Source organism: Lolium rigidum, unplaced genomic scaffold (assembly GCF_022539505.1).
Source record: "Lolium rigidum isolate FL_2022 unplaced genomic scaffold, APGP_CSIRO_Lrig_0.1 contig_47742_1, whole genome shotgun sequence".
Classification (NCBI taxonomy): domain Eukaryota; kingdom Viridiplantae; phylum Streptophyta; class Magnoliopsida; order Poales; family Poaceae; genus Lolium; species Lolium rigidum.
This window is the reverse complement of record NW_025900701.1, coordinates 1-56,602: the sequence shown is the minus strand read 5'-3', so window position 1 is coordinate 56,602 and position 56,602 is coordinate 1. Positions and strand designations below refer to the sequence as shown.

The 56,602-nt window shown below is 46.5% G+C and overlaps 1 protein-coding gene and 1 non-coding gene across 2 annotated transcripts; one reads left to right on the top strand and one right to left on the bottom strand.

Moving 5' to 3' along the window:
• Nucleotides 1-12,219: 12,219 nt before the first annotated feature.
• Nucleotides 12,220-12,322, bottom strand: LOC124681589. The gene has a single exon (XR_006995939.1). It is a non-coding gene; the product is annotated as a small nucleolar RNA snoR103 (small nucleolar RNA).
• Nucleotides 12,323-34,970: 22,648 nt separating this feature from the next.
• Nucleotides 34,971-43,955, top strand: LOC124681588 (F-box/WD-40 repeat-containing protein At3g52030-like). The gene is made up of 9 exons (XM_047216476.1): nt 34,971-35,234; nt 35,657-35,842; nt 36,039-36,093; nt 36,431-36,529; nt 38,430-38,533; nt 38,982-39,071; nt 39,612-39,754; nt 42,384-42,468; nt 43,265-43,955. The coding sequence occupies exons 1-9, from the start codon at nt 35,044-35,046 to the stop codon at nt 43,668-43,670; spliced, it is 1,359 nt and encodes a 452-aa protein (XP_047072432.1). The 5' UTR covers nt 34,971-35,043; the 3' UTR covers nt 43,671-43,955.
• Nucleotides 43,956-56,602: the final 12,647 nt, after the last annotated feature.

Below are 56,602 nucleotides of genomic sequence, written 5' to 3'. Positions count from 1 at the left end.
TCGAGCGACAAGTGTCTACGGACTATGCCGTGGGGACTTAAGGCTTCCCCAGCCAACCGCTTGCCCTGACAGATAAAAGTGTCTACGGTAAAGCGCATCCGTTGATGAACGAGAGGTGGAAACACTTTTGACTACTCCGTCCCACTCCGGATCTTATGGTTAACACGGGTATTACGGCACAAGAATCACTGGCGCATTTGTTGTTTAATCCTAGATGGATATAAGCCCGTGCAATGGAACCTCCACCATATCAACACAATCCATGGTTCCATTGCCCACCACATAGTCATATTCATAATTATGAAAGTAGTGGTTTTGATTTTTTATGCGATAGTGATAACCATAATACTTTGCAAGTAATTTGATAGAAATACTCAAATGACATGAGCAAGTGATGAACTTGCACGAACAAGTGCAAAGTTTTGCAGGTTGGATGGTGTGGACTGACCCTTATCCTCTGGTTCTGAAAAATAGCATCATTGTCCGATAAGGGCAATGGTTAAAGAAGCAATTATGCATGATTCCAGTTTTAGGGTTTGTTCCCCCTTCCGATGTCGTTGTAATTTCATGTGAGAGGTTAAATACTAAGAATATCTTGGAGATACTTGATTTAGGGTAAATATAACCTTGAAATATTGTCGAGGTGTTTTTAAAGTCCAAATGCATTTATGGACTTATTTTCACTTTAGAAAATAATATGTGTGATTTAAATTCTTATTTAAATCATCAAAGTAGGATTTATTCTTAATTGTCTTCAAAAATTCTGTTTGGTATTTTATTCAAATAGAGAATTTTATGCTGATCTATTTTCATATTTTTAATTATTTTTTTAGAGTTATATTCTATTTTCTAAAATTCTTGGAAACACTAATTTTAAATGGGTATTTTGGAAATGTCCAAAATACCCCTCGGGCCCACCTGTCAGGTGACCTAACTGGTTAGGTTGGACCAGCCCACTGGGCTTGGTCCAACCGACCCAGTCGCGTCGTCTTCCTCCCTCACTCTCTAACCCTAATCCCCTTCGGCTCCCGTGACCAAAATCGCCTCCGCCGTCGCCGCTTTATTTCCGCCGCCTCCGGCCGTTGCCGGCGATGAGGTGCGGCGGATCTGGACCGCCACACGACGGCGCACCAGATCCTCCGGCTCGATCTGTTCATCGTCTCCTTCGTCGTTCGCCCCCGTCGCGTTCTCCCGCACGGCCAGGAGGTTGCGCGGTGATGTGCTGCTCTCCGGCGACACTGGTGCCGTGACGCCGCTGTGGTGGTGATGGGGTGCTCGTGCTCGGCGACGCCAGGCCAGGCGCGGCTTGGCGCTGCCGTGGTTGTCCTGTGCCGCCGTGCCGCCATGGAACGCCGGTGCCCTGCTCCAGGTACTCGCCTCCAGTAACCCCTCCTTCTTCCTTCTCTGCCATGCTCCGCCACTAGGGCTTGCTGTGCAGGCGTGTGGCTACTGCTGTGTCTTTGGCTAGCTGCTGCTGTTGCTCTGCTGGCCATGGCTGCTATGCTTGCTTGCTATGTGCATTTTGCTGGCTCTCTGCTCTCTGGCCTTGGCCATGGTCGCCATGGCCATGCCAGAGCTTGCGTTACTGCTGTGTGCAGCTCTTGCTATGCTATCGATTACTTGCTTAATTTCCCCTCTGTAGCTCTGTTCTTGTTACTTAGTTCACCAGATGCTCAAGTGTGTTCATATCTGCTTGCTCATGAGCATCTTGTAATGCTCATGGCTTGCCAAATTACTACTGGTCATGTTACAGTTAAATCAGTTTGCTTGCTTAGTGGCTCTGGTTGTTGTGATGGCTTAATTATATGTGTGTGCCATCCATGTATAGTTTGATCCAGTGATACATCATGTATTTGATGTGCTTCTGGATACAATTTCAATTCATCCATTTGTTTATCTGTGAAGCAATTGTTGGTTAACTGTGGCCATTTTATTATCTGTCCATGCTCTGTTGCTCGGTGATGCCCTAACATACACCGGCATGCTATAGCAAGCTTTGATGATCATGTGATCATCAACGACTGGTCATTGGATTGATTACCTGTTGCTCGTGCCTTGCTCGTTATTTATCTCTGTGTATGTGTGTGGCACGGATCAGTCTGTCGGTGCTTGCTCAAGCATCAGCTGATGCTTGCAGTGATCCTCTGGATCATGTGCATGGTTCTGGTGACTTGGTTACTTGTATAATTCATTTATCTGTATTACCTTGCTTTGTTTGATGGATAAATGATGTGAACTGTGATACAGTGATGATCATATCAATTGATTGGCTTGGGCTAGAGGGATGCCAACAGTGGTTGGGAACCCTAGCTCCACTTTGAACCCAATCTGGGTGATGATATTTGTGCTTGGCTTGGTGGTTTGGCTGTTTTAGGGGTTGAGGTGACCCTGGCAGTAGTCATAAGCTGCCCTAGGGTAGCTCCCCTCTTGTTGGCTTGCTGTGGCTCACCAAATGCTTTCTGGGTGATCCATTTATGGAATTGCCAGTGGCTCTTGATGTTGAAATCAAATAGACAATATTCTGTCTAGGTCTGATGGTCAATTAGCTGTAGGTGCTAAGTGTGTGTAACTAGGCTGACTTGTGCTCTCATCTCTTGCTGGATTGCTTCAGTTATGCAACTATTGTCATATTTTTTGTTCCCTTTTGATGATTGACCAGTGGCCTTTCTGCTCTTACTTGCACCATATGGTTTAATAACCAGATGATGACACAATCTTGGGTATCACACCCTGTTGATCATGTGTGCTTGATGCATATGCTTATATATGAACAAAACCATCTAGTTTGTTCATGATGATTTGTATACCTCACTCCAACTCCTAGAATTTGATGTTGGTGTAGAGGTTTTGCTTCTGGTGGTTTGTTGGGCTTGCCCTGCTCCTCCCTGTGGCTTGATGCTTCCTGGTTATTTGCTGTGGTGGTGAAGATATGTTGAACAGCAGTAGCTGTTCAAGCTATTCTTGTGTTCTTGGCTGTTCTTGGTGGCTTACCACTGCTGCCTGTCGATGGATGGATCAAGTGACTAGGGTTTTGGCTGTGAAAAGCTTTTATATGGCCAGCCATGGCTTCCCTGGTCGACAGCACCACATTTCACCCTGGTGACTCACTGGTTGTGTGTATTGCATGCACACATGCAGCAGGCCTTGTGTGCTGCCTGTGTGTGTGTGACTTGGGACTTGGGCTGGTGAGTTGGATCAGCTCGGCAGCTTGATCATATCCACCCAATTCCAGTTTTCTTCTAACTCGCCAAGTGGCTTTGCCACTTGGCTTAATGTTCTATTTGTTGTGTGTGTGTGCAGGGATCAAGAAGATGCTCAAGATGAACTCAAGATCATCTTGATCATAGAATTCATGATGATCACAATGTAGTTTAGGTTATTTAAATAACTTGTAATTTTCCTTTTACATTTTCTATTTCTTCAATTCTTGTAATGTGTTGTAATTCAATAATTCAATTCTGAATATTGTAAAGACAATGTATTATGTGTGTGATTATCAATAAAGCTCAAGGTTTTCTCTAATGAGCTTTAATTATTATATGTATTATTTATACTTTGTCTCTTTATTATTATCTTAATGAATTTCCTTATAATTAATTTATGAGATATTTGTTTTTATATTTGAATTTGAATTTCAACTTCAACTTTGAGTTGAATTCAATCATACAACTTAACTTCGAATTCAACCAAGCAACTTAAGTTTGTGATGCAAACTTCCCCTCTCTTCTCCAAAACCCTAAACTAGTTAGGTGAGATACAAGTTTGTCGCACTCTCGAAACCCTAACCCTGTAAGGTGTCGAGAGAGAAACTTGTCCCCCTTCAATGCAGTTTTATTTAAAAGCGCGAAATTTCCCCAGAATTTGCAATGCAATGCACATCCCTTTCTAAAATCTACCCCTCGATCGTCTCTAAACCTGGGACATTACAGCCTTTCCCCCTTAAAGAAAACTTCGTCCCGAAGTTGTGGTTGTAATACCTGAACAGTTCGGGGTATGTTTTCCTCAGGTCTTCTTCCTTTTCCCAGGTGGCTTCCCTCTCGGGATGATTCTTCCATTGTATCTTGCAGTACTTGATAGCTTTATTTCTGAGTTGTTTCCAGCTCTCCTCGAGAATCTTGGCTGGCTTCTCGATGTAAGTCAAATCTGGTTGTAACTCGAGCTCAGCATGTGATATTGGCTCATCTGGAGTCTTTAAGCATTTTCTGAGTTGTGACACATGGAATACATTGTGAACTTGAGCTAGCCTTCCCGGTAGATCTAATTCAAAAGCTAACCCTCGGTTCCGACTCGGCATCTTGAAAGGTCCGATGTATCTAGGGCTCAACTTTCCCTTTACTCCGAATCTCTGAAGACCTTTCATTGGGCTTACCTTAAGATATACCATATCTCCAACTTGTGGCTCCCAAGTCCTTCTCTTTTGGTCTGCATAGCTCTTCTGTCGACTTTGGGCGATCTTGAGCCTATCTCTTATAATGTCAATGATTTGTTGCTTTTCCTTGACATAATCAGGATTAAACTCCTTGCTTGCTCTAGCTTCATACCAACATATCGGTGATCTACACTTTCTTACGTAAAGAGCTTCGAATGGTGCCATCTTGATACTACTTTGATAGCTATTGTTGTATGAGAACTCTGCTAATGGTAAGTGTTCTTCCCATGATCCTCCGAAATCTAGGGCACAAGCCCTAAGCATATCCTCTAGGATCTGGTTAGTCCTCTCCGTTTGTCCACCTGTCTGGGGATGATAAGCGGTGCTATAGTCCAACTTGGATCCTAAAGCTTCGTGTAGTTGCTTCCAAAATGCTGACGTGAACACGGATCCTCGATCCGACACGATCTTCTTAGGCACTCCATGTTTACTCACGATCTCTTTGATGTAAAGATCGATGAGTTTCTCTCCTTTATCTTGTTGGTTCACTGCTAGGAAGTGTGCACTTTTCGTCAACCGGTCCACGATTACCCATATCATGTCCTTCTTTTTATTTGTCATGGGTAGTCCGGTGATGAAATCCATCCCTATTTCCTCCCATTTCCACTCTGGAATAGGTAAAGGTTGTAACTTTCCTCGCCGGACTCGGTGTTCAGCCTTCACTCTCCGGCGGGTATGGCATTCCGCCACATATTGTGCTATCTCTCTCTTCATATTGTTCCACCAGAATAGCTCCTTTAGATCCATGTACATCTTCGTACTTCCCGGATGGATGGAGTATGGTGTTTGATGTGCTTCCCGGAGTATTACTTCCTTGATTTCAGCAATATCCGGAACACAAATTCTTTTCTGGAACCATAATGATCCCGATTCTCCTCGATGAAATTCTGATGGTCTTCCTTCATCTATCCTTCTCATATCCTCCACGATGAATGGATCGTCCAACTGACCCATCATTATCTCATTCTTCAGGTTGACATTTAGCTCATCGGCTACTTGTAAAGCCGATAGTCCTTCATGAGCTTCTTTCTCCCAAAGTTGTATTTGGGCTTGACTTACTTCCTTCCTCAACTCCGGTGATAACTCTTGTTCCACTCCTCCAGTGCTCTTCCTACTCAAAGCATCTGCTACAACATTAGCCTTTCCTGGGGTATAATTGATGGTCAAATCATAATCCTTGATTAATTCTAGCCATCTTTTCTGTCTCATGTTGAGTTCCTTCTGAGTAAAGAAGTACTTGAGACTCTTATGATCTGTATAGAGCTCACACTTGGCTCCATAGAGAAAATGTCTCCATGTTTTAAGTGCAAATACGACTGCTGCTAACTCTAAATCATGTGTTGGATAGTTCACTTCATGAGGTCTGAGTTGCCTCGATCCATATGATATTACCTTCCGATCTTGCATGAGTACACAACCCAATCCATGCTTGGATGCGTCACAATACACGGTGTAATCCTTGCCAACTTCGAGAACTGCTAACACCGGTGCTCGTGGTGAGTTTCTCTTTTAGAGTTTGAAAACTCTTCTCACACTCCTCTGTCCACACAAATGGTGTGTTCTTTCTTAACAGCTTCGTCATTGGTCCTGCTATCTTGGAGAATCCTTCAATGAATCTCCGGTAATAACCTGCCATTCCTAGGAATCCTCGGATTTCCTTGACAGTCTTGGGTGCTTCCCATTCTAGAACTGCTGCTACCTTGCTCGGGTTAACAGCTATTCCATCTTTACTAATGACATGACCAAGGAATTCTACTTGATCTAGCCAGAATTCACACTTGCTGAATTTGGCATAGAGTTGATGTTCTCTTAGTGTTTGCAACACTATCTTCAGATGTTCAGCATGTTCAGCTTTATCTTTGGAATAGATCAAGATATCATCGATGAATACGATGACGAACTTATCTAGACATGGCATGAAAATCTTATTCATGAGATTCATGAAAATTGCTGGGGCATTGGTTAATCCAAAAGGCACTACTAGTTATTCATGATGTCCATACCTTGAGACAAAGGCAGTTTTCGGAACGTCTTCCTTCTTGATCTTTATCTGGTGATAACCGGATCTTAGATCAATCTTGGAAAAGACTCCCGCGCCTCTTACTTGATCGAATAGATCTTGTATTCTTGGAAGTGGATACTTGTTCTTGATTGTGACGTTGTTCAGATTCCTGTAGTCTCCGCACATCCTTCTTCCTCCATCTCTTTTATCCACGAAGATCACAGGTGATCCCCATGGTGAAACACTCTCTTGTATGAATCCTTTTTGTTCCAAATCATCCAGTTGCTCCTTAAGTTCTTTCAACTCCTTGGGCCCCATCTTGTATGGTGCCTTAGCAATCGGAGCTGTTCCTGGAATTAGGTCGATAGTGAATTCTATCTCCCTATCTGGTGGCATACCAGGTAATTCTGCAAGAAATACATCCTGGAATTCATTCACTACAGGTATATCCTCCAATTTCACTTCCTTCATGCTGTTCAGCTGTAGCTCCACTTCAATCTGTGTATGTTTATCGCCTTGGTAGATCATTCTACTTCCATCGGGGCTTTTCAAAGACACCGTCTTGCTCACACAGTCGATCAATGCTCCATTAGCTTCTAACCGAGTTCATACCCAGAATGACATCAATGTCCTTCATCGGTAAAATGAACAGGTCCGCGTCAAACGCGCACTTATTGATCATGATGACTTGTTTTTGTTTGGTATGGGTTACTACTATCGTTCCCCCCGCAGAAAGTATGGTTATGGGTGTTTCTAACTTAGTGCAACTAATCCCATGTTTGATGATGAATTGTTGAGAAATGAATGATGTAGTTGCACCAGTATCAAAAAGTACTTTGCCGGGATGAGTGAGTATCCGGAGCGTACCTATCACCGCCTGATCGGAATTGACCACCTCCTCCAGACTGGTGCAGTTCAGCTTGCCGAAGGGCTTCTTATTCTTCCAGTTCCCTCCGGTGTTTCCTCCTCGGCTTCCACCTCCTCCAGACTGACCTCCTCCAGTATTTCTATTAGGGCAGTCCTTCAGCATGTGCCCCTCCTGACGACAACCAAAGCATATTATCCTTGGCTTTCTACAGTCCTTGGCAAAATGCCCTGGAAGTCCACAGCTTCGACAGACCATTGGATTGGCAGTCTCGAAAGCTTGGTTCCTCCTACTACCGTAGTAGTTGCTGTTATTGTTGTTGTTGTTGTTGTATCTGGGCTTGAAACTCAAGCTGGTATTGGGCTTGTTACTGGAAAATCTTTTAGGCTCAAATTTGGCCTTCTTTCTCTTTTCCTCCTGCAGTTGTTTGAAATCATCTTCCAGAGTGATGGCAGCATCCACCAACTCTTGAAACTCCGTCGCTCTCATCATCCTGAGTTGTACCTTGAACTGGGGGACTTAACCCCCTCGAAACCTCTTCTTCTTCTTGTCCTCGGTGTTGACCTCCTCAACGCAGCGTACGGGACAGCTTCGAAAATTCCCTGACATAGGTCAGGATGGCCTTGTCCTTCTGCTCGAGACTTTCAAATTCTCGACGCTTCAGTTCCATAATACTTTCAGGGACATTAGATTCCCTGAACTTCCTTGCAAACTCCTCCCAGGTAAATACCTTTCCCGCCGGGTAAACGGCTACAGTGTTATCCCACCATGATGCGGCGGGTCCACACAACAGATGTGTAGCATAACGGATCTTCTCCTGGTCATTACAACCAACAGTGTTGAGCTTTCGCTCAGTGTCCATAAGCCAATCTTCCGCGTCCATTGGCTCGGGCGCGTATGCGAAAGATATTGGCTTGGTGTTCTGGAAGTCTGCTAAGGTGACTCCCTGATTCTCGGGTCTCTCTACCCGGTTCTGTTGCAGCAATTCTTGGAAGAATTTGTTCTGCTGCTCCAACGTCACACGTTGTCTTTCCTCCACCAGCTGCATGTACTGGACGAAATTCTGCTGCGTCATGGGTGGTGGTGGTGGAAACTGATCTCTGGCTGCTCCCTCAGCCTCTTCCTTTTGTTTTGCTTCGCGCTCCATGCGCTGCGCTTCGGTCTCCTGTCCTAACGCTCCCGACATATCCCCCTAGTTCTGCAACACAAGATGATACTCATAATTACTCCATGCGCAAGTTTTCTGAGCTCAACATTGTGCACAGAACTAGTCACGCAATGGAAATCAAGAAGCAAATCCAAATCATACAAAACATATACCATATAATTACATACTTAAGTGGTCTTATTACAATACTCAAGTCGATGTGAGTATGCAAACTCACTTATTAAAGTATACTAGTTAAAATGCCCGTGCGTTGCCACGGGTTCTCAAATTTTATTTCACAACACATATATAATTCATAATGCATTTATGAAAAAAATAGAGATATTATAAATTATAATTATTAAAAAATCAATACTATTTATAGGTATATCTCTCGTGTTAATTTAAAATCATTGGTTATCACAAGCCATGACACCAACAGAAAAATATTCATTTCTAACAAAATCTCCTTAGGCCGCTGCATGAAACTATCTCTAGATCCTCCAAGAATTCTTTCAATTGCTCGACACCTCTTCTTCACCTTCAGTTTCAAAAACATTGTCAAAGTGGTACGATACAACTTCTATATGTCTCCTTCGGAAATTTCTATAGCCATGCTCATCAACTACTTCACCTGTGGTACTAACAGTATGGATAATCCCTCATATTGAATCATAAAATAAGATCTGTATCCAGGTAACAAAGGCAACTATTTCTGCAGTAACACAATACAAACAATTAAGCCGTTCAATGAAAAGTTACTAAACATAGTTTTAGCTTCCTACCATTTTCTTCTTCTTCTAAAGCTGCTAAAAGCTGAAGAGGTAAAAAAAGAACTAAGTGGACAGAGCAAGTGGTCACCACCGGCGACCAAAGTAACTGGAGACTGAAATGAATGAAGCACCAAGGAGACATGAGGCGCCACCGCCAGTAATCGATGCACGGCCACCGCCTCGCTTCATCCTTTGCCGTGCTAGCCGGCGCGCGGGTCAAGCCGTTGTTGTGCTCCGCGCGCCTTGTGTTACCGGCCGGCCAGCCTCGCACCTTCCTTCTGCCGGCCACCCAACGCGGCCGTGGCAATTCTCTTGGCATTTACGGCGATGGGGCTCTGCCGCAAGCCAAGATCTAGCCGGCCAGCGTCGACGACCTAGCCGGCGTGTTCCTGAGCGACGAGGAGTGTCTCGTTGGTACCAGGCATCGGCGTATGGAGAGCCGCATGAGACAAATAGTCAATAGGACTGCTCGAGCGGATGCGAACTGGTTTGGCACTTCCTGGTACGTTTTCTTTCTTCCGTATGTACTATGAAGCGATATATGTTGAGACATGAAGTGAAAGCTAGATAGTATCGAGTTATTCCGACGAGTACACAAATAATTCCATGTTGCATGTAGAAAAACAATTCCATGCTGCTATTCGTGTTTGTTATAACTAAAGCGTTACGTGCACATGTTAACTGAAATTTTTGTACTCGAAGAAAATTAAGTGTATAAGTTACGGAAAGAAATTATGAATTCTATCCTAGTTTGCCTAACCTGCTAAAGCTTATCTTCGGTAGTCCGACAAATAAATAAAATTTAGAAAAGCAAAGGAAAAAAAACTAATTTCACGAGACCATAGTCATGTCATTGTCGAGTAAACTGATTGAAACGATATATGAGTGCAGCTAGCTATATACAACATGAAGTATAGAAAGCGAGAGGGCTGACTATAGCATAGCATGGAAATGGCTACTCGGAGTAGAAAATATAGATAAAACAGCCGTAGCATGTTCAAAAATTCAATAGTTGACACACCTACTCGGGCCAAATCGACATGCTCAAGCTGAAGCGTTACACATGAAACAGCTCCATGTAATTATACATAAACTAATGGAAAAACTTGCACTTCAGACTCAGCTATCTTAAGCATTTTGGCATCAAAAATCCCAACGCAAGAAGAGCAGGAAGCTTGGTGCTTTCAGTAGAATGAACCCTGGTTAAAAGAAACAATCAAGAACAATATTAATCAACTGAATATACAAAATTCATATATCAAGAAGGCAAGAGCATGAGAGGGGCAACATAGTACTGACCGTGCAAATACATAGTCTTTGACAAATAGATGCCAACCTTATCAAGCTTTGGACCCTGAATTTTGTAAATTATCATTGGATAGCAAAATCAGATTGGGTACTTCCCGACACAGAGCAGCGTGAAAGGCCATTTTGTAGATGGTGCATTCAGCACAATTCTAGGTATGTACAGACGTTCACCCATATGACTTTCTGTCATAGTTTTAGCTTCCAATACCCACTCACCCAGGCCTGTGAATATATGTATTGGCTAAACTATATACATGACCATGGTGCAATAATATCTATTAGTTGCTAATTTTACCTTAATATACCTTATAAGTTTTGGAAATATTTTGTAAAAATCTTGCCATAGCATTCAAAGAAGATTAGAGAAAAAATGGACCTTTTAAATCCACATGCTTGCTCAATCTCAGAGTACTTTATATGGCCCTCATCTGTATCCCTGGCATATATTAGTACTCTACTATTTTTAGAGGGTCAACATTCTAAACCTAAATGGTGAAACACATTACAGAACCATTTAAGCAGACCAACTACTAATATCTCCAGGAAAAGGAAACCGATGGAAGCCTGGAAGATACCAAATTGGTTGATTTAATTTGCTTAGGGTACATTTTGTCGTCCTAATAATTCATTCATTTAGCTTAATTATACATGAATACATATGCCACTAATAATTTTTTGGTGTATCAGACCTATTTAAAAAATAAAGAACTGTTAACGAAGCCACTAATATTTAGCATATCAGTGGTTGGTCCCTTATCCATTTCAAACAGACCGACTACAAAAACGCAATTGGTTTCTAACCAGGCCTCGATCCCTCTTATATGATAAATGAAAATGTCTTTGAATGCCACATAAAAGGATGTCTAGAAGTAAATAATCAATCATTATTGCAGTCTAGTATTTTATTTATTTTCTCAAGGCCATATGAGTGACATTGATAACAATATAACACATATAATTTTATTTGAAAACAATTAAATAGATGAAACAAAAGAAGAGGTTTTGAACTTAGATGGGAAGCTATAAAGATGTATGAACAAAACAGTACGAACTTCATGTCATGCACATGGAGATTTTGAGTTGTTTCGGTATAGTCATACAGGCAGTATCGTTGAGGTCTAGTTCCAAACTTGTGTGCTCAGGATAGCAGCATTCTACAAACTTGTGTGCTCGGGATAGCAGGAGTCTACAGGCTGGTGAGACAGCATACATCAGCTGGTGTCTTTGAAGTCAAACCCCATGGAACTGCCAACATTTTCAGGACAGGATCAGCTGTTGTAAAAAAGAATTGTATTCAGAATTTAGTTCGGTCCAAAGCATGTGATGTAAACTTGGTCATATCATCACGGAGGTCAAGAGGACAATCATGACTGTCAGTTGGGTTTCTCACCATTTTCTTTTCAAAAACCAAGAGGCATTTCTGATGGTCCAAAGAGACCACCAACCAACATCAACTCCACAACAGAGAAAAAACAATTCAGATTTGCCGTGACGCACCTAGGCACGAAGTTACTGAATTGAAGATGGGACGGCCAATCTAGCAACTCCCCTATCACAGACCAAATGCAGACAGTTGTAGGACATCTGAAAATAAGATGATATGCAGTTTTGAGTTTCCCAATGAAAGTGCTCATTAGAAAGTGATAAAACCGGTAGTTCAGAAATATATTTTGACTGTTTCTCATTTCCAAGAATGCATGTGTAATAGTAATTTCTGAACATGTATGACTCACATAACTCACCTAAATTCCATCAACATTACTCTTTGTCCATATTTACAGGAAAACACAACTCGAGTGCCTGGCAAAGAATGTTGATACACTGTTATCTATAAGAGAAGTAAGTTGATTATTATAGAATTATCTGTAACATAATTAGCAATCTAGTTTACCCATGTTGTTCATTAAACGGATGCTAAATCAGCCAATAGATAATTCTTCAGTCCATCTAACACTCCTCACTCATATTCATTTCTGACATAGCTCACCTGTGGATAAATGAAAGAATAATAGTTTTAAAATTGATGGTAACCATTCCCCAAAATTATGTTAACACTAAATTGTCAGGTATTGCGGTTACAGATTTCAAGTTATTTTCAACTGGGCAAATAGATATATCGTTGCAGACATCTGCCACCTGATCCCTTTGACAGTTCAAACAAACTTACAATCACATGCACCTTTACCTCCGCAAGGATATGTGAGTGTGCAACTTACTGAATTGGTTGGAGGTCACGAATTGGAGGTCTTGTCCAGGTACATATATAGGGCATAATTGCAAGCTTTGAAGTCCCCAATATCAGTTCAGACTGCCAATAAAAACACAAAGAAACTTTAGCATATGTACTCCCGAACTTCCATGTAATGTTTTCTATGTCAAATAATGTTGTTGCATCCTTGTGATCATTTTCATGGTTCCATCGATTTTAATCTAGAGGAGAATTCAACAAATACACAAACTCTCATATACACAAGCACGGGTATCTAACCATACTACAACAGCAGTTAGGAAAAGAAGCAGGCTTGTGTAATATTTTTGATTTGCATCTACTGGCACTCCAAGTAAATGACCTAAACCAAAGCAATTGCCCCTTTTTAGAACACGTAGAACCCATTAGCACCTGATATGTAATGTGGTGAATGCAACAAACAAAATATAGTGGATTCGTTTATTCTTCTGGAGCAATAGAAAGAAGAAGAAGAATAAATGAAAGGAGGTGAATTGAAGCTAATACTGCACGAGGTTACTGACTGCAGATATATGTGATCGAAACAGTAGTTATATAGCGTGACCCAGCAGTTGTAATCTCGCCAATTCTCTCTCTTGTTGGATCTAGACACAAACGTAATACCAAATACAAGTCACCTTTCATGCATATTTACTATCAAATCAGAATTAAGAAAAGTGTATGGCTATGCAACAGTCTTTACTACAGTATTTACTATAAGCCTATAAGTGGATGATCTTTTGTCCTACCATCAAAACGTGCAACTATGTAGAAAATCTATTTTATTTAGGTGGATAGATGATAGCATGATCTTATTACATGCAGCAGTATCCCCATTGTACCCAAAACATCTGATACCATAAGAGGTCTTATACAATAAAAGATGAAGATATATGGGTCTACAAATCGAAGGGGCTATCAATCACTATTCTCGATTCAGAGATCACTATTATCTGGTGTCTTTTTCACCTGCTTGCAAAAATATGGTTTTGAACGATTTGTTTGAAACATCACTAATAAAGTTGGCAAAAAGGGTATTTTTCCTAGCATTCAAAATTGGACAGAGTTGGCACCTTGAAGGAGAACGCCGTAAGAAAGAGCAAGGAAATACTATTTGGTACCTTGGAGTAGACAAAATCACAGATCTTGAGACATGGAGCTGGATTACCATCCAGTAACGTATTCCCCAATTCCATGTCCCGGTGTCAAATTTGCTGAAAGCTCAAACGAATTTAGGATTCCACACCTCATCAGTAGAACAACTTTCAGATTTATTCATGAAAAGAGTTTACTTCGTTGCTATCCTCACCATGAAGTGGCAGTAGCTAACACCACAAGTAATCTGATAGAAGAAATACCTCACCTAGAACAGAAAGGACGATGTTAGCACATCAATCTCAGAACCGTCTAATTCGAGCAGACAAATAATCACCTCATCCTCGTTGAATCTACCAACACAGCAGATCTGGTCGAAGAGCTCATGATATGAGCCCCACCCGCTAGATCCGTCACTCTTTGGTCGCCAGCGACGACGTGTGGTACGCTGATGACGGCCAACAATCCGGTGCCGTCTTGGCCAAGCGCGGCCCAAACCGTGGCGCAAGGAGGAAGCGGCGGCCATCGTCGCACCCAGTGGTTCTTCTGCTTCAAGCGAGAGAAGGTCTATGAAGGGGATCTCGTCGATTCCATCGGCTGGATCTCAGAAGAGCCCAGATGGGAGGAAAGGTGCAACATCGTGGATAAAGAAGGGAGGCCCCTGCTGGCCAGGGCATCGTGGGAAGGACGGCGGCGCAGGGTGGCGGCAGGCGCGGGCGGGCGACGCGATATCTCAGGCAAGAGGGGAGAAGTTGGGCCTGGGCACTTGGCCCATCTGAACGCGTGCGGGAGTGAAAAAAGCTGGACGAAGGAACGACGAAAGGATTGTTGTAGTGGCAGAATAGGGAACATGTTCCTCCTTTTTAAGTAGTGTAGATGTACAAATTTCTACAAAATATTACACACTACAATACACGTGGTACTTGTGTATTGTAGTCCTGCTTCCCTTGGTAGTCTCTAGTCGATCTTCACTCCCGATACATTCCAGGCTTCCATCCGGTCGAACGTGTCGTTCTCCTGACAAAACCTGGAACATAAGGTCTCCCCATTGGCTGGTAGTCGGAATCCGATGATGATCCTAGGGAGAAATCAGTGTTCACGAACTGATCATTCAGTGCATCATAATCCACCCATCGGGTGTACTCCCCTGTGCCTACTCCATACGTATTTCCTACATTCGTATCCGACTCAACCTGTGTCGGATACCCTCCAACTTCTTCCTCATTCCACGGATAACTCTGGTGCTGGGTCGTGGCATCTTCATTCATCTCCCCGTCATAATATGCTGTGGTACTATGAGTTCCAGTATCAGACCCCCAACGCCAACCCGTGGAGTTTTCTATCGGAGTCACGGAACGCTGATTGTTTCCGGATTCCTCTCCACCCTCATATCCCCCATAGGAACTTCCCAGATAGTTCCCAGGTGTAACAGGTGTAGCTTCACGCTCAAGAGGATCTATATCGATGTAGTCACCAGCTGAGTAGACTGGTGTGTGCACCTCCTTCTCCATAGGTTCTTTCCCCTTAGTCTCCTCCTTGGGTTCAGTAAACTCCTCTAGCATCGTATCGATTGCTCCCGTCAGATGATGGTTCAACTGAAAGAGTAATGATATGAAGTTGCGGCTATTGTCCATGTATTTTGCAGCTGCTATTGGTTTGCGTTTTGCATATTTGTAGTGGTTAAGCATGGGATCTTCTTCCTCCTGATTATGAGGAATGTGGGTGAATTCGGAACCCATAAGCTCTTTCGTCTTATGCTCCCGAATATCGGTTATGGCTCTCATAACGGCGATATGGTAGGCTGTGTTCATAGTTCTGGCTTCCCCTGCTGGCATTACTACGCTCATTCCCAAAGATTCGGGAAGTCGTAACCCTACCCTACACTTGGCCAATACAGTACCATCATAGTACATGTATTTCTTTACTTGAATCTGGGGATCACACCCAAATTCAAGTAACATGGCTCGTAGAATATCTGCAAGTCCTCCTTCGTATTCACTCAGTATGGAATCCATCACCTTCACGTTTCGTCCGGGACGTGAACTTGCCATGTTGGCTGTAGAAATAGAAAGATTATGAGATTAGTAGTAATGCATCATAATAGAGATAATAAAGAATTATCGCACTAAAAGATATGATTGTTTTATTCTCAATTGAATATACACCATATTTTTAGAGAATTCTTTACTAGTCCTATTTGAATCCTAACGTTCGGTCCCATTTACTAGGTTCCAACCTAAGGTCAAAGCTTTTGCTCGATACCAAGCTGTGGTGACCCCGCATACCACTGCATGTTGTAGTATGCCGGTCGTTGATATAACATTCACGAAGTACCATTCCGCAAATATTACATCCCTCGAGTAGTACAACAGAACATAGCAGGTCCATAACTCATTCATTTATTATTACAAATATCACACACATGTTGTCTCGGAGCTCCTCTTGGGTCCTAAGAGGAATACTCCTGGGTTCGAGGCGACCCAACTTAGCTTACAATATAAGAGTCTCATTAAGTTTACATTTATTTCTTCGAGCAGCTAAATACTAAGAGTTCGGGCTGCTCGGCTACTACTACTACTACTCGAGATGTTCAGGCTTGATCTCCTCCGGAAGCCTCCCCGGTTCCGTAGACGATGAGGTAGTCTACGCCCTCGATACCTCCAGAGAGGTCTGGTTCTTCATAGCCGATTGTTGTGGGTATACTTCATGGGTGTACCATCGACAGTGCCTAGATCCGGCAAGCCCGGGTGGCCCACCGATGGTGATGAGGCATGTGGCCCATCGGGCGGCCCAGTTGCTGTTGATCATGAAGGAAGAAGTCCAGCCCGGGATCAGTAGGCCGGATCCGTACCGACATTAGGAGTAACCCGGATCCATGGAGGCCCATGAGGGACCCGGATCCAGTACGACGTATATGGAAGGCGGATCCGTGACGTGCACGGAAAGATATTGTACCGTAGTTAGGTCATGTACGTAATCCGGCTAGGACTCTCCATGTAAACCCTAGATCCGTGCGCCTTTATAAGCCGGATCCCGGGAGCCCTAGAGGCACAACCACAACTCATTGTAACAACGCGAAAGCGCCCGGATAATTCCGGACAAGCGGCGGTAGGCCCCTGTCATCGTGCGGGTGTTCCGAAGCTGGGTAACTCGCGTACCACCGTCCCGTGTGCACTCCGCCCTATGGCCCCTACTTCTTCTCCCCCTCGTGAGGATCCCTCCTCCGAGGTACCGTCGATTAGGCAACGACGGTTGGCGCCCACCGTGGGGCCTGCGGCGTCTGGAGGCCGGAACCGGGAGGGTTCCGCCATGGGAAGCTACGACGACACCATCGCTGTGGGGCGTGTCCTTTACGCCGGAAATCTGCCGATCGTCCCTCCGGATGAGTGTTGGATTCCGGCTAAAACCGACCCCGTCAAGCTCTCCATTGTCCCGGTTGGCGGCATACACATCTTCATCGGGGAAACCGTCGATTCCGACGGAAACCCGTCGGTAAGTAGCGCCGACGCGACCGCCGGCGAGCATGGACGCGGTCGCGAAGATCCGATCCGAGACGCGGGAACTTCCTAGCGAAGATTCCGCCTTAGATCTGAAAAAATCAAAACCCACCCAATCCGCCCCCGAGCGGGAAGTAACGGTGGAAGACCAATGCAGATCCGCCTGGGTCTCCCAGGTGTTAGAGAAGCAAAGGTGTCACTTCGTACACTTCTTGGCCCATACCGCCGGAACCGCCCCTCAAGTAGCCGGAGCTGGTCCCGAGCAGGTCGAGCCCTCGGAAAACAACGCCGCTCCGGATCAGCAAGAGGCTGTCGGAGAAAGCGAAACTCCGGTTGAAGAGTCGATCTTGAGAAATCTAAGCCCAATCTCCGGAGACACCCAGTCCATGGACACTGCAGAGTTTGATCGCAAGGTGACGGAACTCGGATACGGTGAACAACACCGAAGTCGATTCCGTCCAGCCAAAACAGGTACTTGCAAGCGTAGCGGCGCTCGGAGAAGACGGATCGAAGCGGCGAGACACTCAATCCGACCCCCAGCCATCCCACCACGGATCTCCGATGTCACGGGAGCGGCCCCGTAGGGATCCTTCCTCGGAAAGCCTCCTGTCGCCTGAAGAGATAGTTGCACAAGCACGCATGGATTTGGTCGCAAAGTCAGACGTCCTCAACAAGCCAATAACTCCCGGCGATGCCGCAGATCCGGAGGCTTTAGAGGCCACCGAGAAAGGAGATGCTGGCCACGGCCAAAAAGTTTGCCAATACCGCAGCTGCTATATTGGATGAGAGGGAAGAAGCTGCACGCGATCATGGATCGCTTTGAAAGACAGGATCGCGAAGTCACCGCAACACTCGAGCAAGTCAAGAGTATGAGAAAGGAGTGGGAGGTGAAAATGACCTACGCACAGGCGGAGGCTGATAGAATCATCAGAGAAGCAATCCCTCCCCGCAGGATCAACTTCGCAACTCCTGCCGAACAGCAGCCGCTCGCCACCCCAAAGGACAATTTGGCAAAAGCTGCAGAAATTCGAAGAAAAGTGACGAGGAGGTTGACATCAACTACTTGCGCACGCTCGTCGCTTCGGCGGTTAAACGAGCAGAGCAAGGCAGATACTTCGCGCAAGTTGGAATCTAACCCGGAGCATTGCGTCTCCACTGCGCAGAAGGACGCCCACAACAATCGCCAGCGAGATGACGAGTCGCGAACCGGATCCTCGGAACGCAGAAGGAAAGCCAGGGAACACCCAAATCCGATCCCCGTACCATCAAAGACGCCACCGTCAGATCCGAGAAAGGGAAAGGATGCAATGTACTCTGGACGAGACAAGTACCGCAACGCCTCTCCTCCGCCTAATGGTTACCCGCGTCCCCCTCGTCGCCGTAGTCCGGCCGGAAACACCAGGCCTCAAGGGCATGGTGGAATTGTTATCCGCGACATCGTGATGCCTTCCGGAAGCCGGAACGAGGGAGCGCACGCGGAACCTCGCCGGAATCGGAACAATGATCGTGAGCCCGAGCCTAGGAGGAGCCGGAATGAGGAGCGCGACCCGGAGCCCCGCCGGAGCCGGAACGACCGGGGCAGCCGGCGCCACGGCGAAGGCAGCCACGGGAGCCGGAGCCGGCACCGAGAGGGCCGGGGAGAATCCGTAGGCGGAAGCGGGAGGTCGGATCGGCCCCCTCGCAGGTCTCCCTCACCACCACCTAGCGGTGGCGGCGGAGGTGGAGGCGGAGGCGGTGGCCGGAGATCTCGCTCTCGCTCACGGTCCCCGTCACGGCTCGCGCGACGCGCGGGAACGCCTCAACGAATACAGAACCGACTACATCGGACCGAAGTGCTTTGGCCGGATGATTCGAGAGGAACCAAAGCCAAGGAGCTCCCTCAAGTTACCCGGAAACCTGAAGCATTATGATGGCACCGAAAGGCCGGATACCTGGATCGAGGATTACTACAATGCAGTAACCTTCGCCGGAGGAACCCCTAATATCGCCTGCCGCATGCTCCGAGTTGTACCTTGTAGGACCAGCCCGGATCCGGCTCGGCGACCTCGAGAAAAACTCCATCTTTTGCTGGTTTGACACTGAAGACCGCTTTCGAGAAACACTTCGGAGGCACCTACAAAAGACCTGCCACAGCAAGCGACTTACAAGCTTGTATCCAGAAGAAGGGAGAATCCTCAAGAAACTTCCTCACAAGATGGTTGGCATGCAGGAACGAGTGCGAAAACGTCGATCACACCACTGCCATGTACGCCTTCATTGGTGGACTGCAGAGAGGAGGATTGCTGAGACATAAGCTTACATGTTTGGCTAACGCCAACAAACTGACTTTGGACGAGATGATCTCCATTGCCAGTGATCACACTGCCGCCGATGACGACGCAGGCGGTGATATCGCAGCCACATCAATCCCCTGCACCAACAAAAGAAGAACCGTGATAACGGTAACAACAACGGCCACAAACGCAAAAATCCTGATGACCAGAAGAGTGGCGGATCCGACATGGTCGCCATGGCGTTCCAACGCGGAGGTTCAGGAGGCGGAAGAGGACGCGGCCGCGGAGGCGGAGCCGGCAGGGGTCGGCGGCATGGCACCGAGGTCACTGCCGGCGGATCTCGCGCCCCGCAAACCTACGAGGAGTACGGGAGACATGCCACTGCCTGGCCCACTTGGATCCGGCTACGGGGAAGTCCACTCATACCAACCGCAGCTGCAAATGGGTCAACGACCTAAAGAACGACCCGGAGGCGGGATACAAGCGAGCCCGGAAGCACCGCCCACGCGGCAAAGGAGGCAAGGGCAAGAACAAGGACAAGGAGGAGGACGGTTCCGAGGCGATGGACGAGGATGATAACTCGCCGGATCCCAAAGCCGGATCCGCGAGTAAATCCAACCCCTTCGAGAAAAAGAGCGTGGGGGCTTACCACACCTTCCTCGGAACCCCCACGAGTCCGCGCTACAAAATCAGCTACCCGGATCCTGAACGCCACGGTTCCGGCCGTGCCGCGATATGTCGGGTGGTCGGAAGTTCCGTGCACATTTGACGAGGAGGACCATCCCGCCATTGTGCCAAAAGAATACTACGCCTTGGTTGTGAGTCCCCGCATAGACGGGTATGACTTCTCCAAGTGCCTCATGGATGGCGGAGCCAGCTTGAACATCATGTACCTGGAGACTGCGGAGCGGATGAACCTCACCAAGGAACAGCTCAAACACAGCACCACCGAGTTTCACGGCGTGGTTCCGGGTAGAAGGCGAACTCCCTCGGCAGCATCACACTTCCCGTGGCTTTCGGCGATGTTCATAATTTCCGCGAAGAAAAGATCACGTTTGAAGTTGTGCCCTTCAAGAGCTCCTACCACGTCATCTTCGGCAGGCCCACCTACCACAAGTTCCACGCAAGAGCGTGCTATATCTACAACAAGCTCAAGATGCCGGGTCCCAATGGTATGATCACCATAACCGGAGACTACAAAAAGGCTCATGAGTGCGAGTTGAGCGAAGCCGCCTTCGCGAGTACTGTCATATCCGGAGAAGAGCTGAAAGGCTACGGGGCCGCGGTGGATCCGGCCGAAATGCAAACCACCAAGAAGCGAGATCTCCGAACAGAAAAACTCCTTCAGGGCCGCGATAGAGACCAAGAAAGTCAGCTTCAAGGAAGATGACCCTAGCAAGCAAGTCTCGATCGGAGCCAACATGGACCCCAAATAGGAAGACGCGCTCGTCGAGTTCCTCCGCGCTAACATGGACATCTTCGCATGGCAACCTTCTGACATGTCCGGAGTACCTAGGGAACTCGCCGAGCACTACCTCAACATAAAACCGGGGGCTAAACCGGTGAAGCAAGCTATGCGACGCTTTGGAGATAAGAAGCGCCGCGCCATAGGAATGGAACTAGCAAAGTTACTAGAAGCAGGTTTTGTAATAGAAGTTATCCACACCGATTGGGTCGCGAATCCCGTCCTTGTACCCAAAAAGAACACTCGAAATACTAAGAATGTGCATCGATTACTACGGCTTGAACAAACATTGCCCGAAGGATCCGTTCCCCCTGCCGCGCATTGACCAAGTCATTGATTCGACGGCGGGGCGGAACTTCTGTGTTTTCTTGATGCGTATTCCGGGTACCATCGGATCCGGATGAAGGAATCCGACCAAAAGGCGACTTCATTCATTACCCCGTTTGGCACTTATTGCTATGTTACTATGCCTTTTGGTTTGAAAAACGCAGGTGCCACCTACCAACGTACGATGCAGCGATGCCTGAAGGACCAAATTGGCCGGAACGTGCACGCCTACGTCGACGACATCGCGGTCATGACCCGGAAAGGATCCGACTTGATCAGCGACCTCACAGAAACCTTTGAGAATCTCCGTCGGTACAAGATGATGTTGAATCCGCTGAAGTGCGTCTTTGGCGTGCCAGCCGGAAAACTCCTTGGCTTCATAGTCTCTCACAGAGGCATTGAGGTTAACCCGGAAAAGATCAAGGCAATCCTGTGTATCAAACGGCCAACTTGTCTCAAAGATGTGCAACGACTAACTGGTTGTGTTGCAGCAATCAGTAGGTTTGTTAGCCGTCTTGGCGAGAAGGCGCTACCTCTGTACAAGTTGCTGAAGAAAACAGACAAATTTGTACGGGACGACGCAGGCGACGCAACTCTTCGAGGGTTGAAGGAAATACTTACCTCCCCACCTATCTTGGCAGCCCCAGCGAGTCGAGCCAATGCTCCTTTATCCGGCAGCTACCAACAAAGTCATCGGCCTCGTCATCGTGGTGGAGCGAAAGGAAGAAGGTCATGAATACGACGTCCAAAGACCTGTCTACTACATAAGCGAGGTGCGGCGGAGTCAAAGCAAAGATACCCTCACTTTCAGAAGCTAGCTTATGGAGTTTTCCTAGGCAGCCGGAAGCTGAGACACTACTTCCAAGAGCACCCAGTAACAGTTGTGAGCAAGGCTCCGCTGTCAACAATTCTCAACAACGCTGACGCAACAGGACGGACAGCTAAATGGGGCATTGAATTATCCGCTTTCGACATCGCTTACAAGCCAAGGACTGCGGTCAAATCCCAAGTCTTGGCAGATTTCGTTGCGGATTGGACGAAGCTCCGGATGCAAGTCCGGAGCCGGAACCGGAGACATGGGTTATGCACTTCGATGGATCCAAGCAGCATCAAGGCTCGGGAGCCGGAGTCACCACGAAGTCCCCTACCGGAGAAGAAGCTGCGGTATGTTCGCAGATTCACTTCGAAGCTACAAATAACATGGCGGAATATGAGGCTCTATTACACGGTCTTCGCATCGCTAAGGAAATTGGGATCAAGCACATCATATGCTGTGGAGATTCCGACTTGGTGGCACAACAAGTAGCCGGAACCTGGAACGCCAGAAATTCCGTCATGGCAGCCTACAGAGACGAAGTTGACGAGCTCGCCAAGTGCTTCCTCGGATACGAAGTCAAGTACGTCAGGAGAGACGATAACGCAGCGGCAGACATGCTATCCAAGCTCGGATCCGGCAGAAAGCCAATTCCGCCTGGAATTTTCCTAGAGCATCTCCGGATACCCTCGGTGAAGGGCGCTAACCCGGAAAACCCGAAGTGGCGAGTGTCTCCGGCTAGAGAGGTATTGGCTACCATTCCGGCTTGGACACAGCCTTTCCTGGACTACCTCATCGATCGGAAGTTGCCGGAGGACGAGGTCCTCGCGCGCCAGATCATCAGACGAGCACGATCCTACACAATTGTCGATGGACAGCTCTACAAACGAAGCGCAACAGGGGTATTTCTCAAATGCGTCTCCAATCAAGATGGCATTGAAATCCTCAGAGAGATCCACGCGAGGGACTGCGGGCACCACGCCGCTCCCGGGTCACTCGTTGCAAAAGCTTTTCGGCTAGGCTTTTATTGGCTCACGGCTAAAGAAGATGCTGATAAGATAGTCAAGACCTGCCGAGGTTGTCAATACTACGCTACTCAACCAAACGCTCCAGCCCAAGAGCTGAAGACCATACCTATCACCTGGCCATTTGCGGTCTGGGGGCTCGATATGGTTGGTAAGTTAAAAAGATCATCTCCCGGTGGTTGTGAATACCTTCCGGTCGCTGTTGACAAGTTCAGCAAGTGGATCGAGGCCAAGCCGGTGAGAAAAGCCGACGGTGCTACGGCACTAAAATTTGTCTGCGAGCCTCGTGATGAGATTCGGCATCCCACACGGCATCATAACGGATAATGGCACAAACTTCGCTCGGGGAGAATTAAAGGATTATTGTGAGACAATGGGGATTCGATTGGACCTTGCATCCGTGGCCCACCCACAATCCAATGGTCAAGTTGAAAGAGCTAACGGTCTAATATTATCGGGAATCAAGCCACGCCTTGAAGAACCGCTGCGACGAGCAGCGTGGAGCTTGGGCCGACGAACTAGACGCTGTCTTGTGGAGTTTGCGAACCACCCCTAACGGGTCAACGGGGTTTACCCCTTTCTTCCTGGTATACGGATCCGAAGCCGTGATTCCCTCCGACATCATCCACGATTCACCGCGAGTTTCCGCCTATAATGAAGAAACGAGTCGACGAGGCCGGACAGCTATCCGTGGACCTGATCGAAGAAGCTCGGAACCTAGCTGACCGGCGCTCCGCCATCTACCAGCAAAAGCTCCGACGTTATCACGGTCGTCGAGTACGGAATCGCTCCTTCATGGCGAGGAGACTTGGTCCTCCGCCTTCGACGAGTGAAAGACCATAAGTTGCAATCTCCATGGGAAGGACCCTTCGTCGTTAGCAAAGTGCTTCATAACGGGTCGTACTACCTTGTTGATTTCCGCGAGCTGAGGGATAGACACGCTAACTGGCGCCGGAAACGCAAGCGTGAGGATCCGGATGACATCTACGATGAAACAGATCGCCCTTGGAATATTGCACAGCTACGTCCTTTCTACACTTAGCATATTCTTTCCGAGTTACAAACTCTGTAATAGTTATACATGATCAATGAAATAAAGATTATGGTTCACTCTTTGAGTCTTTTACCTCCTTTACTTGTTCATTTTAGATCGTGTATGTTTTTTCCGACTAAAACCGCGGAGCTGGATGTTTTCCGCCTAGGCGTGTATAAAAGTTGTGATTTCTAAAACCGTCCTTTAGGACGTAAGTTTAAGTTTTCTGATTAAGTTGTTATCTGTTGCGAACTCGTGGATTCCTAGTAGCGATTTCCGGCACCTATGCCTGGGGGCTTGTTTCCGCGGTTATGGACGGATTGCCATTGGGCTTCGTCGCCGCTGGCGAGCATTTCCGGCTAAGGTTTTCCGGCTCGTGGAAGGTCAAGCGGGCAAGCCGGAAAATAACGAAATCAGCACTTGCTTTCCAACATAAAACGAAACATGCACATAATATTAAACGGATAGCAGGATAAGTGTTTCCGCCCCATGCATAATCGTTTCGTTCCTAGCTACTTACGAATTTAAAGTCTTATTACAAACCCTCGCTGGGGCCAAAATGATGCATTGTTTTTCCCGCAGGAATAAAAGTTTTCACTCCCCCTTAGCCGGAGAAGTCTTGCCCTCTGGATCTTTTTCCTTGGCGCCTTCGGCCGGAGAAGACACGTCTTCATCACTTTCTTTTTCAGAAGCGGCAGTGCTGGTCTTGGGTTCCTCTTGGGGAGCATCCTTCGAGCTGGTCCGGGTAAGCCGGGTTCCGGATTCCGCGAGTCGCGCCTTGGCGCAAGCTCCTTCGAAGCAAGCTCCTTCGAAGTTCCGCTTCTAAGGGCTCGTCGCGGGGAAGGACGACCTTGTCGTAGAATTCCTCGTGCTCGGATCCTGCGCGCAATACGGGTGTCGTAGCCGCTCACTTGCATCCGAGTAGCGCGCTAACATCCGCATCCCGGAGGAACGCCCGTGGTTACCGATCAAGATCAAGATCCGCATTATGTGCTAGGCACATGGTCAAGGACATTGCAGCTGCGCCTCGGGCTGATGATGCTTGCGGATCCGTCACTAGCTCCGGCGGAACATCCATCTTTCTAATAAGTTTCCGGACGTCGCAAGTGCGGCTCCTCTTGATGGATAAGTTATAACATATCTTGCGGGAGGCGGAGATGAGATCTTTGCGGTCATCGCCTGCAAGTTGAAGAAGGTCATCACGTGGGTACAAATTCCGGCGCTCTTCCGAATACCCAAGTGGCTCGCATAAAACGGTCGGGATATAAGCATACAATTTTGAGCATAAAGTAAAACGTCGGAACAAATATCCGGGCAAGGTTCCCAGTATCGGTACCCAAGATGTTCTCATTGAGCAAATCCCAGTGCTGTTCCACGGTCTCCATATACTTCCGGAGTCCATTGAGCTCTTTTTGCTGAGATTTGATGGTCTCACTGTCAACATTTATCTTCAATTTCAGCTCCCCCTTTTCCCTGATGAACTCGGAATTTTTCTCCGCCAGCTGCTTTTCGGCCTGCTCCCTCTTTAGTTCCGCCTCCGTTAGTTTCTTTTCCAGATCTTGGTACGAGGAGCGCAGGTTCTCAAGTTCGGTTGAGGCTGTAGCAAGGGAAGAGGATGCGCCTATAATAATATAAGTTAACAGCAAGTTCAAAGTCGGAAATTGGTTAATGACGAAGAAGGCGGAAACCAACCTTGGGCGTCTGCCAGTTGTTTAGCCAGCTCCGCATTCTTCTCCTTCAGAGTCCGGATATTCTCCGCCTGGCTCAGAGTAACGCGGCGCTGCAGGGCAATGTTCTTGTGCAGCTCGTAGTGCAGCGCCTGCTGTTCCTGTAAAATTTACACAGTGCAGGAGTAAACATTCCGCCTGTAGCAGTGGTTTCTTTCAAAGCATCATTGCCGGAACCTTTTCCGCCATAATGCTTGGGGGCTACTGGTTCATTCTAAAAAACTTTCCCGGAAGTAATCTTTCTCTAAGCATCTAAGCGCTAACTATTATCCAAGTTTCCGCCTACATGCTTGGGGGCTACTGGGGAGTACCTTTTGCTTACAGATGAGCTTGTCGAAGAACTGGCCGACATCCTTTTTAAAATCTTGGATCTCCGATGTCGCGGCATCAGGTTTCCCCCAGGCGTTGTTCAGCATGGCGTTGAGCAGGTCTTGTTCAAGCTCCCATTTCTCCGCCTCGGACAGCTTGTTGAAAAACTTGGTAGCATACGCCTTGGGGGTGGAAGTGATGTCAGCCGGATCTCCAAAGTTCTTCGGAAAAACGACGATGTCGCCAGCGCCATCTCCGGCCTTCTCAGAAGAAGTGACTTCAGCCTCTCCTTGGTCTTGTTCTCCTGCATCTTCTTGGGCAGGGCCTTTGGCCTTAGAATCTTCTCCACCTACCTTGTCGCTGCTGGACCGGAATTATTTCCGGTGGAGTGTTTGTGGCGAGGAGGGGAGACGGGTCAGCCTGAGGGGGAGATGGCTGAGGAGTAGGGTGAGAGGCACTTGGCGGAGCCGGAGTAGCTGGACCGACTGCCGGAGATTTCTTCATGTATTTGGTAATGGGCCCTGGCTGGCGGTCCGCGCGGCAGCGGTTTTCGGATTCCTGCAAACAAGTGAAAGGGTTTAGACAAGAGATAATTTCGCCAAGATAAAGTTGCATCATGTTCGGAAACTTACGGGGCGCCGGGGATGATGGGGCGCGTGCCTTGGCCAGCCGTTGAGAGCATGCTTATACGCGCACGCTCCGCTTTCCTTGAGTCTAGCGGAGGTGGTTTTGCCGTCTTCGGTTTCTTGGCGGAGGCCTCGCCGCTAGCTCCGGCCTCAGAGCCGGAAGCCTTGGCGCGGGGACGCTTTGTAGGTCGAGGGGCCGCCTTGCGAGGTGCCTGTTCCTCTTCCTCCTCGTCGTCATCCGGAGCCTCCTCCGCCGTGTCGTCGGTGACGGGGACGCGAAGAATGGTGCGAAAGTTTTCCTCCGCCAAAGTGTTGAGCTGGGAGGAAGATGAATAAAAATTAAGTTAAACATCCAAAAGCTTGTGAAGTTTGAAGCAGCGAAAAGAACAAAGCTTACCGGAGGACACTGGTCGTTTGTGTAAATGTCTTTGGTCAGTTCCGGGACCTGTTGGCCCCTCGGAATCTTCACCAACGTCTTGATCCTTCTCTTCAGAGAGTCGGCCGGAAGATCGTGGCGGGTAACCCGGAGAAGATCATCCGCCCCGGTATAAGCGCACATTAGGCGCGCATTGTAGCGTAGAGGCTGGATTCTCCGGGAGAACCAGCTAAGTGTGAGCTGGGCTCCGGTTAGTCCATCGTGGACTAGCCAGGAGATTCTCCGCGCAGCCTTCTCCGGGATTGGGGTCCGGGCGAGCGAAGGGACGAAGCTCCGGCTTGCAAGTTCTTCCGGAGGTTCGTTGACGGACCGAGGCAGACCTTCATGGACTTTCGGAGCTGAGGCATTCTTCTCATAGAACCATCCGGCATTCCGATGCCGGACGGATTCGTGCGAGTCATGGGGAGGGTACATGCGGCTAGGGCGGAGCATAAACGTCATGCTTCCGCGAGTTCACCATTGCTTTCTCCTTGGTTTCTTTCTTCACCCGGAAAAAGAATTGCCACAACTTGACATCTGGCCGGATCCCAAGATGTCATTCGCAGAGAGTCACGAAGTTGGACAAGAGAAGGTATGAATTTGGGCAGATGTTGTGGGGCTGGAGCCCGTAAGTGTTGAGTATGGAGAGAAAAAACTCCGAACAGGGAAGTGAAAGTCCGCGTTCCACCCAAGCCTTGGTCATAACTATTTCTCCGGCTTCTGGCTTGGGGACGTCGGAATCACGGGTGAAACTCCAATGTTTGGAGATCATTCCTTCGTTCTGGAGCTCCCTAAGCTCCACGTCGGTAGTTTCGCAAGGCCACCATTGACTCCGTTCTCCTTCGCGGATCCGGGCCTTGGACGCCTTCTTGTTTTCCGCCTCCTGCACCTTTGCTGCCATCCGAGCTTGCCCTTCGAGTTCTTCTTGGAGCTCTTGGTGGGAAGGGATCCGGCCTGGAGCGGTGCTGGAAGATGCGGAAAAAGGTTGAGCTAGTCTAATGTCGGAAATATATGGTGGCAGGAATGATATGGGATCCGGGCATATGGGTTCTATTTGGTTGGGATCCGGGCTACTCGGAGAGCTACCGGTACAATGCGACGATTCGAGTGGCATGCTTCCGGCTGCACCCATACAAAGTATTTGAGTACCCGGATCACTAAGGCTATCTTCTACACTAAGTTATCTTCTACAAGGCCGGCGTACTTACCGCTAATGGCGCGGTGGCTCGACGGAGCTCCGGCGAAGGTGAGGTCGCCGAACTTGAAGGAAATCATCCCGCGTGACCACGAATCGGCGGCGGAGCGAATTTCTCGTTCAAACGTGGGAATCTTGGCACGAGGGGAGCCTTGGTTTGACGGCGCGCAGAGTTCACCTCCAGACGATTCAGACAATCTAAGCATGGGATTTAAGAGTGGCATGAGTACGAGCGTACTCAACAAGTTCATTATAGATAAGAGGTGTTTAATGCACTAGCTACGATATTAGACCAGAAAGTCTAATACCAATGCAAGTTTTGGTAAACATTTCTTCAAGAGATTGCTTTTATTCCAAAGAGCTATGTCCGTCGACCTTCACCGGTTTACTAGAACTTCATGGAGCTCCTTTCCGGCCGTGTTCGCAGTTCCTTATCCCGGAACAGGGAGTGACATGTCACGGTTCTTTACACTCGCGAGAGGTGTGTTGCTTTACCCATAAGAGATCTTAACCTTGGTGCCAACCGGGCAGCTTTCCCGTCCACACTTCCTTCGGTGTGAGGCCCGGTATAAGGTCTAGCCAATTATGTTCCTCCGCTACCTCGAACACCCACCCGTTGTTGCATGCCCCGACCCACGGGTCCTCGCCGGTCCCATTATTCCCACTCACGGGTGGACCCCGACCACGACGACGGTTTGGGATCGAACCAAACTCCTTCGCCGGTAGCTGCAACCCATCATAGACCGCAATACCGTGGGGACTTAAGGCTTCCTCAGCCAACCGCTTGCACTTCGAGCGACAAGTGTCTACGGACTATGCCGTGGGGACTTAAGGCTTCCCCAGCCAACCGCTTGCCCCGACGGATACAAGTGTCTACGGTAAAGCGCATCCGTTGATGAACGAGAGGTGGAAACACTTTTGACTACTCCGTCCCACTCCGGATCTTATGGTTAACACGGGTATTACGGCACAAGAATCACTGGCGACATTTGTTGTTTAATCCTAGATGGATATAAGCCCGTGCAATGGAACCTCCACCATATCAACACAATCCATGGTTCCATTGCCCACCACATAGTCATATTCATAATTATGAAAGTAGTGGTTTTGATTTTTTATGCGATAGTGATAACCATAATACTTTGCAAGTAATTTGATAGAAATACTCAAATGACATGAGCAAGTGATGAACTTGCCTGAACACCGCAAAGTTTTGCAGTTGGATGGTGTGGACTGACCCTTGTCCTCTGGTTCTGAAAAATAGCATCATTGTCCGATAAGGGCAATGGTTAAAGAAGCAATTATGCATGATTCCAGTTTTAGGGTTTGTTCCCCCCTTACGATGTCGTTGTAATTTCATGTGAGAGGTTAAATACTAAGAATATCTTGGAGATACTTGATTTAGGGTAAATATAACCTTGAAATATTGTCGAGGTGTTTTTAAAGTCCAAATGCATTTATGGACTTATTTTCACTTTAGAAATAATATGTGTGATTTAAATTCTTATTTAAATCATCAAAGTAGGATTTATTCTTAATTGTCTTCAAAAATTCTGTTTGGTATTTTATTCAAATAGAGAATTTTATGCTGATCTATTTTCATATTTTTAATTATTTTTTTAGAGTTATATTCTATTTTCTAAAATTCTTGGAAACACTCATTTTAAATGGGTATTTTGGAAATGTCCAAAATACCCCTCGGGCCCACTGTCAGGTGACCGAACTGGTTAGGTTGGACCAGCCCACTGGGCTTGGTCCAACCGACCCAGTCGCGTCGTCTTCCTCCCTCACTCTCTAACCCTAATCCCCTTCGGCTCCCGCGACCAAAATCGCCTCCGCCGTCGCCGCTTTATTTCCGCCGCCTCCGGCCGTTGCCGGCGATGAGGTGCGGCGGATCTGGACCGCCACACGACGGCGCACCAGATCCTCCGGCTCGATCTGTTCATCGTCTCCTTCGTCGTTCGCCCCCGTCGCGTTCTCCCGCACGGCCGGGAGGTTGCGCGGTGATGTCGTTGCTCTCCGGCGACACTGGTGCCGTGACGCCGCTGTGGTGGTGATGGGGTGCTCGTGCTCGGCGACGCCAGGCCAGGCGCGGCTTGGCGCTGCCGTGGTTGTCCTGTGCCGCCGTGCCGCCATGGCACGCCGGTGCCCTGCTCCAGGTACTCGCCTCCAGTAACCCCTCCTTCTTCCTTCTCTCGCCATGCTCCGCCACTAGGGCTTGCCGTGCGGGCGTGTGGCTGCTGCTTGTGTCTTTGGCTAGGCTGCTGCTCGTTGCTCTCGCTGGCCATGGCTGCTATGCTTGCTTGCTATGTGCATTTTGCTGGCTCTCTGCTCTCTGGCCTTGGCCATGGTCGCCATGGCCATGCCAGAGCTTGCGTTACTGCTGTGTGCAGCTCTTGCTATGCTATCGATTACTTGCTTAATTTCCCCTCTGTAGCTCTGTTCTTGTTACTTAGTTCGCCAGATGCTCAAGTGTGTTCATATCTGCTTGCTCATGAGCATCTTGTAATGCTCATGGCTTGCCAAATTACTACTGGTCATGTTACAGTTAAATCAATTTGCTTGCTTAGTGGCTCTGGTTGTTGTGATGGCTTAATTATATGTGTGTGCCATCCATGTCTAGTTTGATCCAGTGATACATCATGTATTTGATGTGCTTCTGGATACAATTTCAATTCATCCATTTGTTTATCTGTGAAGCAATTGTTGGTTAATCGTGGCCATTTTATTATCTGTCCATGCTCCGTTGCTCGGTGATGCCCTAACATACACTGGCATGCTATAGCAAGCTTTGATGATCATGTGATCATCAACAGCTGGTCATTGGATTGATTAACTGTTGCCTGTGCCTTGCTGTTACTTATCTCTGTGTATGTGTGTGGCACAGATCAGTGCTGGTGCTTGCTCAAGCATCAGCTGATGCTTGCAGTGATCCTCTGGATCATGTGCATGGTTCTGGTGACTTGGTTACTTGTATAATTCATTTATCTGTATTACCTTGCTTTGTTTGATGGATAAATGATGTGAACTGTGATACAGTGATGATCATATCAATTGATTGGCTTGGGCTAGAGGGATGCCAACAGTGGTTGGGAACCCTAGCTCCACTTTGAACCCAATCTGGGTGGTGATATTTGTGCTTGGCTTGGTGGTTTGGCTGTTTTAAGGGTTGAGGTGACCCTGGCAGTAGTCATAAGCTGCCCTAGGGTAGCTCCCCTCTTGTTGGCTTGCTGTGGCTCACCAAATGCTTTCTGGGTGATCCATTTATGGAATTGCCGGTGGCTCTTGATGTTGAAATCAAATAGACAATATTCTGTCTAGGTCTGATGGTCAATTAGCTGTAGGTGCTAAGTGTGTGTAACTAGGCTGACTTGTGCTCTCATCTCTTGCTGGATTGCTTCAGTTATGCAACTATTGTCATATCTGTTGTTCCCTTTTGATGATTGACCAGTGGCCTTTCTGCTCTTACTTGCACCATATGGTTTAATAACCAGATGATGACACAATCTTGGGTATCACACCCTGTTGATCATGTGTGCTTGATGCATATGCTTATATATGAACAAAACCATCTGGTTTGTTCATGATGATTTGTATACCTCACTCTAGCTCCTAGAATTTGATGTTGGTGTAGAGGTTTTGCTTCTGGTGGTTTGTTGGGCTTGCCCTGCTCCTCCCTGTGGCTTGATGCTTCCTGGTTATTTGCTCGTGGTGGTGAAGATGTGTTGAACAGCAGTAGAGCTGTTCAAGCTGTTCTTGTGTTCTTGGCTGTTCTTGGTGGCTTACCAGTGCAACTCTGTCGATGGATGGATCAAGTGACTAGGGTTTTGGCTGTGAAAAGCTTTTATATGGCCAGCCATGGCTTCCCTGGTCGACATCACCACATTTCACCCTGGTGACTCACTGGTTGTGTGTATTGCATGCACACATGCAGCAGGCCTTGTGTGCTGCCTGTGTGTGTGTGACTTGGGACTTGGGCTGGTGAGTTGGATCAGCTCGGCAGCTTGATCATATCCACCCAATTCCAGTTTTCTTCTAACCTGCCAAGTGGCTTTGCCACTTGGCTTAATGTTCTATTTGTTGTGTGTGTGTGCAGGGATCAAGAAGATGCTCAAGATGAACTCAAGATCATCTTGATCATAGAATTCATGATGATCACAATGTAGTTTAGGTTATTTAAATAACTTGTAATTTTCCTTTTACATTTTCTATTTCTTCAATTCTTGTAATGTGTTGTAATTCAATAATTCAATTCTGAATATTGTAAAGACAATGTATTATGTGTGTGATTATCAATAAAGCTCAAGGTTTTCTCTAATGAGCTTTAATTATTATATGTATTATTTATACTTTGTCTCTTTATTATTATCTTAATGAATTTCCTTATAATTAATTTATGAGATATTTGTTTTTATATTTGAATTTGAATTTCAACTTCAACTTTGAGTTGAATTCAATCATACAACTTAACTTCGAATTCAACCAAGCAACTTAAGTTTGTGATGCAAACTTCCCTCTCTTCTCCAAAACCCTAAACTAGTTAGGTGAGATACAAGTTTGTCGCACTCTCGAAACCCTAACTCGGTAAGGTGTCGAGAGAGAAACTTGTCCCCCTTCAATGCAGTTTTATTTAAAAGCGCGAAATTTCCCCAGAATTTGCAATGCAATGCACATCCCTTTCTAAAATCTACCCCTCGATCGTCTCTAAACCTGGGACATTACATTCATATTCAAATATTTCTCCTTTCGTTGCCATGTTTCTCCACCATTTTCTCGCCATCGTATGCCACCATGTTTCTTCCTTTGTTCCATTCATCTCGTGCTCGATGGTTTCGTTGCATCAAAGAAGAAAGAAAAAAGGAAGTAGAAAGAAGAAAAGAAAAATAGAAGAAGAAAAAAGGGGGAAACCAGTGAGTCTGGCCGGTTCAACAGGGTGCCAGGCCGGTCTAACCGGCCGGCCCATCTCTTGGGCCCATGCGCGTCCTTTACAGCAAGGGCGGCCGGTATGACCGTCCTGAGGCCCATTCATATTGGGTCGGCCCTACTGCCGATGGCCTTGCTCCTTCTGCGCTCTTGGTCGATCGAGCCCTTCGCTTGGTCAACGCCCGCCTAAGCCGCGCCCCGCGCGCTGTTGCATCGCCCGTTGGCCCCTCACGCCCGCCCGCACCGCACGTCTGCTTCCCCTTTTTCCTCAATTCCTTTACCTGCCGTCGCTTCTTCCCTGCTTCGAGCCGCCCGCTCTCTCCCAGTCTCCCGCACACCACCTCCTTACCCGCGCACACGCGCGCAGCTGTAGCACCGCTCTGCCATGTCCTTGCCCGCCCACGCTTGCCTAGCTCCTGTTCGAGCGTTTCCCTGGCACGCGCTCCCTACCGCGCCTGCCCGCGTGTGGCCCATCCCCGCTCGAGCTGCTATGATCGGCCCACAGGCCGATTATACTGGCCAAATTTGTTTCCTGCGCGAAAATGACAACAACGGCTAGTTTTTCTTCATATAAGGCAACCTGGTTTTGGGGATCATTTACCTTTTGCCAGTTCACTTGATCCATATATGTTTTGAAAAAGGTCTCAAGAACTCCATGCTATTCTCCAGCTCAAATCCTTGATCTCTTGAGTTTTAACCGGCAAATTTAAGAGTTGATTCGTGCATCTCGAAGATCTCTTCATGCTCTCTCTCTCAACCATACACTTTTCGATTTGAGTCATTGTATCAAATTTTCCTCTCCGATCTTGTTACTCTTGAAGGTTGAGAACTCCTAGGCGGCTTATGATTGAGCCGGAAAGTTTGTACGGGATTGAAGGCTTCTCTAAGGTCTTCACATAATGGAAAGGGCTCCTACTTCGTGGAAGAAGCTCACGGAGAAGAATGTGAGCCTTCATGATGTTCGGTGTCCTTCGTGGTAACCGCACATCTCCAACAGTGACTAGCTTCCCCTCAAGAAAGTGAACATTGAGATACATTATCGTCTCCATTATCGTCTCCGCGTGTTTCGGTTATTTCTTTCCACTTATTTAATTTGTGATAGCCTTCGATCTTGAAGTTCTTGATATATGTATTTTGTCATATAGGGTGCTCCACTTAGTTTGCATTAGGACACATTATTTATCGGCATAGCCTAAAATCCCTCTAAGTTACCGATATTAAACTTTTAACGTGTACACCTAAAGTATCTACATGTATACCCCAAATTTTTGTTTGTTTTTAAGAGTTTTAAAATATTTTTCTGAGTAGCAGGGGCATATGGACGTGAGATCAAAAGTGTACTTCCTAGAAAATAAGAAAAAGAAAAAGAAAACGAAAAAAGATGAAGAAAAAACGCGAACTGGGCCAGGCCCATACCCGCGCGGGGGTGTACGGCGCCAGGTAAACACGGATAGGAATTACCATCCACCCTTCGGCAATGGAGCCTACAGCCCTACAGTTTGGACCGGCCGACCACCGGCAGGCAGCCGGCGGGAGGCAGGGGTCGCCCTTGACCAGTCTCTTCTGAGATGGAGGCAAGCAGCAGCCGGAGCCGGAGCGGAGGCCTCCCCTCGAAGCGGCGCAGTAGCGGCGGCGGCGGCGGCGGAGGCGGGTACGGCCCGACGGCGCAGTCGCTGAGCGACGACACCCTCCGCTCCATCTTCTCCCGCTTGGATGACCACTTCGACCTCGTCCACTGCTCCGCCGTCTGCAAGTCATGGTACGACCCGCTACGCGGATCATCTCACCTCCCCTTCCCCTTTTCGAGTCCCCTCGCCTTGTTGTTCGTTTTGCGCTATGTCCTTTCCGCTGTGTACCTGGGCTTCTGATTTGCTAGGGGTTACTATCGGACTCGTTTTACTAGGAAATAGTTTGAAAAATCACAGATGCACACTTGAAATCAGTTGATAAATCATAGATGCACACCTCAATACATCGTTCCGCGAGATGGTATTGGCGAGATCTGAGAAGAACCTAAACCAGTGAGCTAACAACCAATTGCCGCATCAGCAACTATTGCACTAGTCTTCGGAGTTCAGTTTGGTATTTCTATTTGTGCAATTTTTCTTCCCCATTGCTGAATGAAGAAATTTGCAATGTTGAGTAAAGTGTGCACCGTCTGATTTCCCCTTTCTTTGATAGGAACACGATTATCAGCACAGGCCATCTGATGAGAGATCTATATTACAAGAGGAATCCACAGGCAAGAAGCTCAAGTATTACGTTTTCAACGAAGAGTTATTTTGAGGCGCTTGCGATAAATGGGCACGCATCAACTCTCACTAGTGGGTCAGTTGATGTTCATCAGTGGATTGGTCACCCTATGCGGTAAGTATATGTTGTTATTGTGCTGCTCCACTTAAGTTATGCCTCCTTTGTGTATCATGTTATCAGCACAAGGAGTTCCATTTGCCAATCCATCATATTTTCATTTTTTTTTTGATCATGACCAATTGTCTTCTGTTTTGACCTGCTAAACAGTGGTTCAATTTTCATATGTGCTCTGTCTTATTTCTTGTTTCAGGGCCACCTTGTGCCGTATGAAGAGTGGTTCAGTCTTAACTGGAAAGGGAGACAAGGTGAGTGTTACGTCCTGTACTGGTGTTCTTAGTATCTTCTTCAATGTAAAACATCTATCTTGACTTTAGTGATTTTTGGTGTTTGATCTCACATGAATAAGTTATAAAATGTATTTTATGAGGTGTGTAAGTGGTCTTGTAGTTGAGAAATGACATAACGATGCAGATTATCACACGGTATGGTTGTGGAAATCATGGTTGCCAAAATCCGAAGCTGTAGATAATTGAGAACGAGAGTTAATAATAGCTTTGTAATTTTCTATAATGTTTAATCTGTTCACCAACTTAATTACTATCATCTCGAGCGCCTCATCATTTTGACATTGGTTTTTCCCAGGTTCTACGACTTTGGTCTGCTGAAAATTGCAAATACATGAATGAGTACAATGTTCCAGATTCTAAAATGTTAGTTGACTTTGATTTTGATGAAAATAAGGTAATCACTCTTGGTACAATTGTAGTAGTTCTGTTGTTTAGCTATCCCGAGCTTTAATTTTCTGGTCTTAAGAGCAAGTATGCAAGATTCGTTCTTGAGTAAAAAAAATAGATAGTTATTACTCCATAAATGATTTATTTGTTAAAACACATGCTTGCATACTGATAGCAGTCTGTAGCATTGAGACAATATCTGACCCATTTTATAGGACAAAACATAGTTACGAGATTACCAGTTTGCTATTTTGGTTAGCGGTTCGCCACTTTCTATGTATTGAGTTTGATGATGGTATACATCTCTGATTCAGAAATCCGGCACTTGGTTTAATTTGGTATCAGCGTTCTCGATTTGTGAACACAGTGTTTGTTTCTTTAATTACTATTATTTAGCCAGAAGGTGAATAGTTGAAAACATAAATGCAGATCGTAGAAAAAAACCGGTATATGGAAATGTAGGCTCTCCGTGTGTATAAAAGCTCTTAATAATCACATGTCTCTATAAGACATTAGGTAGCTGGACTAGTTATAGGTAACAAATTCCAAAATCTGATTAGAAATAGATGGAGGGGACTTCCAGCTTAAAAATCCACTTGGATGTCCACATGTCAGGAAAGCATTTAATCCATTCAAAATCACACATTGGCTTCTCTAGAATTCCAAAAGTGCATGTCCCCTCTAAAATTTAAATCGCTGAACGCTAGTCCAGCTTAAAAATCCACTTGGAAGTCCACATGCCAGGAAAGCATTTAATCCATTCAAAATCACACATTGGCTTCTCTAGAATCCCAAAAGTGCATGTCTCCTCTAAAATTTAAATCGCTGAACGCTAGCATGACTCAACCTGCTCCCTGCGTGAGCCCATGCTGCACTGGCCAGTGGTCACCATATCTTTGCCATGGTCCCTGTCTCTTCCACACCACACGGCTGGTGCAGCTAAAGGGGCAAGGGCCTCCAGCTGCACAGAAGCGACTCACATAGGAGGAGCTGAAGCTGACGAAGACAATGCGAAGAGGTGGAGTTGCTGCAGCTCGGAGGTGACTTGACGGACACCACGCCTTGGTTGTGGTCGCACTTAACAGCATGGCTTCGCACCAACTAATCTGTTTTTCTGGTTTGTTTAGTGATTGATGACTCAAATGGCTAATTCTACCTGATTCACATCGATGTTGAATCTGAATCTTCATTTATCGATTGGAATCATGATTAAAAAGCTGGTTGCGCTGAATCCGATAGGCTGTATCTATGGGCCAAGACATGAACTGTACATTTGAAACATCTTATTACCATGATCTTAGCAATATGCTTACGTGTACTTCATGTGCCATGGGAAGTTGCAAAATAGACCATTTGTACTATGTGTGAAGGAAAGCTGCAAAATAGTCCATACTGTAATTTGCATGCAGCATATCTTGTACTTGAAGTTGTTCTATTATGTAAATTTGAATCTCGACCAAGAGTTATGGGGTGGCTTTTCGAGTTGTTGAGTATAGTAGTTGTAGGGACATTATGTTTTTATGTGTACAACAGTAGGCTATGCAGTCAACCTAATCTATTCAATAAAACAGCGACATTGACTAAATATAGAGATGGTTATATCCTAAATTAGAAAGACCAACTTCTGATTGTATTTTAAACAATTATTCTTCCCATTATGTGCACTGAGTTGCACAAATTGTGGATACGCTCTGCATTCTGATATAGCATTGTTGACATTATTCTAAAATGGTCTGATTTGATGCTTCTTATGGTTGAGTCATCTAAAATATTAATTTTATTCATGGATACGCATTGAACTAAAGGGTTATGGTAACAACTTTGTATAATTTGTTCTGCCACATGGTTTCTTTACCAAATGTGAACTTATGTTTTACTATCATTAAACGGTTCAGTTCTCTGTGTAGATTGTAGGTTTAACGAGCTCCCAGGTTTGCATATGGAAACGCAGTGGACCAAGAAGTATATTTCAATCTTGTGGAGGCACCTTCAGTCATGGGTTATGCATGAGGTGAGAGGGCTCATTTAACGGTATTGAGAGGATTTGCTTGTTGCAGAAATTAGAAGATTGATCTTACCTGGTTCAAAAGTAGAATTCATGTTTGAAAGCAATATATCTGGTGCAACCTGCCTTTATAATGTAATTGTCTCCAGCTTCACTTGAGAATTGAGACACCAGACAAACATAAAATCTTTGCCACCATTTGAGTTTCTGGTTCACATTTTGAAGGGTGCCAGAACACTTCACAAACTCTATCGTTATTTCTTTTCAGACGATTTCATGTTCAAACTAAAGCAAGTTTGATTGATTACAATGCAAGGACATATTGCTTGTGATAATCATCTAATTATAGTGATATATCTGGCAATTACTTGATAAAATTCAGTTAGCCTAGACATTATTTCTTTTATTTTAATTAGGATTGATTTATATTGGCAATGTTTATTTGCTTCTGCAGTTATGCCGATCCAGAGGTTGTAATTGGTTGTGAGGATGGCAGAGCCTTTGTATATGATATGTACAGCAGGAGCTGCTCAAGCATTCACCGGTAAGCACAAGGGAGTCCAGTAGCATATCATGTGAATGAAGTGTTTCTGCGATTATTTTTTCGAGAAAACGCAAAAAGCATTTGTGTTTCATTTCATTGGATAGGTAGAAGAGTCTTTACAAGCCTCCTAAGGCCTTGTTTGGTACTAGTGTTTTAGTGGGGATTAGTGGGGATAATACTCTAGAGTATTGGGTGAATCTCGGTTGTCACCCAATCCCCATAAAACCCCATCCCCAATCCACTAGGTAGGGGTAGAGTATTGGGGATTCAAAAAATTGCACTAAAATTTGGAGAAAAGTGGGGATAAGTGCGGATTAAACTCGCTCATACATTCATACTCTAGCACCAAACATGCATTGGGGATAAGTGGGATTTGAAGTTTGGAGCGGATTATCCCCACTAATCCCCACTAAAACTCTAGTACCAAACAAGCCCTAAGAGGGAGGTTTTAGAATCTTTACTGGAGATAGATCGAATGTTGAAATGCTGCAGTTAATGTATAATCTTTCTTTATGATGCATATTCAACAATGGTTTACAGGCTTCACCCTTCCCCTGTGACATGTTTGGCACTAACAGATGATCAGCTGATCATTGGTGGTTCTACATTTGGAAGTATAGCTATTGCAGATCATACCTCAGGAGAGAGGTTAGGTCTTTTAAAGTCAGCTTTTACACCTACAGGTATGGCTTCAACTGATTCTGGATTATTAGCATAATGCATTTCAATTTCCTCACGAGTGGGAATGGTGTTGGTTCCTCATGACTAGGATTCTTTTACGCTAAAAAAGCCAAGCATTTATAGAGGTGATCCAGGATTTCATGATATATCTTCTAGGGCGCTATTAGAAAGGGTTTGGGTTTACCAAACCTATGCCAATATGATTTTTTTTTCAAGAAAACTCAAAATGCTTGTTTCTCGATGTATTGAAGAGGTAGAAAGAACAGTCAAGCCCAAGGGGCTGTTTACAACTCAACGCAAGAAAGTAGTTAGTGTACATCTCAGCCTCGATGTATGGAAGAGGTAGAAAGAACAGTCAAGCCCAAGGGGGCTGTTGTGATCTCATTTCCCCATCCCCACCAAAATTGGATATTGCTGATGATTGCATGCTACCCAGTCGATAATACATCTTAATGAAGCAAATCTCTTGGTGGTTTATGAGGGTGGCCCTGAGCAGACTTGCAGGGCCAAAACTTCGATTTGAGTGCTTGGGGAGGTGGCGTGGCACATGTCCTGATAAATGATAATGCAGCATGATTTATGGCAGCAGTGTCTTGATAACTTGCAATAGCTACGAGCAAAGGACTAGCTAGAAGAAACTAGGTGTGCCTATGGTCTGGAGAAGAGCAGCATTGGGCCTCTGTTCAGCTCTCTCCATGGAAGAACAGAGAGTGCTGCGTAGCAGAAGCTACCATGGTGAGCAGGTGCGATGCCATCGAAATCTTCGGTAAGAAGATAGAATAGAAAATTTCAGCTCCCGTGTCGGTCTGTGAGATAAGATACGAGAGAGGAACACTAGTTTGGGTCTGAGAAAAAGCAAGAGTAGGTGAAGTAAATAATTCAGAATGGATATGACAAAACCAACAGATGTTAGCATATTAAACCTTCCCATTCCCTGATCTTTGTGGGCATTATATTTTCCCCATACCCTATCTAAAGTATGCTGTACAGATTTGGATTTTCGCAATGAATACCCAGTGGCACCCCTAGTTTCTTCTAGCTAGTCCTTTGCTCGTAGCTATTGCAAGTTATTCTTGGAAGTATCTACATGCTTTCAGTCTGCTCCTCTTTTAGTTATGTCTAGATGCCGGCCCCTCCCCTCTCCTCTCCGGCGGCGGCCAGCGACGAGAAGGTGAGGGTCCCACCCTCTGCACAACAGTAGTTAGGATTAGATTTAGGTTTGGCCTTATGCCATTTCTCTTCCTTGTGGAGGTTTGGAGTTGTGCGCTGGTTCTTGGCCAAATCCCGTGCTGGATAGGGCTCTTCCTCACCTCCGTTCTCTGGAGGTCGGAGTTGGAGGGAGGTGGACGTGCGTAAGTACCTCCATGAATAAGGCCGTGGTTCATGAGGATCCTGCTCCTCCTGGCCGTGTTCTTGCAGCCCGTCGTGGCGGCGGGCGGTGGAGCGGGCTGATGACTGCAAATTCCTCAAGGGAAGTTTGGGAGGTTGCTATGTGGAGTTCATGCGCAGCAGTTCTTGATTGCTGCTGTGATTTCGGGCCGATGAGGCGGCCACTCCACATCTCTGTTGGGAGTGAATCCTCGGCGGCATGGATGCCATCGACCTTGATGGCCGGAAGGCGGCTGCTTCCACCCTGGTTGCCGGCAGCGGGTGCTTCTGCTCTCCAAGTTTCCTGCTGGCGAAAGGCGTTCATCTTCCTCCAGGCCTTTGTGCCACTTTGGAGGCCCTCTGGCTCCGATGCGGCGTGCTCCTGTTGCAGTACCCCAAGTGGCCTAGTCCCCGGTGGTGCTGCGGATGGCCGTGGTCGGATGCGTCGTCGACAGATTGGTGGAGAAGGAGCCAGGAGAAGACCTGGAATTGATTGCTTTTTCCTTTTCTGTTCTAGGCTCTTTGGTACGGAAGTTAAGGGCCATGTTGTAATTTTTATTTTCTTCAAGGTCCTCCATGTAAAACAGACTCCACCGGTGATGAGTTAATGGCAACTTTCGGGGTCCTTCGAGGACCCTCTTCCCGCTAAAAAAATAAGTTATGTCTAGATGATAGCTGAACTTTTCTGATCCTTGACCATGAATATGATATCTCTATTTCTCTATCACAACATGAAGATACGTTACTTTATGTGTAACTTTATGAGTAGGTATTAAGTTCTGTAATTGAAAGCTCAACATAATATATAGTGTTTTGCTCTGACCTGCTATACAACGATGTTAGCATTCCAAAAGGCAAACCGGAAGAGAGCATACTGGGGCTAATTATTACACATCTACACACCGAACTAATGTATCACCCATATAAATGTTTATTTGTATTAATCTTCATTTTTCCTCAGTTGACCTATAACTTTGTGGAACTTTTTCTGCAATTCCGCTAGCCAAAAGTAACTGACGTTGATTTTTAAATACAATATTAATCCAACAATATATTGCTCAAATTTTTCTTTCATTTGATTACATAAAAATGGATTATAGAATCTCGGCTCAATATTCAAACTGTATTTGAATTTTTACTGTCATTTTTAGTACTTGTTGGATCTTTTGAGAAAAAAATTCAACCAAAATTCATGCCATTATGGTAGTGTTGTGAGTGTTATCATCATCGAACTGACTTGTTACATTTTTACTATCATTTCAGTGATAAGATGCCTGTCTTCCAGTGCAAATTCCCACTTGATATTCGCGGGTTCATCTTCTGGTTATGCACATTGCTGGGACTTGAGGTTGGTATCAGTAGTAGTTGTTCGAATTTACTACTGCATGGATATCTAGTTTGTGTAATATTCGTTGCTGCTGCTTCTAGAGTCTAGAGACGCAAAATATACCATAAACAGTTAAGTCTGCCTTTTACGTACTGTTACATTACTATGTCTCAAGAAAGAAATGACTTGTATGCTCTTGTAATCAACTATCTTGATTTTGCTCACAGTTTGAAGTTTGAGTAGAGTAAATATGGATGAAGTATGAAAAGTTGCATGGCCTGGCCAAAATGAAGAGTCTGGAAATGTGTTCATTTGTTCGGCCTGTTGATGATAATATTCTTATTTCATGAATGACTCATTAGCATACAGTTCACGTTATTATTCATTTTACTTAGAGACCTGTACGATTTATATTTCATAATCTGCTAGTTTTGATAGTCAGATTACTTCAGCATGAAAGATTACTTCCCCACAGAGAAAAAAGAAACTTTGAAGTTACACCACTTGATGCGCTATGCGCTATCATGTTGGTGCATAGTTTCTTTTTAGGGGCCAACTACGATCCATGTAGAAAGCTCGCTCATTTCCATGTTCTTTAAATCAAATGCGCTATGTTCGTGTTAATGTTGATCTGTAGTGGTTTAACTTCTTACATCAGTATATATATGATAAATATATCGATATAAAGTTGTTTATAGTGTTAACAATCTAACATGTTGGGAATTGAATATATAATTGAATCCATTGGTGAAATGCTAATGTCATAGTGCAACATATGATAAATGGGTCTCATTACATTGGTTATGTTCTTGCTCAGGACCCTGCGGCCTCTCTGGGAAACAAGAGTTAGCCCAAATGTCATCTACAGCGCACATCATTTTCCAGGTGATACTTCAGTGTTGGCAGTTGGTGGTATTGATGGTGTCCTTCGCCTGATATGCCAGAGAACGGGTGATACTATTCGAAGCTTCATCATGGATGCAGGCCAGCCAGCACAATCCAGCTCCAGGCTGCAAGCTGAAAAGAAGCATGGCCGTCCAGCAGAATCCGGCCCCAGGAAGCAAGTTGAAAAGAAGAACGCCCGCGAGATCGCTCCAGATGCCCGGTTGGATAACATCCCTACAAACCTGCGCCCACAGATCACCGGCCTTTCGGTGGGCATGAGGAAAATCGTGACCACGCATGGGGAAAACTACATCCGCGTCTGGAAATTTCGTTCGTAGAGTTCTTAGATATCAAGAATTCAGAAGCAAGCGACCCTTAACTCGAGTTGTTTGTGAAGTAGACGCAGTGTATGTTGTATTTCTCCTGCATGTAACTATGTAAGACGGTAAGCTTGTAGCAGTATCCACTATCCAGGAGATGTTGTTTTGGTGTTGCCATGCTATTCCGCAAGGAACCTGAATCGACCACAGACCAAGATGTTGTATTGTCACGGAAAAGAAAATGTTGTGCCAGGAATTACAGTGTTTTCTCCGTAAATAAAAGATAACTATATTGACTTTGGATGTCTCCAGTTTTGAAGCTCAGATGCCACTTCTCTTTCACCAGGCTCAAGGCTCAAACAAATGAAGATATTGACAGGGGAACTGCAAAAGTATGAATCACCTCGCCCTAACGAATTTACTTGAACTGAAGCAAAAGCTTTGCCATTTCTATTAATTAATAGAAGATGTTTTATCTGTTAATCGTAATTTTTTTTGCGAATGCTAAATCATAAAAAAATCGGCAAAAATGGATATGTCCCGACCTGGTCTCACTCATGAGTCATGAATCACTCATGATACATCAAGCACACTAAAACATGTCAATCTCATACGTGCAGATCAGCGGGGAACCGTTATTGCCAAAACTAGCCTGTCTTCCAGAACTGTGGAGAGAAATAAACCGTGGCTGCTATTTACTTAAAATATTTTTGTACTGTACAATAAGTGCTGCTTTTATACTAAATCCACGGGTAAGTCCATTACAAGAGAGTTCAAAATGAGGAGTTTTACATTACCTCTAAATTATTATTTTTACGAAAAGCACCCTGATCTATTAATACTCATCAACATGGTACAAAGAATACTAAAGTAAAAAAATTACAAATAAGTCTTTGGACCACCTAGTGATGACTACGAGCACTGGAGCGAGCCGAAGGTGTGCCGCCGTCCTCGCCCCTCCATCATCGAAGCCAGTCAAAAGCTTGTTGAAGTATAGCTTTTTGTATTAGACGTAAGTAAAGTCGCCGTGCTAAGGCTCAAAGGACCGAAGCAACCATCACCAATAATGAGAATCCGAAAAGCCAAACCTGTAACCAAACCGCCAAACACAAACACGAACTGGGTCACACAATTTCATGCGCCCTCCGCCGATGCTAGGCGCACTACTGGAGCAAGGACAGGCAGGGAGGGCCTTATTCTACCTTCAAGCTGTAGCCATCGCCTCACCATCTAGAAAAAGACACTAAAAATAATCTAAACAAAGAATGGAAATCTCTAGCCTGCGAGGAGCCGTGGCCTGCCATGACTACACGACCCCAAGGTCACCGGAGGCGGAGTAGACCGGTGACATCACCGGCGAGGGGACATAACCCTAGATGGGAGATATTTTGTTTCATTAACCAGCGAACTGTGTAAAGATGGATCCTGAACATTCTTGTTCAGCTTTGCAGCTACCCTGACACCATTTATTTCCAACACAATTCTCTAGACCTAAACTTAGTGCGCCAGTAGCAACACCTTTACGACAAGACATGAGCTGCGCTGCCCCAAGCTGGACCGACCATCCCGTCTTTAATTTTTTACTACTACCTCCCTTAGGGATTATAAGGCCCCTTGAAATTTGAACCCTATTTTATCCATTAATTAACTAACAAACTGTAATTTATTTGTCATAAAAATTATATAGTTGATTTTTTCAAGTATAAATTCAGTGTATAATTATTTAACATATAAACTATATTTATCTATGTTAAATTCATGGTCAATGTTGGGCTCAAGTTCAAGGGGCCTTATAATTGCTAACTGTTAGGCCATTCTTGTTAAGCCTCGAAAAATGCCCTTTTACTTACCCATAGCAAAGGCCATCCCTTGTGTTCATCACAAGAACGAGAAGATTCAACTTTATATCTAGCTACATTCTTCGGCTCAACGGCTAGGCACGTTGATCTCACCGAGAAAGTACCCTTTTTAATGAAGTTCAAAGCTTGGTAGTCACTCAATCCCACCTTGTCCATCGGAATGCGTAGGATATCATCAACGTCATCATCAAGAAAATAATGGCGTATTTTCTGTTCGTCCCACCTTCCACCTCCTGTGGTATGATAAACTCGCTAACCAGCTTTGGACAGTCATCAAGCTTGTGCCCCATCGGGTGTTGCAAACTCGACCTTGGTATCCAAATACTGTTCCAAATTGGAATGTTTGTGCCATTCCCAATCAGCCAAACTAGACCGGCTCTAAGCAGATCTCTAATAAATCAGAGTCAATTAAAAGGGATAGGAGGGAATAGAAGGATGTGCCATGTGAAGGATGCACGCTTAGGGCAAGAAGCAAAGAAGCACTAAAAAGTCACTGTTTTTGAAGTACCCGGCATGAAGTACTCTAGCACACTAAGATTCAGGTTCCGCTGCCTTGTTTGGCCAAGAAGGCCTGATTGACTATAAAAGCTGAGGTTTGGACTTGTAGTCAAACTTCCAAACCTAGACTCGCTACATATTTTTCAAAAAATTCGCTTGGCACCTGAAGGTCATATGACTACATTTTCTCCAGTATAGTTTTTATAATATTAATACTGTAGCTTTGTGGATGATCGAAGTTGAGGATGATGCTCTATTTGTCACACACGTCGTCAGATTTTCAAGAACCACATGAAGCGCAGGAAAAGGGTTCAATTACGACAGGTAATTTAGATCGGAGGGAATACTTTTTTTTCGTCATATTTTCCTCGTAACCGGTTACTATAGCTGCACACCCTGGAGCCACCAAAGCAACAGAGCACCGCTGACTTCTGGAATCCAATAATAGCCACACCTGAGATGGTCTCAAGGCCAAACATTCCACACATTTCAAACGTTCGCACAGTAAGCCACATTTTCACCAGCAAAATCATAGCGACCCATAATTAGCCAAAAATGAAGGAGAACGTGGAACAGAAGGACGCTAAATTGAGCGTGAAAAGCATACAAAACCATGCAATGCTCCTTCTCCCTCCTCACACACTGCATACGTCCTCCATCGCTCCGAGCTCTACCAACACAAGCCACACAAGCTAGCAATGGCCGATTTCTGTTACACACCGGAGTTGGAGGACCTCCACAGGCTATTACCCCGGGAGATCCTGGCCGACATCGGCGTTCCCGACGTCGTCGACGACACGACTGCCCGCTGTAGCCACGCCGCCGTCGAGGAGCTCGCCGCGCACCTCGCCAGCGTCCTCGGCCTCGCCAGCACGAGACACCAGCGCCAGCTTCCTCCGACGACGAGGGATATGGCGGCTCAGGGTTGTGATCGAATGATCGGAGCCGGCGCTAATGGCGGCAACGGAGGAACGGCCTATCATGCGCCGGTTCTCGGGAAGAACGGCTTACTTTTCGATTTCGAAGCCAAGCAGCGGGCGCACAGATTTGTGCCTGCCGCGCTGTGCGCCGGCACCGTGTACCATCCGTTGCCACCGATGCGCCACGGTAGTGCCGGAACCGGCGTGTTCTTGCCGCGTGCGGAGGCGTACCAGACCAGAGCTTCCAGACAATCAAGGCCGCCGAGGAAGGAGGCGCCCAATGCCACGACGATGTTGAAGCTACATCGACAGTAACATCCAGGGGAAGAATGTCAATTGGTTTGTCATAAGGAGCAAGAATAAAATTGAGAAATGTACATAAATGTAATGTTTTCTAGGCATATTTTTCTTGAATGCATACATGTCATTTTGTGTAGCAGTGATCGATAATGACGAAAAAGAAATCCTATAAGATGGCATGGTGATCTACCAGACTTTATTGTGAACTGCCTTGTGACGGATCGTTTTGCTATTTTTTAATAATCTCCAAGAATTTAAAAAGAAAGTTTTATACAACTAAATTCTTTAGATTTTTTTTTCTTCCAACACACAATCTTGTACCCCCCTCATACTGTTTATTAGGCATCCACTAAGGATGGCAATTCTATTCACGGATCCAGGTGTCCACGAATATTTGGACCGTTGGGCATGAGTATGGAGTGCTGATTATGCACACAAATTTTATGGGGAGGATATCCGCTAACTCATGGGGTGGACATGGGAAAAGGTTTCGTCCCGTGGATATCCAATACATATCCGGTTGATAGGCAGGACCCGCAAATTTCAAATACTATGTGGTTAAAATATTGTTGCTTTGAAATTCCGATGCATTGCCCATATAACTATTGTTGATATTGCTCAAAATGCTGCTGTATTGTTGGTTTGCTGCTGATATGCAGCTGTAGTGAAATATCGGTGATATTGTGTTATCGCCGGATTTTAGCCAAATTAGGAGTTGGGCCGTGATTGAGATGGGCTTAGAGGATATGCACATAAAGTGTTTCTGAATCGGCCTCGTGCGAGAGTTTGGGCTAGATTGCCCGTATATCTGTACATTATGGTAGATCACGTTTCAGTTTAGAATGAGATAGAGTTTGGTCTGCATACAGTTAGGTTTATTCCAAAGATAGAAAGTCTACGGACTATAAATATGTACCTAGGGTTATTGAGAAAGGAGGACGATCACGTTCACAACAAACACAATCTAGGCGCATCGCCACCCCTTGTTTTGAGGGTTTCTTCCGGGTAAGCGTCATACTGCCCAGATCGCATCTTGCGATCTGGGCAGTATCAGTTTATTCGTTGTTTTATGTTGCTCGTACTAAAGCCTTGTTGATGGCGAGTAATACCGTTATCATAGATGTTTTGGGGCTAACATCGATACTTTTCTGATATGTTTGCTTAGTTATGCTGCCCCTAAATATCTAGCTGCCTTTGCACCTATCTTAGGTGTAAGGGCAACATCTTGCTTGGTCTTTATTTAGTAGATCTGATCTGTTATGGTTGTTCCTTGTTCTCCAAGGATTAGTTTGATATCCGCATGGTTAGGCCTTGCAAACGGGTTGAACGATCCAGTAGTGCGTAAGGTATGGTTTGCCGATCCAAGAGGGGTTGTTCCGGGAATCGACTCTGTGTTGGTTTTTAGGCCTCTTCTAGGACTAGTTTTCTGTTATCTTTCGTATCTGCCAGGCTCAATTGCGCGTAGGACGTTCCAATTATGCGGTGAAAGCCCTAGACTGTCGTAGATCGATTTAACTTGGTATTGATAAAGCAGGATCCCCATGTTATCGTAGATCCAATACGAACCATGGGTCAATCGGCTCTTTGAGCCGATTCACAGGGTAACCTGAGAGCCGATCGAGGCTCAGATTTAATGTTTACGTGTCTGCCATGCAGGAAACTAATTGAAGCAATCCATCACCTTCCTGACCAGGTATAGGTCAGGTGGCACGCCCTCGCAACAACCAGGATGTGTGCCGGATTTTGCGGGCCGTCGCCCGAGGGACCAGGGCCCACCAGCAGTTCTGGGAGCCTCCCGGCTCTTCGTGTTGCTCGTCGCTGCTCGCCGGTGGGTTTTGGCAGGCAACACATTCTGGCACGCCCGATGGGACCTTCTAAAGCAACTGCGTCAACATCTGCAGCTGAGATGGCTGACGGACCAATCACGTACGAAGATCTGCCTGAGGAGCACAAGAAGAAATATGATGATATTAAAGCTGTCTTCGAAGCCGATCTCATCGGCTCTTTCGAGAGGACCCGTAAACATGGTATTAGGTGGAAAGGGTTCTCACCCGAAGGCGTTCTCGATGAAGTAGATCTGTCTGTCCCTTCAGAGGAACGCACCAGAGCTCTGCGCCAGGAAGTTAATTACATGGTGGATCATTCTCTACACCGTCATTCTGAGAGCCTGGTGAACGCTTTCGAGCGCATTGCGGTTCGCGTGGTTCAGAAATCATGAAGCATCAGTACTCTCCGTCAGTGGCCTGCCCTAGGGACTCACCGAGGAGAAATACCGCTCTGCACTGGACCAGCAGCTGCCATTCACGCTTGCAGCTCCAGAGCCACAGGGTTCACCGGCATACATCGTCTACAAGATTGGAGACGATCCTGGCGATTGCCAATTCCTGTATGAGCCGCCTAAAGAAATCCCACATGGATACGTGTGCACATACGTGCCGGACTGCAATAACTTGGCGCGCACGAACCAGATTGCGGCATGAGGGATTTCTGGAGCGGACGCCGATAAACAGGCGTGGCTAGCTAAATATGCCACCGGAACGAGTCATGAAAGCTCAGCCCCTGCAGCTCATACCGTGGAACAAATCAGCACAATCTTGAGAGACCAGTTCGGCATCCTGCCAAAGAGGAGAACAGTCGGCTATTCCAAGCCGTACCCCAACGAATATGATTTGATTCCGCTGCCGCCCAAGTATCGGCTCCCTGAGTTCTCAAACTTCAATGGATCAGAAGGGTCTAGCTCAATTGAGCATGTGAGCCGATATTTGGCACAGTTGGGCATGATTTCAGCATCAGACCCGTTACGTCACTACAAGCCGCCGGCGAACCTAAAAGGCCCATTGCCGGCGCACCAAGAGCCCGCCGGTGCGAACGGGCCGGTGATAACTGGCCATTGCCGGCGCACCAGGCTGTTCGCCGGCGATAGTATGGATACTGCCGGCGCGCCATCGATGATTCGCCGGCAAAGGACACGTTCCACCGGCGCGCCGCGCAGCTGCGCCGGCAGTAGTGCGTCGAGCAATGGCGCATGCCTCATGCGCCGGCAGTAGGTCATTTAGGTGCGCCGGCAATAAATTCGAAAATTCTTTTTTTCAGCTTTTTTCCAAGCATATTAGAATACATATTTGACAAGCAGTATATATTTACAACACAGCTCATATTTATACAGCAGAACATGCAATATGAGAAGCACATAGAGAGCCAAGTCTCATTTCGGTATCCATACACAAATAAGCTAGTCTCGTTTCGGAATGGTGATTCATACAACATGTGCATATGCAACACCAAAGGACTAAGTTTCATAAAGTTAGAAGTCTCGGTAGTCGTCACATGTGTTGTCATACACCTCACAATGTAGCTCCTAACCTAAACTACAATCACATAGAACATGAACAACATGGTCACGATGACCATCATCACGAAGGCCATGGTCTTCATCCGGTTCCTCCTCATGTCCCTCATCTCTCCCGCTAGATAACGGGCGTATCTTCCTTCCGCCTCCACCCTAGTGGGGTATCCCTTGTAGCCGTTGCCGCCGAAGCGGTGCACCTGTCTTCGACAGTCCTCCCGCCGTCGTAGACTCCAGGAACCCTCCCCTTGTACACGACATATGTCGTCGGCATCTCCATGCACAAGACAAGTAAAACGTTAGTACCAATGCAATGAACAAGTGCCAACTCAAATAAGAGACAAGTAGTATGAACTAAATAGCATGTGCCTCATACTTTGTTGGTCGAAATAAATAATAACATACAGGGATGGGGTCAGCAAGGCTAGGTAGGATGCACAATAGATTGATATTTGTGGCCATCACACCAAGCCTCACTAGCCCCACCCCGGAGTGTACAAGTGACCGAACATTTTAATCATCGGCCAATGCAATTAAGAAGTGCGAACTCAAATAAAAGACAAGTAGTACGAATTAAATAGCGTGCCTCATACTTTGTCGGTCGAAACAAATATTAACATCCAGGGATGGAGTCGGTGAGGCTAGGTAGGATGCACAAGAGATTGATACTTGTGGCCGTCGCACCAAGGCTCACCGGCTCCACCCCCGAGTGTACGAGTGACCGAACATTCTAATCATCGGCGAACTCCAAATACGAGGCAAGTAATGCAAATAATTATTAAGCTATCTACGCCATAATCTTGAAATATATAGCAAAGTAAATGAAACAATAGACACAGGTTCACATGCACATTCATACAACTAAATAAAAGCAACAAGTCGATTCTATTGGAATATATAGCAATTATTACAATACGGAAGTTCAAGGACATATCGTTCAAGCTTTAGCAAGTGTTCCCGTCGTAGGATCAGGTTGTACGCCTAGGGGGAATGGACGGCAGCCCTCAAGCGAGTTGAACGGCCTCTCATCACGCGACATCTCCAAGCGGAGTTCTATCTCGTCATTAGGTGGTAGACCGTAGCCGTAGAAGAACTCGCCGGACCTAGCGTTGACATCCCGCGAGATTACCGTGCAAATGAACTCGCTGGATGCGACCCCAGCTCTTTCTAATCTCTCTATCGTGGACATCCGCCATGTTTGCAAACCTGTTTCTGAGATTCTCTCGGCAGCAACATGTCATCCGCGTACTTTATGTACTCCTCGCATCCGAAGGATGGCGTACCACGCGTCCATCCCATTGTCTTGCGTCGATCGCCTCGAGGCGGGGAAGTTGGTTGTGTGGGTTAAGACGAAGCCTCCTCGGGATTTCCTCTCTACTTTGAGGGGGCCTGCCTTGTTGGCGAAGCCGGTGAGAGCATCATTGAGAAGGGCCCCGATGTGGGTGTAGTCTTTCTTGCGGTCCCTACCCGAGTCGAGATAGACCGCATGCGAGTGTTGCGGGTGCACGACGATGAGGGTGCAGAACTTGTCTCTCGCGGAAAACACACGGATTAACCTTTGGAAATGCAAATGGAGATATAGGATAGAATGGTGATGGGGGACTAGCGAGTGATTACTTACTCGGGAAGTAAGGGATGAGAATGGCGCCCTTTTTAATGTTCGCCAGCATGAAATCCTCGACCTGCTGGGTGGCAATCGCGCGATCCCCAGCGTTGCAGATGATGCTCTCCCGCATATGAGTTATATACTACATACACAAAATATTGACCAACACAATATTAATTAGTCATACATAAAATATTGGCCATGACCATATGAGTAGTTATGAATTACACAAAATATGAGTTATATATTGCAAATAAAGTTTTACATCATCGATTGAGAAGAGTGTTTCGCTTTCTTCTTGCTTTTCTTGCTCGTCGTTGAATAATTTAGCCCCGTGTCGTGACTTCTTCTTTTGAAGGGTCGACCTGACCTCGGTAGCGTGGTCCCGCTTCTTCTTGTGGTGTATGTTGTGTCTTCGTCCTCGGATTCTTCCATCATTGGGTCTCCGACTTGTCCTTCGAAGTCTTCCTCGTTGGCGACTCCATCCATTCCGACGATGGTCCTCTTGCCTCTCCTCACGATAACACGGCTAGGCCCGGATGGGTCGGTTATGAAGAATCATTGGTGCACGTGTTCGCGCAGTACCCATGGCTCATTCTGCGCGGTGGCGTTCGTGGACTTTGATTTGTTGGCTTCGGGTAGAAACATGGTGGTGAAATACCGGTCTTCTTTTCCGACGCTCTTAGCCCATCCGATACGGAACATCGGCACTTTCTCCCCGGCGTAGCTAAGCTCCCGCATTTCCTCGATTCTTCCGTAGTATCTAGTCTTTACGTCACCCGTCCGAGAATCCATCGTTACCCCCGAGTTCGGTAAACACTGTTCTTGTCTTTTTCTTCCGTGTAGAATGTGTACCCGTTGATATCGTACGCTTGGTAAGTCATGATGTTGGGCGCGGGGCCATGTGACAAGGCCAATACTAGTTTATCCTTGTCGGAATCCATTGGTGGGGGATTAGCATCAATGTGGTCTTTGAACCAGCGCGCGAAAGAGGAGTTGTGCTCTCCGTATATTTCCGCTTCCGTCATCATCGGCTTGCCACTGTTCTCTATCATGGTTTTGTGCTCTTTCAACCAAGGATCGATCAAGTCAATGTGTTGTAGCGCTACTAAGTTGGCCCTGTCAAAGTCGGAAGTCCGACTCGGACATGTGCACGTGCGGTTCCTTCCTTCCATTTTTGTGGCCTACTCCCTCGAACCTGCGGAGGTGCTTGTTTTGAGGCAAACCAACAGGGTCCTCGATGTCTAGATAATTCGTGCGAAAGAGATGCACTCTTCGGTGAGCCAGCCTCGTACGATGCTTCCATCCGGATGTGACCTGTTACGAACGTATCCTTTAATGACCCCATTCATTCTTTCAAACGGCATCATGTTGTGTAAGAATGCCGGCCCTAGACCGACGATATCATCCATGATATGGACCAACGAGATGGACCATCACGTCAAAGAATGCGGCGGGAAGTACATCTCAAGCTCACATAGGATCACCACGATCTCTTCCCCGGAGCCTTGCGAGTTTCTTCACGCTTATCGACTTCCGAGTTATGACGTCGAAGAAGTTACAGAGCCCGATCAGCGTTGCACGGACATGGTCATCCATTATACCTCGGATTGCAACCGGAAGAATCTGCGTCATCATCACGTGACGGTCATGAGACTTCATGCCGCTGAAGTTTCGTTTCTTGGGGTCCATGTATCCGCTTATTAGCCCGGAGTAACCGAAGGGCACTCGACTCCTAGAAGGCAATTGAAAAATTGATCGACCTCGGCCGGACTAAAAGTGAAGCAGGAGGGGGACGAGTAATAGTCCGGCTGCTTAATCCTTTTGCGCTTCGACCGCCGTCCGCCTCCTCCTCCGAATGTCCCTCTTGGGCCGCCGGGATCTGAAGCTCTTCACTGATGCCCAAAACTTTCAGGTCATGTCTTGCTTTCGGCCCATCTTTGGTCCGGTCCGGCATGTTGAGAAGAGTGCCAAGCAAGCTCTCGCACATGTTCTTTGTAATATGCATGACATCAAGGCAGTGAGGTGTATCGAGAATTTTCCAGTACGGCAAGTCCCAAAACACGGACCTCCTTTTCCATACACCAATGAGCGGCGTCGTTTCCTTTTTCTTCTTCTTCTCTCCAGGATTTTGACGAATCTTTCCCGGTGCAGGGCACTCCTTCCAACCTTTCAGTAATGTATCGATCTCTTCGCCGCTCTTCTTACGTGGAGGTCCTCGGGGTTCATTTGTACCATCGAACGGATCTCCACGCTTTCTCCACGGGTCAGTCTTCTGTAGCCACCTTCGATGCCCCATGTAAACTGTTTTCGAAGAGCCGGGATCCTTACCAAGCTGCAAAAACATCGTCTCTTCCATGCACCTGACACATGCCTTGTGTCCATGGCACACCTGGCATGAAATGTAACCGTATCCGAGGTAGTCCTGCACCGTCGTGATCAACGCGGCTCTCAAAGGGAAATATTCTTCCGCGACGGCGTCCCATGTATCTACCCCTTCCTCCGCCCACAACATTTCAAGCTCCTCCTTTAATAGTTCGAGATACATGTTGATATCGTTTCCTGGCTGTGTCGGCCCTTGAATTAGCATACTCATCTGTATGTACTTCCTCTTCATGCACAGCCAGGGCGGGAGGTTGTAGATCCATACAAACACGGGCCATGTGCTATGTGTGCTGCTCTGGTTTCCGAACGGATTGAATCCGTCCGTGCTCGCACCCAACCTGATGTTTCTGGGATCCGCCCCAAAACTTCCGAATTCATTGTCTAATGCTTTCCACTGGCTTGCATCCGAAGGGTGCGTCAGCACTGGGTGCTCAATCCGCTCTTTATCATTCAACACGCTCTCCTTTCTTTCGCGTGCCGGCGCATGAGCTTTGCTTCCTTGCGGTCCGCGTAGAACCGTTGAAGCCGGGGGCGAGCGGGAAGTACCACACAACTTTCCGAGGAGCTTTCTTCTTCCCTTTCTTGTACCGTTCAGCTTCACACACATGACATTTGGTCTTGTCCATGTGCTCCTTGCGATACATGATACGATCGTTGATGCGGGCGTGATACTTTTCGTGGGGTAAGTCGAGAGGGCACGTGATTCTCTTGGCCTCGGCTAGACTACCGGGACACGTGTTCCCGGTAGGAAGGAGATCTTTCACGTATTCCAGGATGTCGTCGACGCTTGTGTCCGTCCATCCGTGTTTCGCCTTCATCTGCAAGCACATCGAGAGCTACTCTCAAGCGAGACTCCCCCAACCCGCGACCTGAGTCGTACAACGGAGTATTCGAGTCTGTCTCCAGTTGCTCAAGCTTTGATTTCCGCTTGGCGTCTTTCATCTTTTCGAGAAGCAGATCTTGAAGATGAGGGTCCCGCACGACCGAAGCTAGCGGCACCTCTTCGTCATCGTCAAGGTTATTGTCGTTGTCAAGGTTATTGTCGTCGTCAAGGTTATCGTCCCGTGCGACAAACTCTTCATCGTCATCAATATCATGATGCCCTCCTTCTTGCCGGCCATTTTTACCACCTGCCGCCGTCGCCCCATTGACCTCCGCGCCATCATCACTCATCCATTGAGTGTGTCCATGCATGAAACCATTAGTGAGCAGGTGCCCCTGCAATTTGCCCGAATACGGGTCAAACCATTTCCCTCGTTTGCATCTCCGGCACGGACACAATACCTCCGTGCGGTTATTTTCATACATGTCGATGATCGCGTGTTTCAGATATCTCATCATGATGCTTTCACTCATCTCGAGTAACCATTATCGCCTGCATGGTAAGATTACATAATTGATTAGAACCATGCATCCGTCGGTAGTTTTCACGGAAAATTTCGGCATGACCTTCCTACACGGTAGGACATAGGAGCGCCAGAAATGTGCCGAAACGGAAACTTAAAGAATCAACATTTCGGCGCAACGTTGGCAACTCATTTTCAACGCCAACACACACAAGCACAAGCACAACATATATATATGCCACACACGAGAGCTTTGCTTCAAATGTCCAACATACGTCGATTTCATTCCTCAATTTGTTCATTAATCACCTATTTGTTTGATATATTCGTCAACGAGATCGAGACGTCGCGCCGCTACCACGACGTATGGAAGCCGACTTTCTAGATCTAGATCTAGATTGAGCGGTCAATGCGGGATAGTAGATCTAGATCTACATATGGAGATGTGGGAGATGCATGTAGGAAGGGAAGATTTGCTCAAAAAATATGATTTTGTTTGGTCAAATTGGTGAAATTGGGGAAAGAAATGGGCAAAAATGAGCTGGGTTGGGAGAAGGCTCGGGTTTGGGTGGAGGAGTGGAGTGGTAGTAGTGGGGGGAGTGGTTGTTGAGCAGAAATAACTACCCAGGTTACTGCCGGCGCACTGATACGTCCAATTTGCATCACTATTTTATATCATAATTTGCTGTT

Bases quoted from the DNA above. Each gene is read 5' to 3' on its own strand.
- LOC124681588 (XM_047216476.1), top strand. From the start codon at position 35,044: ATGGAGGCAAGCAGCAGCCGGAGCCGGAGCGGAGGCCTCCCCTCGAAG. The intron at 35,235-35,656 runs GTACGACCCGCT...TTTCTTTGATAG, and splicing joins TCCGCCGTCTGCAAGTCATG to GAACACGATTATCAGCACAG. The intron at 36,530-38,429 runs GTAATCACTCTT...TTCTCTGTGTAG, and splicing joins TTGATTTTGATGAAAATAAG to ATTGTAGGTTTAACGAGCTC.